Source organism: Hoplias malabaricus, chromosome 4 (genome assembly GCF_029633855.1).
Source record: "Hoplias malabaricus isolate fHopMal1 chromosome 4, fHopMal1.hap1, whole genome shotgun sequence".
NCBI classification, from domain to species: Eukaryota; Metazoa; Chordata; class Actinopteri; order Characiformes; family Erythrinidae; genus Hoplias; species Hoplias malabaricus.
In genome coordinates this window covers 22308427-22379683 of record NC_089803.1, presented here as the reverse complement: position 1 = coordinate 22379683, position 71257 = coordinate 22308427, and the positions used below count along the sequence as shown (strand labels likewise).

The 71257-nt window shown below is 38.7% G+C and overlaps 6 protein-coding genes across 8 annotated transcripts in view; 3 read left to right on the top strand and 3 right to left on the bottom strand.

The window, feature by feature from the left end:
- The window catches only part of pdgfrb (platelet-derived growth factor receptor, beta polypeptide), a 41541-nt gene extending 35759 nt beyond the window's left edge, over window positions 1–5782 (bottom strand). Inside the window, exon 1 of the mRNA XM_066669461.1 lies at window positions 5324–5782. The gene's annotated coding sequence lies outside the window, so the exon portion shown is untranslated. The remainder of the gene's footprint in view (window positions 1–5323) is intronic.
- A 13617-nt stretch (window positions 5783–19399) lies between these two features.
- cdx1a (caudal type homeobox 1a) lies at window positions 19400–29236 on the top strand. Its single transcript, XM_066667081.1, has 4 exons — window positions 19400–19886; window positions 21535–21537; window positions 27846–27991; window positions 29039–29236. The coding sequence occupies exons 1-4, from the start codon at window positions 19400–19402 to the stop codon at window positions 29234–29236; spliced, it is 834 nt and encodes a 277-aa protein (XP_066523178.1).
- Window positions 29237–35763: 6527 nt separating this feature from the next.
- LOC136694575 (exosome complex component RRP40-like) lies at window positions 35764–39718 on the bottom strand. Its single transcript, XM_066668254.1, has 4 exons — window positions 39404–39718; window positions 38490–38639; window positions 37826–37977; window positions 35764–37235 (listed from the first exon to the last, which is right to left on the bottom strand). The coding sequence occupies exons 1-4, from the start codon at window positions 39653–39655 to the stop codon at window positions 37028–37030; spliced, it is 762 nt and encodes a 253-aa protein (XP_066524351.1). The 5' UTR covers window positions 39656–39718; the 3' UTR covers window positions 35764–37027.
- An 841-nt stretch (window positions 39719–40559) lies between these two features.
- On the top strand, window positions 40560–43949 carry nudt22 (nudix (nucleoside diphosphate linked moiety X)-type motif 22). Of its 3 annotated transcripts, none has more exons than XM_066668253.1 (7): window positions 40560–40802; window positions 41027–41204; window positions 42006–42603; window positions 43189–43302; window positions 43398–43495; window positions 43572–43665; window positions 43762–43949. In XM_066668253.1, exons 2-7 carry the CDS (start codon window positions 41119–41121, stop codon window positions 43858–43860), a joined length of 1089 nt encoding a protein of 362 aa, XP_066524350.1. In that variant the 5' UTR covers window positions 40560–40802; window positions 41027–41118; the 3' UTR covers window positions 43861–43949. The 3 variants fall into 3 exon arrangements, with proteins under 3 accessions (XP_066524350.1, XP_066524349.1, XP_066524348.1); XM_066668252.1 differs by having other exon boundaries at window positions 40560–40834; XM_066668251.1 differs by having other exon boundaries at window positions 40560–40886.
- On the bottom strand, window positions 43923–54613 carry si:ch211-107m4.1 (heterogeneous nuclear ribonucleoprotein U-like protein 2). Its single transcript, XM_066668250.1, has 14 exons — window positions 53878–54613; window positions 53007–53136; window positions 52831–52907; window positions 51579–51718; window positions 50792–50894; window positions 50597–50709; window positions 49999–50265; window positions 49554–49676; window positions 47343–47450; window positions 46319–46487; window positions 45088–45282; window positions 44914–44981; window positions 44714–44803; window positions 43923–44573 (listed from the first exon to the last, which is right to left on the bottom strand). The coding sequence occupies exons 1-14, from the start codon at window positions 54461–54463 to the stop codon at window positions 44496–44498; spliced, it is 2247 nt and encodes a 748-aa protein (XP_066524347.1). The 5' UTR covers window positions 54464–54613; the 3' UTR covers window positions 43923–44495.
- A 1672-nt stretch (window positions 54614–56285) lies between these two features.
- smyd5 (SMYD family member 5) lies at window positions 56286–68098 on the top strand. Its single transcript, XM_066668599.1, has 13 exons — window positions 56286–56392; window positions 56737–56845; window positions 58514–58653; window positions 59977–60098; window positions 60350–60419; window positions 61660–61764; window positions 61865–61927; window positions 62337–62407; window positions 62545–62651; window positions 62900–62956; window positions 64068–64162; window positions 65809–65879; window positions 66466–68098. The coding sequence occupies exons 1-13, from the start codon at window positions 56300–56302 to the stop codon at window positions 66602–66604; spliced, it is 1242 nt and encodes a 413-aa protein (XP_066524696.1). The 5' UTR covers window positions 56286–56299; the 3' UTR covers window positions 66605–68098.
- Window positions 68099–71257: the final 3159 nt, after the last annotated feature.

Here is a 71257-nt window from a genome sequence, read left to right as displayed (position 1 = left end):
GTGAGAAGAAATTGCATAAAATATAGCCTTTGAAAACGTTTATGTTTCATATATACTATTTCCAGTACTGAATTCTACTACACAGATATCTTCCATATAAAGCTAATTTGATCATTGTTCCATTTCATCACTTATAAAAACAACAAAACATGTTCTTTGAATATGTGTCCAAACTTGTAAATGATTCTATGTGTAGACGTACACAAAAACATTCTGTGCCTTTCAAGCAAGGTTAGCTACCTCTAAAGAAAGTCAGATAATATTTTCTTTTGGCCTGCCCACTGAGCTTTCTGTCAGCCTGATGTTGGTCTTGTTTGATTTGGACGCAGAGTAGAGAAACAGGCTGGAAGACACAACTTACACTGATGAAAATGGGGCAGGGCCTCCCTCTTTCTGCATTCTTTTATTAAGAGGCCAGGGTCCATTCTGTGAGAGTAGGTTTATCACTTAATCCATCAGACATGTCAAAATAAAGCAGTAATATACACTCTCCCAAAACCTCCTATCAGCACTCTTACCACAACCATTCTTCAAAATGAAGGTCCCTAAACACCTTTATTAACAAGAGGATCTCATTTAGTAGGTGATATATATAGAACTATGATAACACAAAGTGATAAGCTAATGAATGAATATATGGTTCTTTGCATCAGTAAGGGTTAAGTGTATTTTTAAAGACTTGATGATGTTTATAAGTTGTAGAGCTATATTTTTGATACAAACAGACCCTTTCTAATGATACAGATTTTTACACCAGCACATGGGCCTGATGTCAGCGTGCACAATGCCACATACTGGTTAGAGCACTAAACACCCTCAAGCACTGGATTGTGGAGAAGTGGACCAAGGTTCTCTGACCGTGAGGAGCTTGGTGTGTTCTCCTTGTGTCTGTCTATGTGGGTTTTCTTCAGGTGCTCTTGTTTTCTCATGCAATCCCCAAAAACACATGCTGGTAAGTAAATTGGCATTGCAAATGGTCCAACATCAGTATAGCTCATCTGTATCACCAATATTCTCACAATTGAATGCCATCAAATCCTCACTGAAGTATTCCAAAATCTAATGCAATATCTTCACAGATGATTCAAAGCTGTTACAATGTTAAATGATTTCCATCTGGCGCTTTACATACTTTAAATATTTTGCACCTGAGGTAAGAGATGTCACCTGATGGTGCTTAATCATGTTTAATTTGGAAACTTTGAGCATCAAACATTCTTTGGCAGGGCAAAAGTGGATGGTGGTATTTCTCAAGACCAGTCCATTGTTGTGCTCCTTACTGCTGTGATTGATATTTGGATGTCAAACATATACCACTACTGTATTCTTTAAACTTCCAATGTACATTAATATAAAAAGATGGTGTCCTAGTAAATCTGGAGCACTATTACTGGTCAATTCACCTTGACGTTTTAGCACAGTATACAAATAGTATCATTCATTCATTCATCTGTAACCTCTTATCCGGTTCATGGTCGCTGTGCCTGACACACCCTGGTAACACACACTCACACATTCAAACGTACGGATGCCTACCAACGTGTGTTTTGGGACCGTGGGAGGAAACCGGAGCACCAGGAGGAAACCCAGGGAGAACACACCTCCTCATAGACAGCCAACTGGAGCGGGACTTGAACCCACAACCTGGCAGCAGTTTCCAAGAAAGTATGCGATTTTGTGCGTAGCATGCATTGAGCAATTCAGTGAACAATGGTGCCATGACCTGCATCAGCCTTTTCACAAAGTGACACACTGACCTGGGAGAACTGATTTATCAACTGTTGGTGCTTTTTCATCGCATGGGTCCGGCTCAGTTTTCCTTTTTAAACGTTCGACTTTTGCTGGAGATTTTTGTCAGCTATCGGCCTTAGGAGCATATAAACTTCTTTAAAACACCTCAAGGTAGAGTTATGAGATGTCGTTGTTAGTCCGATAAAAACAAATGTGAAAGCTACTGTAACTTAAGAAATTTTACAAGCAGTCGTTTGTGCTGGATTTGAATGAGCTCTGCATGTCATGGTGATTGAAATGTCTCTCTGGCCAAACAGCACTCTGCAGGGTTTGCATGTCACCATTTAGTACCTACTCTGCATGGCTGGAACCTGGAGTGAGCTGGGACTGAAGACCTACCTGGTTCCAGGGACCAGGTACCAGATTTGGCCAGTGGAAAATCAAAAGAGCCGAGCCGAGTCAAGCTGAGTTGTGTAGGTTCCATGCAGTGGAAAAGTGCCATTAGTGGCCTAAACCCTAAAAGGTGAATATAGACCTCTGTATGCCATGATTCAGCAGAGTGATTTTAGAGCTGATGGAAAGCACATGGGGTGTGTGTGTGTGTGTGTGTTTGTGTGTAGATCTGCCTGGCCATATCACGGGCACTTTGGACTGCTCTTAATGTGAAACACATGTTTTCATCTGCCTGGCATGCAGCACAGCTGGAGGAGGGGGTGCAGGAAACAGCTGATGACGCAGAGTTAGTACAACTCCCTTCAGACACAAACTAAAATTCATCATGGGTTGTTCTCTTGGAACCTGCATGCCTAAGACCTTAGGCAGATACAAGGAGAACCTCCTCTGTCCACATTACAATTGTCTTTCGTAATGAAAAGAGCTTGAATCATTTCAGAAAAAACTTCAAAAACATATTTGATACATTGCTGAAAATAAGATAAAATGCTTGCAGTTGCTATAGCGTAGTGGTTGTGATTCTGCCCTCCACATGGAAAACTGGGGTTTGATACCCAGCTCAGGAAGGTACAGAATGCTACACGAATAAGAGATCTTGGTCCTGATGCCCTAGCCATCCATGACCAAGTTCAAGAGATCACGTTGACCTTGATGGTGTTTTTCATCCCACAGCAAATTAAATAGCATTGTGTAATGAATAATTGCGGTCATTCGCTTAATCGGCTAAACAGACAGCAAGACATCACAAAATGACAGTGGTGCCACTGTTTAAATTTTGGAACTATTATTGAAGATTGTAAGTTTGATTCCTAGCCATCTGTAGCCAAACTAAATTGAAGAGAAATCTGGAAAATCTCATAATTTATAATGTAATTGGCAACACCTGAGCAACCACTTGGGACCAGAACAACCATCAAGTAAGTAACACAGCAGCTACCACATAAAGCAAACCCACTAAAAACCACCTGACACACCTTGAAATGAAATTCAACATCATAATGCCCACTTAGCATCACTTTGGAAACAACCTGAAATGCTGTCGTAACTTCTATGGCAACCTCCTCATCTTAACAACCACCAAGAAACAACTTGGCAACAGCATAACAACACCTGGGGCACTTTAGCAACCACCTGGAATAAATCAGCAAATACTTACCACAACTGTTTCACCCTAGTGACATCATGGCAAAAGCCAAACAACTCCCTGGAATAATATGCAAGCATTCTGTGTTTTTTTTTTGTTTTTTTTTTGTTATTCTAAGGTGAATTATATGTATATAGCTGAGCTTATTTGTGAAAACACACACACACACACACAAATAAAGAGTTTAATATTACTGTCTGGTGATATAGATTAGATAATAGGGGACCCTTAAAGCAGTTAGAAATTGTTCTTTGGAGCACTGCCATAAAAAAAATTCCCTAAGATATGAGGGTGTGAAGAACCTATAAAGGTTCAATGTAGACTTTGAACCAGTTGGTGCACCATTTAGATTTAAGAGTAGGGAGTTAGGGAGGCTCAGTGTTTGACTTTGTATTCATGTGCAAAACATCTGGTCGACATAGACAACAGGGGAAACATATGCAGCTCATACTGGCCATGTTCCTCATGGATGAGGATATACAAGTAAACAAGAGGATGGACAAAGAAACGTGGGCAAAAAAAAGAAAATTGTACGAAGGAGAACCACATGCATTTTTTAAGCAGCAGATGTTTTGTCACTTGAATTAGAGAATGTGGATGAAATGCAATGGGGCTGTAACCCAGTACATAGACAGTGAATTTATCTTAAATATGGTCACTGTCTAAAACCAAAAACATGTATCTCCAAAATGGTAATTTAACATGTGAGTGCAAACATGATCATAGCTTTTAAAATAAGTTAAAGAAAGGGATTTATTCCAAGCAGTTTTTGAATATTTCTATTTGTCCTTTTTTCACTAGACTAGACTAGAGCTGCTGACATGTTCAAATGGGGCAAAATGGACATGGTTTTCTTTCTTTACATATTAGATTTATTAGATTCAACTTTGCTTTCAAATACTTGCCCACCGCATTAACCCACGCTGAGGACAGAGCAACACTGTTTGAAGTTGCCTTTCAGTCAAGGAGAGGAGCTGTTCAAACAACTCATTAGCACCAAAACAGTGTCCACACACACACACACAGAACAAACTGGTCTCCAGACTCAACTGCTTGTCAAACAGACTCGCGTAGCGTAAGAATAAACATCTTAAATTTCTCAGACAATGTTGTGAAAGGAAAGCATGCGCAAATATGCTGTAAATGCACCCCACAGAGCCCACAACAATGTTTATCCTGCCTCAGTAACAATAACACAGTGCATATTTAACACACAGCAACAAATACCTGCATCACAAAAGATGCCAGAAAAGCCCAAATCCAATGCATTACTACAACTTCATAACTATAAATAGCTGTGTCTCTATCACTAAAGACTATAGAGAATTTACATTCAATGTGCCTTGTTACACTTGTACTAAGATAAAAGATAGTTGTCTTGGTAACATAACAGAGAGCACAACTTTCCCTGACAGATGCCATAAGCGATACAGGCTGGTACTTAATCTGAGTTAAATGGCTTGTCCAGATGGAAACAGTCTTAACGTTCCAGCTCCATTTTAGAGAGTCTTAAAGCAAAATAAAGAAAGAGCCCAATCAGGCTCTTAAACTTCTCCCCTTGGTCCAGAACACTTCAGAAATATCTCGGTACCCCACCTATAAATGTGGCAACAATAACTCTACACGTCAGCTGTCAAATTGACATTAACAGGTGGCCATTTCACTGAACATATATTATCTTCATAGAAGTGGCTTTATTAATGATCAAAAAAGTCAATTTTCATAACTGACACTACACTGAAAAAGAAGTGCACAACACAATCAAGGTCAGCACTGAAGGACAGAACTGAGTTACAGTAATGTATTTTGTTTTTGAGAAAAATATGAGAAATTCATTCCTAATGTTTTTGGTGTAAATAACGGAATAACTACCGAATATTAAAATAATATTTAACTGACTTCTCTGCCAGTTTCAAAGGAGATGAACAGGACACTGAAGAGCAGAAAAAGATACAAAAAGGAAGAGAAAGATTAAGAACATTCCTTCAGCCTTACCTTTAACTTCTCAGCGACAGCACTCCTCTCTATGTCTCTCAGACTCTGAGCATGTCTATGCTTCAGTCTATCTCTCTGTCTCTCTCTCTTGCTCTGGTTCTGTGTGAGTAACCGACTCCAGTGTTGTGGGCTCTAGCTGTGTGGAGGCTGGCTCAATCTCCTGAGCTCTGTGCTGACTGAGTTGACTGAGGGTCTACCCTTCACTCTCCATGGTCCCCAGAGAAAGCATAAGAAGAGGAGGAGGGGCAAGAGAGGAGAAGGAGGGTGAACTAAAGACCTGGCTTATTCAAGAAGTAAAATATTGTGTGAATAAACTGATATTCTTTATAACTGTATTTTAAAAACAACAGAGGTCTGGTCATTTCGTTCTTAATTTCTCTGCATCACATGTTGCAACATTTCTTTGATGATTTGCTAGCCACAAGAACACTGGTGAGGTCAGAGGGTTAAGGATCGCACGTCCTTTGTTATTGTCCACTGCTGAGAGTCTGTGAAATACATTTGAATCCTGGGAAACTCTCTCCCATGAAACTCTAAAACAACCTTTTTTCTTGTGAATGCCTTCAAGAAACTCCCTGTTTATTTACTCAGATGATCACTGCAGGGTCCACTTACCGATAACTGCACCACTTACCCCAACCTGAGCTGTAACACTGCCAACTGTTTCTAATGAGGAAGAAAAACACAAGGGGGTCAGATCAGAACAGAGAACATTGGGAAGAGAGAGAGAGAGAGAGAGAGAGAGAGAGAGAGAGAGAGAGAGAGAGAGAAGAAGAATACAAATGAATGTACTGGTGTTGTGGTATGATGTGTTCTGGACTGGGAAGGTGGATTTTTAGCCGAAAGAGAGTGAAAAATGAGGGCATACAGAGAAACACACACACACACACACACACACACACACACATACACACACACATACACACAGGTCTCCTCAGCAACAGGCAGCACCCCGCTTGAGTTTCTTTCACTGAAATCACGAGTGGCAGTGAAATAGAGCGAATCCCTGGAAACTGGCGAGTCTGAAAACGAACAGAGGGAAGAGTGAAAAACAGTCTGCTCTGTGGAGAACTCTCACTCTGCACTGAGAGAAAAGGGCAGAAGATGGAGGCATAAAAGGGAGTTCTGGAGGAGAGTAGTGTGTCAGCTGTGCTGTTGTGTGATGAGGGGGATACTATGTGAGCACACACGTGCACGCACACACACACACACAGCAGCATGGTCTGTATTCACTCTTGGCTGCCTTCCTGACTGAGCTCTCTCACTCTCTCTCTTTCACTCTCTGTCATTCACAATTTCTCGTTGTCTTCCACCGTCTTTTATCTCTTTCACAAACTCTTTCTTTTTTTATGTTTCTTTTTGTATCTCTATATATCTATACTCCTTCCTCATTAAGGGCCTCTCTCATTCTAATTACCTCCAACTCTTTTTTTTCTGCTCTCTTTTTTCTGTTCTTTCTTTCTTTTCTTCTCTCTCTCTCTGATTTTTCTCCAACCCATGTTCCTTTTTTCCCCTTTCCCAGGAAGTCAGCAGAGCTGGCTGAAAATTCATAAAAGCGTCCAGCAGCTGAGTAAGGACTTTTCTCTTTATTGGAGAGACAAATAGAGAGAGAGAAAGAGAGAGAGAGATATCCTGGCATACTCAGTGCTCTAATTGTGTGTGAGTGAATGCGAGGGGCCGTGAAGTACAGACAATAATTAGAGAAGAGGAGACCGTGGCTCAGGGCAGAACGGGGCCGTCATGTCTCATAAACACACTCCTTGCATCTTAGTACCAGTTTAACACTTTTCATTTTAACCATTTCCTCACCACAGTGAACAATCTACTGTGGTCAGCACCTGGTTAAAGATCACTGTAGATAACCAGCGTAAAACCTCTGTTGGTCAGAGGGCTAGTTTTTCTTCAGACTTTTCTTAATATCTCTTGTTCAGATTACTTGGGGGAAATTCTGCATGCTCAGTTCATATACAAAGATATGTACAGAGGGGTTTTTACAGTGCACACAGAGTACAGACAGGAAAACACACACACACACACACACACACACACACAAGACTCACTTAACACCACATCTGTCTGCCTGTCTGTCTTTCTCCGCCTGTCCATCTCTGACTATGTTCAACTTTTCCAATATTTCTTCTGAAATGCAGTTTATTAACAGCTAATGTGTCCATGCAGCAGTAACAGCTCTTACTCTTCTTGAACAGCTTTACATTAGATGTTGGAACATTGCTGTTAGAATTGGATTGTATTCAGCCATGATATTAATAGTGAGGTCAGGAAGTGATGTTGGTTGATTAGTCCTGGATCACAAACACAATAGCAACTCATGCCAAAGGTACTGGATTGCTCCAGAGAACGCAGTACTCTCTCTCTCTCTCTCTCTCTCTCTCTCTCTCTCTCTGGACATATGGAACAGATATAATGGAATACTTGGTGACAGTTCTAGAACTGGAATCAGCTCATCTGTGGAATTCAGACTTTGGAATGTTAACAACAACATTTGGGCTCAGTGTTATTAGTGTGTGCTCTGTGCCTCAGAGGAACAAAAAAAAGACCATCAAAAGTGTGTGTGTGTGTGTGTCCTGCAGAGTTATAAATGATGTGCATGTGGCTGGATGGTAATATGTCAGTTTAAAATATCTGACTCAACAAGTGAAGAATGCAGATACTCAAAGAGACAATGAGTTTGATTTTAGATATGTAATCCTCAGGAGCCTGAGAGGGAATGACACATGGTACACCCACACATGGTATACACACACACACACACACACACACGTGTGCGTGCAAGCATCTCTGTTCTCTGTTATGGCCAGTTACCAGCCAACTGGAAGGTTTGTTTGGCTTTTTCCAAGGCACAGATAGAACATATCAACAAACGTCTGGGGGAGAGGGGTGGGTGGGTTTGGGGGGGGGGGTGGTATGGGCTGTGTGAGAGACAGGAAATAGCCGTTGACCTCATTGACCTCTGTGGCTCTGATGAGCTTCTATACAGATCCTCTGGCTCAGGAACAGGCCTCATCTGAAGCTAGATCATCCTGTGTTTACTCAGACTCATTCTAACTGATCCCAGATCAGCGGCTCTCAGCTCTGGCTCTGGAGCAGGGGAAAACCCAGAAGAGAAGAAAGACACTCATTTGTAAGCTGTGTTGCATCTGTGGACTCAGAGTTTTTCAATGTTGGTCAAACTTTCATGCGTAAACAGATGCAGCAGTTTTGGGACTAAACCAACTTTTCCTTGAACATTGCAAAACTGTGGGCCAGGCCCTAACTGCTGTAAATACAAGGGTTCCCAAAGGTTTTTGACAAATGAGCCCTTCCATTGAAAATGCATATCAGCCATTTCCCCTTTTTAATTGCACTGTTTGCCCATACATTCCTGGCAGTAGAGACATTTTATTTTTTCTCTTGTGGTCATACATTTACATTTAGAGGTAAAACCTGTTAAATGAGGGAGAAACACTATTTTATTTTTTACATAGGGGGCGTCATTCCAGACTTATGAGGTTTTTACAAATACACAAACAAACAAACAAACAAATAAATAAATAAATAAACAAATAAATAAATAAATACATAAATAAATAGTTTTTAATTGCAAAGGGTTCCGAAAAGACTTGTGTGTCGTGCAAACCCAAGCCCTTCAACTCTCTCTCTATTTTTTGTATTGCAGAGAGCACATAAATAAAGCATATTGTGTGAATATTGTCCTTGTTTTGTCCCATTTACCATGAATGACCTGTGTAATCTAGATGTATCTCATCTCATTTTCTGCTTAGTCTCTTTCAGGTTCTCAGAAGCAACAGTGCGAGCAAAGGAGCCCATACATCTCTGTTCCCCAAAGCTTTCTCCAGCTTCTCCTGGGAAGGCATTCACAGGCATTCTCAGGGGAGCATTCTGTGGCAAGCTGCAGAGATAAAATCCTTCCAGTAAGCCTTATGTCTACCTCACGGTCTCTTCCCGGTTGGTCATGACTGGTGTACCTCCATTAAAACAGGTTCACAAATCATCTTTACAAGATGCCATGAATTGTGAAAATAAAATCATCTTTAATAGAAAATGCCTTGTTTTTTCAGTGCTTTTCCAGCATTTATAAATGACTCTACATCCTAACCAGAAGTTTGAATGCAAATAAGTGGAGGGGACTGTATCTAATAAAGTGGTGTTAGAAAATGAGTGGTGTTCAAAATAAAATCTTTTCTTATACATGATATTCTATGCTTGGCTTTGGTTCAGTTTAATGTGCTGCAAAAAAACGGATGTGCTATTAATATTATCACTTGCATCTCGCGCCCTCTGCGTTAGGCAGGACTGCACTAACATCCTGTTTATTACCCTAGATCTTCTTTTTACATGCACATGAATCAAATGATCTGATAAGATTTTCACAGATTGGTTCTTTGATAAATTTCTTGTGTCTATCTGGCTGGCAGCCTACAAGATTACTTTATGTACATCCTGCAATAAACAGAGCTTTGTCTTATGATCTGACTCCTTTGGTCAAGCTCGATAGGAAGGTTGCAGCTTGGAGACAGCAAGTGTTGGATTGAAGGGTGTGAATATAGAAAGGAATATTTTTTCACACTTACATGTGTTATATTATAATTATGACATGTGCCATATAGTGACAAATATTCTCGCAATTATGAGGTAATATATTTAATAAATATTAAATCTCATAATTGTGAGATACAAATGCCACAGCTGAGCCCTTCCAACAGAACTATATATATATATATATATATATATATATATATATATATATATATATACATACAGGGGTTAGACAATGAAAGTGAATCACCTGGTTTTAGACCACAATAATTTATTAGTATGGTGTAGGGCCTCCTTTTGCGGCCAATATAGTGTCAATTCATCTTGGGAATGACATATACAAGTCCTGCACAGTGGTCAGAGGGATTTGAAGCCATTCTTCTTGCAGGATAGTGGCCAGGTCACGACGTGATGCTGGTGGAGGAAAACGTTTCTTGACTCGCTCCTCCAAAACACCCCAAAGTGGCTCAATAATATTTAGATCTGGTGACTGTGCAGGCCATGGGAGATGTTCAACTTCACTTTCATGTTCATCAAACCAATCTTTCACCAGTCTTGCTGTGTGTATTGGTGCATTGTCGTCCTGATACACGGCACTGCCTTCAGGACACAATGTTTGAACCATTGGATGCACATGGTCTTACTGGTGCAATGTGCAGTTAATGAAGATTGGACACCAGGCTGGTCCAATTTAGCCATGAAACCTCCCACAGAAAAATGACAGGTGTTTCAGTTTCATTGTCTATCCCCTGTATATATATATATATAGTTCTATCAATATTAGTTCTGTTGGAAGGGCTCAGTTGTGGCATTTGTATCTCATAATTATGTGTTTTAACATTTTCCATTATATTAGTATATTAGTATCTCTGCTTGCTTGTTCAGTCATAGCAATGGAGACTAAATATGTTTAAATAAAACAAACAAACAAACAAAAAACAACCTGATAAACAGAAAGCACACTTTAATGACTGTTTCATTTAAATAGAGTACATCAGAGAACAATGTCCTTTTGAGCTTATGAGGTATACAACTGAAAACCATATACATTGAGGCATTTCTGGGCAAAGCAAATTAGGCTTTACGGTTTCTTCTATTTGACCATGTATTTGTTTTCTATTTGGTGAACAGAGAATCAGAATAGCACGTCTTTATATTGAATTGAATGTGCGGATCTTGTGTTTTTAGCTGTGGTCTCATCTTGGTTTATATTTCTGTTGTGGTTCCTTATTTCCAGACATTTTATGCTGCTGTCTTTCTGCTCTGATCTATTCAGCTGCACTTGGACCCCTAACATTACATTAGAAAATTAGCATTAACACTGACACACACACACACACACACACACACACACACACACACAGCCACAGACACAGAAGCATTAGCTGCACTCACCAAGCCCTCAATTAGGCATTTATAATGACCAATCCTGGTGTTAGAGCTTTAATGTTCAATACTCAGTGAAAAGTAAAGTTTAGACATTATTATTAATAATTATAATATTAGGAAGAATGATGAAAATAACATGTATGGTTATTGTACAGTGTGTTAAAACGGACCTACAATCATTGTACTGTACTGATGCTACTGTACAACTACAATTACGGTACAGTACTGGCCAAACTGTACAAATATAGTAATGCAACATGAGATTCATAGATCCCTAACCTCCACTCCTTAATTTTTTAGCCTGCTTTCTCATTAACTGCATCCTGGCAGCTACACGTCCTTTCAGATCCATTGTGTTGAGTTAACTTCTTAAAGTGGAAGCTTGGAGAGTGCTTTACCACACTATTCTGTCCATGCCCAGCCTCTAAATGTGTGATTATTGTCAGAGAGACGAATATTTTCCTGTTTCATGAGTATTCTTTTTAAAGCCTTTCGTGGTTTGGATGGCATTAGCAGATGTCTAAAGCACACATAGCATGAAACTATACCTTTGCAGGGCTTTGGCATGTCTGTGGCAGCTCTAGGAAAGCACTGCTGATAAAGGGCTTCAGGTAAATCCATTTGAGTACAGAAGCTAACAAACTGTGAAAGCACTTTTCCTATAATTAAAGGTCTGGTCATGGTGCTCTCCGGTGCAGACGGAATGGAAACACCTCTGTCTGTGCATGAGCCTTTTTCACTCTCTTCAGTTATTTTTATTATTTTCTTAGCGGTCAGGAGCTGCTGGCAGAAATGTGCTGCACTGTGGAGACAGCAGTGGCTCTATACTCAAAAACATGCTGTAATCCTGAGGGCTGAGGCAGGAAACGGTGGTGGAGCAGTGTGTGTGTGCGCACGCATGTGCATGGATAGGCAAGATTTCTTTAAAACATATCTATGAAGTTATCCAAATTGACCATAAACACCTGTGCCAAAGTTTTACTGTCACACAGCGCCAGGGTTCTGGGGTTGTGTGTTCGAGTCCTTCCTCCGGTCATTAACTGCGAGGACTTTGGTGTGTTCTCCGTGTCTGTGTGGTATGTGTATTGTCTTTAATAAAGTCTGTAGGTGTGATCGATCCAATGTGTGTTCTTGCCTTGTGTCTAGTGATTCTGTATGTGCTCTGGATCAACCATGACCTTGAACTGGGTGTCAGTTACAGACAATGAAAGAATAAATAAACAGGCGCCTCTGACAATATATTCTAGTACTAATTTTCTGTTACTGTTGTTTTATTGTTCTACTCTTAAATTCATTTTTATTTCCCCATTGACAGTACTCCATTCTTTCATTCCCAAAGTGTTATGACAGACTTCAGTCCTGAACAGTGGAGGAGAGTATTTGCAGTCTACGAGGTTTGCATGGCTGCTGGGAGAAATTTTTCCCTCCTGGTTTTTCTGCTTATTTTCCTTTTCCCATCCATAAGCTTGTGGCTGATTTAATACTATCTCAGAGGTCGTATAGCCTTATTAATCTACATAAATTATTGCTTTTATATTAATGCTAATGTGCAATATTGCAAACAATGAATGTCTCTTGATTGTTCACAGGTCAGTTTAGCTCAAAGATAATTCTGCCCCAAAGTAATCCAGAGCAAAACAATGATGATGTACCTACTTCTTCTTGTTGTTCAGGCATACATGAGTTTCTATTTCTGTGCTATATGGGTTTAGGTGTGTGATGCTACACCACTGCTGGATCTGTAAGCACTTTATTCATGGAGAGGATGAGAATAAATTAAACTACCTAAGATTCTGAAACAGAATACTTCTCATAGAGTAGGATGTTATGTTGTTGCCAAGAATTAAATTTCAGTTCACATTTGCATTTAACTTTCTCAGTACTGCACTCGTTGCACTCAGTTCACAATTAAAACACTACTATATTCAGTCTCATACTGTCTCTTTGTACTGAGTTGAATTTATTTGTTGTGATTAAGCCAAGTTCTGTGCTGCTTGTGTTGAGGCTCATACTGTACTTTTCTATCCAGTTTAACTACTGATTTTTCCTATTGAAAACATTAAGCCATACATTAGATTTGATATTAATCCAGGGAAACACAGACAAGGGGAGGTGCCTACCTGATGATCCCTGTGAAGAGCTAGTGATAGAGCTAGCTGGATTGGGTACTCATGGGCTGGGCTCAGTGAGTAACCGTAGTTGTTGAAGATCGGATCATAAATGGCCACAGCAGCTGCAAAAAAATGGATTCAAGTCTTTGGAAAGGACAGTTGACATAGGATTAGATTTACATGATGATGGTTCTCCATAATTTTCTGCTTAGCAAACATATCAAAACATGTAATTAATGGAATAATTGAAAAGGTTGGTAGTGATTGTGTACAGTTTTGAATAGTGTTGGCATGGCAACATGGTCTTGATGTTGATCTAGAGCCTGACATGCCAGTCATTGTACTGCAGGTACATTCAGTCCTAAAGCACCAGGCACAAACTGTACTGCAATCAATGTGCCTGATAATGTGTAACTGGTAAATCATTTCAACAGAACAAGGGATCCTTCTCCATGGGTTTTAAACAGACCTTTTAAGTCTTAAAAGCTCTCAGGCTTCAGACTTTCATTTCCGTCCCAAGGCACGACCAGGGAGCAAAAAGTCAAGGACGTGTTTGTAATGATTTTCTCACATGTCACTATTTTCCACAAGAACTTTCCATTTCAGCTGTGGTGTTTTTTACTGTATGGTTTAATCTCTCTCTCTCTTCTTTGTTGGTGACTAATATTTTCCTGCTGAACTTTTAATCTCATTCAAAACTGCAACAACATTAACAAAATTAGTCATGTTATATATTTTGTGTGTAATAATGTAACAACAATTTTGCTCTTTTTTAAGGCTGTATATTGTTTTTCAAATATAACAACAACAACAACAATAATAATAATAATAATAATAGTAACAATTAAAACATTTAGCATATTGGCTTACATTTATTGATAATATTTACAATTTTACCTCCAGGTATTTTAATTCTCAAGTGTGTGCTGCCCTATGGTGGCCACAGTTAGAATGACACACTGTCATACTATTACCTTAAGGAATGCTTGACGACAACCGTCAAGACAAGACCCCAGTCAGCGAGCTTGAAGAAGAAGAAGAAGAAGAAGAAGAAGAAGAAGAAGAGGAGGAGGAGGAAGAAGAAAAACATGTAGAAGAATTAATTCATACACAAAATAAATGTAAAATATCCTATTCCAATCCATTAGAGCTTCACAGCTTCACATAGGGCCCACCACACACCCTTCCTACATGCAGCCACCAAAACTTGAATCCTACACCTCAACACTAAGTTTGCTGTGGCCGTTTATGATCCAATCAGCAACTGGCTATCCTTAACAACTACGGTTACTCATTGAGCCCAGCCCATGAGTACCCAAAGCAGGCACTTTATCTTTTGCTCTTCACAGGGGTCATCAGGCAGACACCTCCTCTCATTGGTGTTTCACTGAATTAAGTCCACAACACCTCCAGAAGGCTGTACAGTGAAGTCTGGCGTCCCTGACCCACCACCCTTCAAGCCAGCTTTACAGTCCTACCTCATCCTTTATCATCTAGAACCCTAAAACCACACTGGCCTCCCTGGTGACTAAGGCAGTATCTAGCCCCACTGACCAAATTAATGCATGCTCAATGCTACCAGTTCCATGTGAACTTTACATGCTTCATAACCAGCAATCCCAATAGCACCTCTACAGTGCACAGTAATCCGTGCTCTCCTTATTCACAACCACTGACCTGACATTTCAGCTGTTTCTGATAACTCCTTCACAGCTGCCCTTAGTTTCCGGCCCCTGATGCTGATCTGCACAAGCAGGGATGTGGCTAATTTGGCTACAAATCCTTTAACACCTATCTCCACCGGCCTTACATGTACCTGCCACCCGTGTTCCCTCACCTCAGCTGCCAAATCTGCATAGTTCAGCTTCTTCCTTTCAAATGCTTCATCTAATGCATCCTCACACAGAACTGTTAACTCTATGAGAAAAAATGAAAATACTTTCAGAGTAGAGCACCGTGTCTGGCCTCAGTGGAGTTAACACAATGGGATCTGCAGCTTTTTTCCTATGTCCACCAGCAATTTCCAATCTCGTGCCATCTACCAATATTTGTAGCCTGCACACTTTCTCAAAAACATTCCCCCTCATGCACAAAGCTAACTATTTCATTACTACAGCTACTCGTCAGTGTATTAACCTTTAGCCATTTGCTGTCCAACAAACATGCTGAAACACTTAGCACCTGATTGTCTCTATGTATACCGACCCTGTGATAAACTAATTTTACAAGCTGATAGAATATGCTTCAGCGTGCCAACCCCTGTACATAACCCACAACTAGGGTCTTCACCTACCCACTGTCCAAGATATTGCCATGTTGGAAGGACGTCTGAAATTCCTCCCAGCAAAAACTTAATACGATTTGCCATCATCACCCACAGCTCTTGCCAGGGAATGTTCCACTTCTCTAGATACTCCCATTGAAGCCACTGGCCTTGTTTTGCCTGTGATGCTGCTGTTACACACCTTGCCCCCTCCTCCTGCTCCCAAATAAAACTAGTCATCACTCTCTCTGGTGATTTGGCCATACTAAAAGCTTTCCACGAATCACCTGACCCAATGCCTGCTCTTCCGCATTGTACTTGGCCAATCATATCCCTTAGATCTAATGAGCTCCTGACTACCTGCACGGCCACTTTCGGATTCCACTTCCTTCATGTTTTTGTTATTAGCGCTGATGCTTTTACCACGCATCTTTTGATCCTGACAAAATCATCTCAGGATTCACCTTTAACATTTAACTTGTGAGTGGTAACTCCAGTACCCCTCTCCCTTACCATGCCACGCTACTTAAACACTGCAGGACCCCTAGCCACTTCCTTATGGCCTTGTTAGTAACCTTTTCCATCCTCTCTACTTCTGTGATTATTATCGAATAAAGGCCTTTAGAGCATCTGAGAGAAGGTCTACCATTTATGTAGATGTCATGATCTACTGGATAAAGATGGAAAGAGAGAGGGAAAAAGTCACTTGTCACTTTTTTTTTTTTTTTTTTACAATTTTTTCTTTGTACTTTTGTTTCTTTGGCAACATTGTTCTAACAGTCATGCCAATAAAGCTATTTGAATCTGAGAGAGAGAGAGAGAGAGAGAGAGAGAGAGAGAGAGAGAGAGAGAGAGAGATGAAAATTGTTTTATAAACAATATAAACTATAAAATATAAAATGTATAAACTTTTTATTTAACACAATCAAACAGTTAAAGATACACTAAAGTTGAGAGAGAGAGAGAGAGAGAGAGAGAGACAGAGAGAGAGAGAGAGAGAGAGAGAGAGAGAGAGAGAGAGAGAGAAGATACCGTCAATAGATAATTTCCATATAGTGGCGTTTCTCTCTCTCTCTCTCTGCGTGTGTGTGTGTGTGTGTGTGTGTGTGTGTGTGTGTTAAAGCCCCTTCGAACCAATTTGTAGAGTTTTATTGCGCTTTGATGTTCGCTGCTCGCGCCCTTTGATATGCGTGCGCGCGCTTTTCCCATGTAAATGCGCGGCGTCGCTCGGGGGCGCGCGGCGGCAGTAGCAGAGGGACACTGAGGGGCTGCGGAGAGGATCTCGGAGGCTTTGAAGTGCATGGAGTTGGAAATCAAAGACAAAAGGGGGAGTGGCGCGTCAGGCGCGCGCGCACGTGTGTATCGGTGTCTCGTGGTCGCGTGGGGCTTTGTATTTGTATTAATAAAGTACAGCATTAAACGGAGTGATGACGTTTCTCTTCTTCTCTTTCCTCGTGAATCACTCAGAGAGCAGGAAGCAGTGATAAGGAGCTCTATTCCTGGACAGACAGGAGTGGTGTCCCCCTGTGCTCTGACCGGCACTCATTCCTGCCACAGAACACTTACACTACAGCTTCAAAAGCCTGTAGACACCAGTTCAGTCAGTCTGTCTTCTGAAAGCAAGGGTATTTAACGGGCCATCCACCCCCCCCCCCCCCACCACCACCCCTTTTTACTAAACTAACAGCCTCTACTTCTCAATGAAGCCTTTATAATATATATTTTGCACTGAGCATTTTAAAGCAAATTATTGCATTTTTAATAAAGAAAATTTAAATTTCAATGAGGTCAGGTACTGATGACGGAAGGTTAGTTCTGGATCAATCCATAATAATCCCAAAGGTATTGGAGGTAGATCCACCACTCCAGAGTAACCCACTGCTCCATAGACCAATGTCAGGGGCTATATTCTCCTCTGTAGCAGAATCTTGGCAAAGGGTGAGGCTGGTCCAGAGCTCTCCCTGTTTCATTTCATGCAGATTTTACTTATGGAGATCATACAGGCTTTGTCTTCACTATGTGTCCAGCTGAAATTCGCTCAATTCATATAAATGGTGTCTAAAAACTTGTAGAGTGTATTTACTTATTTGTGTTCTTATAGACTTATATATATACTTACGAAGGCTTTGGAAAAAGAATTTAACTAAAGTTTTCAAGTACATTACAGCAGGAAATTCCTGGCACAATCCAAAACACCTCCCTCCTCCCTACATAGGGCACTATGACTGGAAAACCCTGGCATTAGCATTTTCTCAGGAACTGACCTGCCTCCTGACACAGGAGTTACTTCCTGAATCACAGCCTGGGAACTTATTCACATTCACGCACAGGGGAGTGGACAACAGTCCCAAACAGAGCAGTGTTTTTCTTTTCATTCTTTTAAATCAGGCTCACTGTCATAAGATCATAAGAAAATGTTCATTTGAAAATGTGCAACATCGACCGGCTCCTCTTTCTGAATGAGTTCACAATTTCTGCATAATTATCTCACTAAGATGTAAACAGAGGCATTCATTCTGGTTTATGTGGCATGCAACGTAAAGGAGCTTCCTGAAATACGCTTTACAGTGATGGTGATAGGAACCTGGGGTCGCAAAAACAGAAAAAGCAGGCTGGTCATACCATTTTAACTTCATTGTTTCTGCAGATATAATCTCATTCTGAAATTAATGCTTACAACACATTCCAAAGAAAGTTGTGACAATGACAATTTAAGATCCAAAAGCATCTTAAACTGGTGATGTAATCCCACAGATGGCACTGCTTAGAAAACCTTAAGCTTCTGTAATAAATTTCATCACCTGGGCTCAGGAAACAATTTGGAAAACACTTGTCAGAAAGCATAGTTTGTTGCTGAATTCACGGATAAAATTTGAGTATGCAAAGCAAGAATATATCAACAGTGTCAAGAAAAACGACCTCGTTCTCTGGGCTAAAAGTTACCTGAGACGAACTGACAGGAAAAAGATAGTTGCAGTTGTGAAATTCAAATCTGTTGTGGTATGTGGTTGTGTTAAAGCAAGTGACACTGGAGACCTGCAGGTCTGTGATGGTGTACTGAGGTGTACACACATTTTGGGCCATAGGTGCTGCTCTCCAGAGAAAATTGTTTCAGAGCCATCTCTGCTTGTTTCAGCAGGAAGATGCCAAGCCACATTTTGGCCTTTTATTAAAAGTGTGCAGGGACCAGGCCAAACAGCATTTACACCACGAATGAATGAATGAATGAATGAATGAATGAATGAATTCTTATATTTATGTTTTATTTAAATATTTCCTTGTCCCACTTTCTAATTCTGACAGACAGATAGACATAGATAGATAGATAGATAGATAGATAGATAGATAGATAGATAGATAGATAGATAGATAGATAGTTTTATTTTTAATATTCGAGCTGTATTTTAGTGTGTCATTAACACCCTCTGACTCCTCAGCAGCTCTGATTCTAGTGATCTCTCCGCTCATTGTTCTCTGGGGGACAATGCAAGTAAAGGGGCAATAATAATAACCCCCCACCTTCACACCCCGATCATGAGGCGCCCAGTATCTCGCGCCGGCGGTTGTAAAACCTGTGCGCGCGCGCGCGCGCACTCCTGCGTCACCGCGCCGCTGTGCAAACACGCCTCGCGCTCAGGTGCGCCCTTGCACGCGCGCTCCAGGAAAGAGGAAGGTAGATGAGCGCAGGGCAGCTGAGGAGAGACACCAGAGAGCTGGAGAACGCTGCGCTCCGGGGCGCACTGGCAGAGCGCGAGGATGTCTGTGAGTTACCTTTTGGAGAGGGACAGCGTCGCCGCGGGGATGTACGGCAACGCGGCAAGGCAGGTGAACCTAGGTGTGGGAGCCCACCAGAGCGCCTACCCATCGCCTCCGTACTCGGATTATAGCGCCTACCACCACCACCACCACCCGCACCATCCGCAGCAGCAGCATTACCAGAGCCACGCCGCTCTGGAGCAGCAACAGAGCAGCTGGAGCTCCGTCTACGGTGCTCCGCACGAGGACTGGTCCCCGTATGTCACAGGCACCGCGGCGCACGCCTTCCCCGGCCTCAGCCCCGGTGGAGTGTCGCTGCTGCCCGGTCCCGAGCACCGGAGCCTGTCGCACGCCGCAGGAGCTCCGAGCACCGCCGCCTCCGCGCCGGCTGCTGCCGCCACCAGCGCGGTTAATCCACACCTCTCCCCCGCCTCACACACACAGCACGCCGAGTGGATGAGGCGCACAGGGGCCCCAGTTAACACAGGTACGGACCCCCACACTCAGGCAACAAAACAAACGTGTTTACACGGTTAAATCTTTAAGAAGGTAAAAAAAGATTAGTTTAAACTGAAGTTAACTTTCCAAAAACACACAACTTACTGACACGTGCCTTTTTTAAAGCGTGGACCACAGGTCAGAGTAGAGTCTGCTACAAGAGGACACCTTAATCCAGGAAAATCAGAACTCACTTACTGGTATCTATAAAACAAAAACAACTTAATCCAAATTCTTTCAGAAGTTGTGTTTTACGTCTGTTCCTGGGCTATGAAGAATTGTTAATGGAGACTCTTATTAGCGAGGAAACTTAAGTCCAAGTCCATCCCTTAAAATCGATAACATTTATAGATAAATAGTTTTAAAAAATCCCAAACCAACTTCACCCAAGTTCTGCTGTTGCTTTATCTGTTTCACAGACTGAGTTTCAAAGCCAGCGCTCAAAATGGAGACTATCAGAGGAAGGCCTCTGGAATTATTGACAAGCTTCTTTTTATTAAATTCAGAATGGACACTGTCATCTGATAAGGAAATTTAGTCCAGGACGACACACTTAATAAATCTCTCAGGATGTACTGACGTATGAGTGTCTTTTGATCCAAATTATGTTGTTTAAGGGTGCGTTTCCAACACCATGGTTTAGGAGTATGCGAAGCTTAAGAAGATTCATAGAGCGAGTTCAGTGGACATGGACTTCCATGTCGATACGGCTTCGACTTTAAAATCCTGTTTAGTCTGTGAGTATAATGGAGTCCAGTCCAGTTCAGTGCATCACACTGATAACTGTTGTTTTAAACTTAGCCAGAATTTAAACCCACGGCTGCTTCCAGACATAGACATATTGAGAAAACACTTTTGAAACTGCTCTAAAAGCACTGCTGCCCTAATTTCTAAACTAGCTGCAATCACAAAGCAGAGAAATCAGACTTTAGGAATGACTTGTCATATAATTCGCTTTTATTTTATTCATGTTAATACTAAGGTGTTTTTATGGTTCATTCAAGTTCCAAGTTGTTTTGTGAAGACCAAGCATTATTTAATTATACAAAATTAAGTGTAATTATGTATAATGTATATTTAGAGAACACAAGACTGAACGTTTATTTTATTCAAACTTAATTCATAAAGTTATTCCGCTGCTGACATTTCTTCAGCGTTGTTCATAATTCTTTCTGTATTTTTTTCCACACAGATTTGTTTATCGCACCCATGTTTAATGTAAATGTGGGTTACATGTGAAGTTATAGTGCTATAACAGAACAATCGTATGCATTCATCTTCAGTGTATAAAAAAAATCTAAATTAATTAATTCATTGTCAGTAAGCGCTTATCCAGTTCAGGGTTGCAGTAGGTCTGGAGCCTACCCGGAATCACTGGGCGCAAGACAGGGACACACCCTGGACGAGGCTATATAAAAATAGAATAATTATAAACAGTGAATTAAGTTTTTCATGTCTGATCAAAAGCAAAACAATACCAAATAAAATATTTTTTATTAAAGGGTTTCTGAACAATTGCCTGTAAATATAGCTTTAATTTTCCAGATCATGCAGCAACAAAATTTACACGTATAGCAGAAAGAGAGATGACAGTGCTGTTGGACCCATCACACATCAAATGATATCATGGGTTACAGGTGGTCCATGATGGTTACCGGCTGGTAGAGTGCGAGGCTTAAAAGCCACAGACTTGTTTAAATCGAAATTCTGCGGTCTGTTTACCACGTGTTACTGCAGTCATTCTACTTCTATGAGTTAAAACTGAAACTGTTGTTGAGCTCATCGTCATTGTCGTTTACCCTCAGTTCTAGGTGCAGGTAACTCATTACTGCAGGAAATCTAGACTGCAGTCAGGTACTACATGAAGGCTAATAGTTATGTAGGTGCTCTGATATTGTTATGTAGGTGATAAGAGTGTGGTATTCTTGTATTGTATGTGTACATACAGCATGTGTGAGAATGGCACTCACAGGCCTTTCACACCATGATAGCTTTAAACTCATCAGCGGCTTCGTTGCAAAAGCCGTATCTGAGTGGTGTAATGATATGTTGGCTTAGGTGTGAAATATTACTGGTATATTTATCCAGAAAACTGAGGTTAGAGGAAGCAAAAAACAGATGAGTTCAGATGAGTTTTAAAGCTGCGGAACTGTCAGGAAGAAAATGTCCCGCTTCATATGTATAGAATCTACCAATATGTAATGTGTAATATAGTAGTACAGTGTTTATATATATGTTTATGTAACCTAATTGCTTTATTTATTTATGCATTTATTCATTTATTAGAGGCTACCGGTGTGTGCTACTACCACCTTAACTATCCATATTGCCTACTTTATAACACCCATTATGGGGTTATCATTTGAGTACATTTGAGGCCTCATATATAGCCAATGTTACCAATTAACCTCACAACCAAAGCTTTACTACTGTATTTTATCATTTTATTGACAGGCCAATTTTTCTGTGTCTGTGGGCCACAGACTATGATGATAATGAGCCATTAGACTACTGTTAATGTAATAGCAAATGCCTTTCTGTAAATGTGTCAGAGGGTCATGGAGAATTTACTGAAATCTCCCTATAAACATGAACAAAGGAAACTCACACACTGTAATACACACTGATCAGCCAAAACATTAAAATGACGTCCTTTTTGCTAAAGCCATTGTCAATTTTATTAGATTCCCCGACCATACAGAAGCACTTTGTAATTCTATAATTACAGACCATAGTCAATCTGTTGTTTCATAGTCAGACCTACTCAGTGCTGCAGTGACACTGATATAATAGTGATGGGTTACTGTGTGTCGCACTGGTACAAGTGGATCAGACACAGCAGTGCTGTTGGTGTTTTTAAGCACCTGGACCTAAGTGCCACTGCTGGATGGACAATAGTTCACCAAGCAACAGTGTCTTGGAGTCAAGGTCCTGTGACAACTGATGATGTACTAGAGGATGACCAATACAAACTATGCAGGCCATAGATCTCGGGTGGTTGAATGAGGTATGTGTGTCTTATAGAGTGGCCAGTAAGTGGACACAGTGTGTACAAGTCAAGTCATATCTATTTCTATTGCACATGTAAAAGACAACGAGTGTTGGCCAAAGTGCTACACAGTAAGCAGTGGACAATGAGTGTAGAAACAAGGAGGTAGATTTGAGGTTATGCTGCTGTGCGTATACCGTCTCAGGTTTTGAAATAGCATTTGCTTTAACGGTGATTCAATTTCCTAATACACACTTTTGCTCACTACCCAATTTTTCCAATTTTATAGCATAACAACCTGGTTTCAACATGAGATTTGGGATTTTGTGCATTCTTACTAGATTTAAATGAAGATTTTAAATATATATATATATGTATATATAAAGATCATAATTCAACTTGTTTTGTGGAGAGTGATAGGTACCCTAGGTACTGCACCATATGGTTTAGTGTAAGATTTAAGCAAATGTCAGCAAAATTATCCAAACCTCTTTATTTGAATCGTGAGTTTATGGCCACCTCAAATAAAGTGAAGCATAACTTGTATGAACTTGTCATATGATGACAGACGTTTTGGCTGCAGTTGCTGAACCTTTTCGACCTGTGTACTCACCAAACACCACGCTGGCTGATTTTACTGACTATCTCACATGAGCACGCACCTCATTTCACTTTGTATCTCACTGAGCTCCTGGCTCATTTAACTCTCTATCAGAGTTTTAACTATATTAGTCAGGAAGCCTTGGACTTGCTAGATGTTCAGTCTAGACCCACTGGAGCCTGCGGAATAATCAGTAACACTGTTTTGTATCGTTAATGTAATGTTGATTGGCAGTAGATTGATTAGTAGGTATTGCTTAAACAAGGTACTCAACCATTTTAACAACACACTGCTATTTTATTTCCTCTTAAGCTACAGGAAATTTGGTGTTGATTTCAACATGAGAGACATTGTAATACAAGTAATTTTTTTAAAAAAAAGTAAATAATTGAATGGATATCACTGATAAAATGGGTAGTAATGGTTAATAAACATATACTATGGCAACTACAACTGCTAATAACAGTAATACTTTACTTATAATGACAACAGAAGAAACAACGAAGCTCCGTTAAAAATGCCTGTCCCTCTAATACTATTACTACGAATACTCTTACTGCTTCTAAGAGTATTACATCTGCAGAATTTTAGTTTATAAATTATGCTGTTTAGTAGTGCTCTATAGAGTAAATGGTTCCTCCGCTAATGAGGTAGAAGATGAACACACATGTATACAGTACTATGCTCGATAAGTTGGGTGTCCAAAGGTGGTGTGGTGTTGCCCAACATTAGCACCTTATCCGTCACTGGGGCAAAGCACAAGGCGTCTTTAGAGCTCTGCAGCCTGTCGCCTGGTGAAAGATTTTCTGAAAAGCTAACATCAGAAGCCAGGCAGACTGATGACCCACAGGCCACTCCCTACTGTGTCCACTCCAGGAGGAACCCACCACAACTGATAACACTGAGGAGGGAGGGAGGGAGCAATGGTAGGGAGAGGGAGGGAGAGAGAGAGAGAGAGAGAGAGAGAGAGAGAGAGAGAGAGAGAGAGAGAGAGAGAGAGGAGAGAGAGAGAAATAAGGAAAGTGAGCATGACTTTGATGCACTGTCTGAAGGAAACTGAGAAAGTAACGGCAGTAACTGTAGCTGAATGCCAAAAATGATAACTGAGGTCATGCTGAGTGATATTCATTTCATGCCATCTACATTTACCCTCTCAAAAAATGGCAGTAAATTGCACCTTTCTGGGTATAAAACTTGTCATTGGGGTAGTCCTCCAAAAGAACGTTGAGTTAGGGAATGTATGTGTATTTTATTCCATTATTTGTTTTAAAAATTGCTTTGACTAATTTCTGACAAAATACACATTTTATGCCTTCCTGTAGAGTAACGGTTACAGCATACATCACTGTAATCTTATTAAAGCTACACTGTCACTGTGGTTGTACACTCAGGTTTACATATTTACTATCTTTAATTAGGGAACATAATTGCACATTATTTTATTATAATTGTAGATTTTAAAACTGTGTTTCATATACCCCATTTCACCTCCAGGGCTTATATTAATTTCATTTTAATTTACATAGTTTTATAAGGAAAGATTACAAATGTTCAACTCTCGTCCTGGAGAAGAGAATGTAATGTACCCTTAAAGAGCACAACGGGACGTTAAACCACTGTTGTACCTTTAAAGGTACATTTACACTGTTCTGGCCCCAGCGAGACCCTGAACTAGATACGTGGTTACAAACAATAAATGAATGAATACATACAGAGTAACAGTGGTGAAACACTCAGGAGAACACATCTGAGTACATATTTACATATACCACATATTGTACATATGCAGTTTGAGGAAACCAGTACAAGTAATTTTAGTATTTGTAAAACATGTCTATTTCATTATGATATAATCATAATAGTTTTTGCCACAATAGGACTGCCCCCACACAAACACATTTAAACACCTTACATTTTAATTTAAAATAAACAAGTCATTATTGATCTATCATAAATGATTCCTCTAAACTCTGTGAGGCTAGTGCTAATGTAGAGTCTTACAGCAATATTAGAATCATATTGTACTCGTATCTGCTAGAAACAGCCATACGTTTGAAAACAATGATTCCACACATTTGAGCAGAACTGTATATACCAATCATCCATATCATTATGACCAGCTCCTTGTACTCACTGTACAGTCTACTTTTACAGACTGGAGCCCATCTGTTTTTCTTCATATTTTACTTGCCCTCTTTCACACTGATCTTCAATAGTCAGGACCTCCACAAAGCAAGCATGATTTGGGCAGTGGATCATCCTTAGTGCTGCAGTGACACTGACCTGGATCAGACACATCATTGTTGCTTGAGTTTTTAAAAACTGTGTTGACTCACTGTCCACTCTGTTAGACTCACATACCTTGTTGGTCCATTTTGTAGATGTAAAGTTAGAGGCGGTAGCTCATCCGTGATTGCTCTCCAGCAGCACAGTTGTGCCTGATCCACTCATCAGCACATTAAACATTCACTGTAGAACTGAGAACAATCCACCATCCAAACCTTACTGGCCCTGTGGTGGTCCTGTGGGATCCTGACCATGGAAGGACAGCGTGAAAGGGGCGAAGAAAGTATGCAGGGCAATAGAGGGACTACACTTTGTAACTGTAGACTTACAAAGTGTTCCTGTATGGTCAGTGTAGCTAAGAGAATAGACAGTGAGTGCAGAGACAAGTAGGTTGTTATAATGTTATGGCTTATCAGTGTATATATGCCCATATGTGTAGTAATAGTGGTCTTATCTATGGCATGTCTGAACACTTGCTCATGATCATTATACCAGCTCAGTGTCTCAACAGAATACATACTAGATCAATACCATTAGTGACTAAACCACCTTAAGCACTGGGTGTATATATTTGTTTTCTGTCATTTTGTTCTTTATGGTGCAAATAATTTGGTTTTGATAAGAACTGCCACAAATCCTGACCTTGGGGTCATGAGAACCCGTTGTCTTTGAACTTGACATTTTTCTAAGCTTATGTTGGAAAATTATTTTAAACTATAAAGTATATATACAGTACTGTGCAAACAGTTTATTTACGAGAGATTATGAGATTTAAAAAGCTATTTATCTGAGCAGTAAGTGTTTATTGCTAAAAAAACAAACAACAAATAATGCCCAACATTAGAATAAAACCAAATAACATTATTCCAGTGTGATACTCTGTGTGTGAACGTATTGGTTTAACTTTTTCCAAGTCTATCCTCATGATAGTCCACTTTTTTTTTTTGAGGTTTTCATCCAATACCTACTTTTACCGGTTAATAATGATTTTAAATAATGTGTGCAGCTGATTTAAAAAAATCATGAAATCACGGAAAATCTGAACAAGACATTGTTCTTAATACTCACTCAAAACTTCATAGAAAAAAAAAATGTATTTCTTATTTAACTTTATACAAGCACATCGTTACTGAGAAGGCTTTAGTTTAAATATATATAATTATCTTAGGTGCCTAAGACTTCTGCACAGTACTATATATATATATATAGTATTTTAATTTTTTTTTTTACCTGTGTTGCTCTCTATAAATGTTAATATAGTAAATGTTAAATACAAGAGATGTCACTTTTACCCAAAGTTAACAAACAGTGCTGCTTTTAGAACAGCGGATGCTGTTTAATATTGGTCAAAAATGGAAAGCATACCAAACAAACTTCTAGAAAATCAAAGTATAAATTTGAAGTTTATACATTTTTTTGTTGTTTTCTTCATACTGGCACATCTGTTTGTCGCACTTTGTTTGTTCAGTTCCTTTAATGCAGTGATAGACTCATTTTTAATGAGAGTGTTTTAGATAATATTTTGGTGATCTGTGTGCACATTAGTGATGCTAGTTTATGTTTCTTCTGTTCCATTTGAGTAAAGCAAATACTGTAACACAGAAGCTGATTGTTTTTGATGTGACTTAATTGAACTTATATTTTATTGTGGGGAGACACATCCAGTCATTAACTTTATTACCTGTATTGATGACCCAAATTATTTTACTTCTTAAATAGAGCTGATACACTGGACTTCACAATCTGTAAATTGCTTTGATGAATTATATTTCAAACCCTATGACCTATATATGAACACATGCGCCATCACTGTTATGACACCCTGAACCTCAAAAATGGTAAATTATAATTATGTCATAACAGACAAAAATGGAGATACCAAATTTGGTACCCTACGATGGTATTTTACCCTCTAAATCATGAAGGTACTTGTAGAATAAAATTACTTGTATTTACCACATGTAGCCTCTTTTCTATACTCTATGAAGGTCCACAGACTTCTCATTTGATAATAAATAAATAAACAAATGAATGAATGAAAATAAAATCTAAAATCGCTTTGCCCACTGCAGGGAAGACCAGGACAAAGGATAAGTACAGAGTGGTGTACAGTGATCACCAGCGTCTGGAGTTAGAGAAGGAGTTCCATTTCAGCCGCTACATCACCATCAGGAGGAAGGCTGAGCTGGCTGTGGCACTGAGTCTCTCAGAACGACAGGTGGGATTAACAAGACTCAAAGAACTCAATAGGGAAAGAAATGTTAAATTGAAAGTGTACACTAAAATGTTCTTGCTAGGAAATCTGGGTTAGGAAATGCTGTACTCCACAATGATTTCTCAGACCTGGGATAGCTTTGACAATAATACAGGGTGGGCCATTTATATGGATACACCTTAATAAAATGGGAATGGTTGGTGATATTAACTTCCTGTTTGTGGCACATTAGTATATGGGAGGGGGGAACTTTTTAAGATGGGTGGTGACCATGGTGGACATTTTGAAGTCGGTCATTTTGGAATCTAATTTTTGTTTTTTCAATGGGAAGAGGGTCATGTGACACATCAAACTATTGGGACTTTCACAAGAAAAACAATGGTGTGCTTGGTTTTAACATAACTTTATTCTTTCATGAGTTATTTACAAGTTTCTGACCATATAAAATGTTTCTGACTTTATAAAATGTGTTCAAAGTGCTGCCCATTGTGTTGGATTGTCAATGCAACCCTCTTCTCCCACTTTTCACACACTAATAGCAACACGGCTAGAGAAATGCTAGCACAGGCTTCCGGTATCTGTAGTTTCAGGTGTGGCACATCACACGACCCTCTTCCCATTGAAAAAACAAAAATTTAAAAATGATCACCATGGTCACCACCCTTCTTGAAAAGTTTCCACAAACAGGAAGTTAATATCACCAACCATTCCCATTTTATTAAGGTGTATCCATATAAATGGCCCACCCTGTAGTATCACTAGCTATTATTTACCCACAACAGTTCCATTTTAAAGCCTGCACTTAGGGTTAAACAGAGTTATTTCTTTGAAATAATGACTTGGCTAGAAATGATAGAAAGTTTTGATGCAAGTTAATGTAGGTTGTTATATTGGAGTATGTTTATTCCTTCACCTACAATGAAGTGTTTACAGAATTAAGTAGCTGATGTGTTCAACTGATACATAAAACAATTCAAGCAGTAATGATGCGATTTTACAGAAGTTTACTGAATTCTGCTCTAATTCCTGCTGTTATTTTGTACTCCACAGGTAAAGATTTGGTTCCAGAACCGACGCGCCAAAGAGAGGAAAATCAACAGGAAGAAGATGCAGCAGTCACAGCAGGCCTCCACCACCACGGCCACTCCACCCAGCCTTGACCTGCATGGGAACGCTGCTGTAGTCGCTAGCGCTAGCAACAGCTTGCTGACGGACACGTTATCTACCACTATCAAAGAAGAATACTAAAAATCTGCTGATAGCAGAGGTGGAACACTTGAAGTGAATGTTAAACAAAATAAACGTTTACACTACTCCCCTGTCCATGCTGAATAAACCTCTCGTATCACCCTGAACACACAAGAGAAAAACTAAAAGTCACAGCTAAACCACTAATAGCAAATGATGCACAGTATTTCTGTTGTTTTGTCAGTAATCAACATCATGATTTAGGAGAAGCATAGTGTCACTGTCAGAACAAAACTGCACCTCCATTATCTCCAGGTATTTTTTTTTTTTTTTACATAAATTTAAAAAGCTAGCTGGATTTTAAGAGAAATGGCTAATATAAAAGACACAGAATTACAGAATTTTTTATTATTATTTTATTTTGGTTTTTTAGTCCCATTTATTGTTAAAAATATTTTGTTCTTTACACTGCCATTTTGGAAATACGAGGTTTTGTTCCAACAGAGACAAGGACGTGTGAATCCTACTGCCTCAGAAAGCTGTAATAACTGATTATGTGCCTTTTATTCAGATGAAAATAGTGGATGTGCCTGAATTGCCGATGTTCGGAATGTTGTTTGACCTGTATAAATGTTTTTTACTATTTGCTAGACCAATGAGAACTATGCAGAACAAGTGAATAAATCTATGCCTAAGCTATAATTTTCTTATACTGCTTTCCCCTTGCTTGTTGTCATTGGGACAACAAAATCTTGTATCTCCATGTTTTTTTTTTTTTTTATTATTATAATAATTATTATTTTACATAATTTGAAATTGCCTGCTGTTCTTTATAATATGTAAAAACGCCATGGACCAATAAAAATGGTACAAATTTACTTGAAATAAAAATGTTTTTACACCAATTTTCCCTATTTTGGAGATACATGGTTTTTGTCCAACATCAAGCCTTGTGTACAGAAGGAAGTTGATAATTTATAATACATCAATGCTGGAATTGTAAGAAATATGTAATGATTCTGTACATCTTTAATTGCAACTCAAGAAAGTTGTTATGGTATTCTTTCAGTTTATAAAGTTTAAATGTAAAGACTGCTAATGGACTCTTCTTGTGTTAAATGACCACAGTGGTTCCAAGGTGGAGATGCTCGTGGAGACGATGGTAAATAATTGCACTGGTGTCATGTGAATAAGCAGCCTGCTGAACACCTGCCATGGATCATGAGGAGGGTTATGTGGAGCGTTCCTCTGGAGAGAGGAGTAACTTTGACCCTCAGTCGTTAAGAGCTGGGTGTGTCTCGGCCAAAGTTGCTCCGTTTGTGGCGTTGTCAGATGATTCAGCTCAATTACATAGAGAAGATACGTGATATTTAACTACTGACTTCTTTCGCCACGTCATCAAAATCAACCTTTGCTTTGGTCATGAATGATTGATTTCACAATAACACAATTACACTCAGGTCAATTGGAGTTGTTTGGAAACACTACAGTGTGCTGAATCTTCAAGAGCGCTCGTTTGGAGTAAAAATTGGCTGTAAAATTCCCCTTAATATTTTAGTTAGTACAGACATTACTTCTATTCTTTTAATCTCTACTCAAATGTGCCATTACGATGTATTCACTCCTCAGCATCAAGAAATAAAAAATTAAATATAACATCAGAACAACTCACTGCGTTCATATCTTCAAAAGCAAGGAGTCTTGTTTTCAGTTTTTCACAGATATCTGCAAGCATATTTTTAGTAAAAGTAAACTTTGTTTTGAAAAAAATAAAAACTTGTCTCATATGATCTAAATAATCCCAAAAACATTCAGTGATACTGAGGCTCTGGGGTTGTCAGTACATTGTTTAGAGAGCACCAGCAGGTTCTCTTTGTTTTAAATAGCAATGTTATTTTTTTCTTTCTTATTTAGTAATAGATTCAAACTCATTCCGGCAGTGGAAAATAACTTAACCCTGTGCTCCAGGGTCTTAAAAAAAACATTTTTGACAGGATATGAAATAAATTAAAGCTTTTAGCTGGACATCAATATAATATAATATAATAAAATATATATATATATATTTTCCCCCTTTATTACAGCTATTCACCAGTGACCTCGCATGGCAAAACTGAGTCAGGGTCCAACTTTAATTAACCTAAAACTGGAAAAACACATAAGGACATTATGGTAATGCACTGAAGTTATCATTACAACTTAAGACATGCTTCTTTTAATGCAGCTTGTAATAAAGCAGAGGGAAACATACGTTTTAAGGCTGACCTTCATACCATTTTGAAATGAGATTAAACACTTCCTGTGAAACCCAGGGGGCAAATTATGTTCATGGAAAGCCAAACATGCATAATGCTCATATAACCACAACATAGGAAAAAATGCAGCATTGACAGTCACTTACTCACAGTTTAAACCAAAGCTGTTTCTGTAAAGCCAAAAAGATATGAACTGAATCTGTAAATCCTATTTAACACACACATGTACTTACTTTTAAATTTCTACAATTTGGCAGATGTCCTTATCCTAAGCACCATGCAGTTTTATTCAAGCGACATTTGTAGGCCAATGTAGTGTTAGGGTCTTGTCTTGACCTTTATTGATATGGCATGGTGTGCTTACTTAAGTGGGGAACTGAACCCCAGTCTACTACAGGGGGCAACTGTATAACCCACCATGCTTTACTCACAATATACTCTAATAATAATAATAATAATAATAATAATAATACATTTAAATATATTGTCAATAAAAGCACACTATTAATTTTCCTACATTTATTTATATCTTAAGACAAACTAGGTCAAAAAATATATATATGAAATGCTTTTTACAGTAATGATATGAGAACGGAAAACCTGGTTTAAGGTTTGGGAATGCATCAAACATTAACCGTGCGGAAGCAGTAAAGAGCTGCTATGGATGTGGTGATAATGGGTCATAAAGATAATGTGGTACTGCATTCTGATACTTTTGACCTTAGTACCCATCTCTGTTTCTGTCGGTTGCTTTAAAGAATTAAAGATAAATGAAAATACTTTTTTTTCTTTTTTAACAAACATTTTTGTAGATGTACCACACATTTTACAGTTGAAAATAACACTAATGTAACTCTTATGATACCTGATCCACATTAAAAGATTTAACAGTAAATGTGTTGTTATTATACATCATTAAGGTAGTAAAACAATTAGGCATTACTGCTAAATATTCTTTAGTGTATGGTTCTTCTCCACGAAGGAATCTTCTTTGTTATAAATCAAAAAACCTTTTTCTGGTACTGTGTCCAAATGTTTATAGACACGTGGTCTTTCAAAATTTCCTCTTAAATTTAAGCTATTAATTTTTCTCATTTTACTACAGTAACAATGTCTATTCTGTCAGGAAGGTTTCAGACTACATTTTGGAACATTGGGGTGCATATTTGATTTGGGGTTATATATCCTTCTAGCCAATATGTGGCATTCAGCGTTTTGATCGTGAGCTGATGTGAAGCTGCTCCAGAAAGTTAATATAAAAGTGTCCACCAAATCCATACACGTAAATATTAAAACTTTTCCAGTGTTTTCTTTAAAACCAAACAAGAAACAATGTTTTTTTTCCTGATCTTTACTACTGAGCTTCTTCAGAGTTTCTAGTTCTGCAATACTGGCCTCACTTCACCTTCCTGAAACAGACCTAGCCTTGGTCATTATCAATGATCTGTTATCAGCAATAAACTGCTGTGATGCATTTTCCTACAAAGTTTAATACATTTCTGTTTTTTTATTTCTCTTTCTAAAAAAAAATCAAAGCTGTGCCACAGATCCAAAATCTGCCAATAAATGCACAATCTAAAGTGAGCTTTCTCGCTGATTCTTAAAGATGTAAGAGCTTTGATGAAGTGAATGCTTTGTGGCGGATCACAGAAGTAATCTATGGTCTATAAATCTCAGTGAGAGTACACAGGAAAAAACGGGCTGTTGTAGATCAGGCCGTTGTAGTCTGACGTGATCAGGGTGCTGTCTTGTTTCTAAACACAACCATGCCCAGTCCACAGATATTCACATGACACAAAAACTTCAAGTTTCTTAAAAAACCACTTATATTCTCAGTTTCCAGTTCTTTTACATATGTGATTTTTGGAATGTTTCTTCAATATTAAAAAAAAGCAATTCAAGTTGTTATCAATGCATGATCTAACATTAATGTTCATGAAATTTGGAGCATTATGACTGCACTAGTCATCATAATCTTTTGACAACTTACAGGATACAGGAGCATTCAACTCATGAAAAGAGATAACACATAAAAATGGCAAAATGGAAATACTAGGTTTAGAACTACAATAAGACTTGCTTTTATAGATGTCACATGATTACTTCGTAAATATTAAATATATGGGATGTAAAAGTTATGTAAACTATTTAATAATAATAATTACAATAATAAAAATTAATTCATTGTCTATAACCAGTTCAGGGTTGTGCTGGGTCCAGAGGGGTTGCCAGTCCTTTGCAGGATGATATAGACTCACACATTCAGTCACACCAAGGGACATATTGGGCACCACCTACCAACATATGTTTTTAGACTGTGGGAGGACACCAGACCATCCAGAGATTTTAAAATAACAATTATTACTACTATTATTATTATTATTTATAATATTTAACTGCTTCCTTAGGCTTGCAATTATCCAGACCATAATTTAATATATTAATTACACTTTCAATATTAAAGCAGTTGTAATATACAATCAAAATATACAAGCAATTTCTTAGGTTCCCCAAATAACAAGGGAACCAGAAGTATGTAGATAAAATTGTCAGTAATTATACAATATTACCTACCATGATACTGATGTATGTATATTATTTAAAATGTATTCTTTTCAATAATACTATTATATTTATGTTTTTATGTATTCACATTTGCAATCACATAGCCTGTTTAGTCATTTTAAAAATGTGAGTGATTTAAAATTTAGTGATTTAAATGTACTCTTTTTCTGCTTCTATTTTATGTCTTAATTTATGTTATATGTGTATTTATTTTTTACAGCCAGTTTAGAAAATTAAACAGTTAGTTTCTCATGAAGGATGTAGAGTTTAATTATTTATCCACTAGGCTTGTGATTCTAATTAATAAGAAAATTTTTCCCCTTATCAAATAACATGATTGGTAATATGTGGAATATGGCTTAGAACTCCATATATCCTCGTAAGACCTGGCAATTAATTTCTGTTCCCTGTGGGGTTCATGGGTCCTATATATACATATTATATAACCGATTCTCCAGTTCAGGGTCGCGGTGGGTCCAGAGCCTACCTGGAATCATTGGGCGCAAAGCATACACCCTGGAGGGGGCATCAGTCCTTCCCAGGGAACACACACACTCACACATTCACTCTCAAAGTGACACCTACGGACACTTTTGAGTCGCCAATCCACCTACCAACGTGTGTTTTTGGACTGTGGGAGGAAACCGGAGCACGTGGAGGAAACCCACGCGGACATGGGGAGAACACACCAAACTCCTCAAAGACAGTCACCCGGAGCGGGGCTTGAACCCACAACCTCCAGGTCCCTGGAGCTGTGTGATTGCGACACTACCTGCTGCCACAAAATAACCACAAAAAACATTTGAGGTCATTTTTGGAGCCATTTATTTGTTCATTTTGTGTGTGTGTGTGTGTGTGTGTGTGTGTGTGTGTAACAGTATACTTTTTTGATATCCTCTGTGGTGGACATTGGTGCTTACTAAATCTGTTTTTCTATGTAAATCATGGTATCATGTGTGATAGGAATTTGACAAAAATGTAAATATTAAAATGAAATTACTAAGGCATTGCTATGACTGGCATGGATACATTTTATGGCATAATGTTATGTACCACCTGTGAAAATTTTGAAACTGTGGCTTCAAAGTCTTAGACTTACTAACACATGTTTAGTTAGTGTGGCTTAAACTTTAAGGTTAAAAAACCTGAATTACAGTGGGAATGAATAGGACATGGGATGTTTACAGTGAAATTTCTTGTTGCCTTTTGATTGGGTTATTCTTTTTTCTTAAATAGAAAATTGTTAAAGTATATGTTGCTATACAGTGTATCTGAAGTATTTCTGATAATACCAAAATTGTGAAATTTGCAGATTACTATTGGAAACAATATTCAGGTGAACCCAGTTTTCATGATTGTCTTAGTTGTTGATAAAGTTGAAGCAGGATTTAGGTGTGATGCAGAAAAGGAAATAAGAAAAATTACATCATAATAATCATTACGCAACATCCTGAAAAAATTAAATAAATATTTCTGGGTCTCATGAGGATATGATCAGAAATGGCAGTGTTATAGATACTAGTAGTACAAGTGTAGTGGCTGTTGTTAATATAATGTTTCAGGCAGTGTTCTACCTACATATGAATGGGATGACGTGTGCAGTTCAGAATAACATCCAGCTAATCTTATACACCTAGCTGTAAAATTCAAATGCTCCTGAAAACTGAGTATGTTCTTGGGTGAATTACATAAAGGGTGGAAGTGTTTCAATGATACAGCACTGCTCCAGTTGTGAATGACTTATGACAGTTTTATTAGTCTAATAATAGCTCACAATCCATAGATGCAATAATATAAATAAAACCCCTTTTTTATCCCCACAATTATGATCATAGCGTTCTGTATATTAGTCATTATCACTTTTGTCCTTTGGAAATCATTTCAGCTTTGTTTATCTTTGGGTTCAAATATTGTTTTGAATGAGATTAATTTTAAACATTGCAAACTGCACAGACGCAGCGGTAGCATATCATCAATATCAGAAGACAGAGTGTGATTGATAGTGATGTTAATGGCTTGATGTTTATTCATTCATTTATTGTCTGTGACTGTTTATCCAGTTCAGGGTTCCGGTGGGTCCAGATCCTACACGAAATCATTGGGCAGGAGGCGGGAACACACCCTGGAGGGGGCGCTAGTCCTACACAGGGTAACACACACTCACATATTCACTCACACTATGGACACCTTTGAGTAGCTAATCCACCTACCAACGTGTATTTGGACTGTGGGGGGGAATGTGTTTTGATGTGAAACACTCAATTCAACAACAAACTTGAGCTGAAATTTTTCACATTGGTGATGTAAAGAGCCAAATGCCTCTGAGAGCAATATCACAGAAAACCAATACATATAATAGAGATTAAATGTTTTCTTATACCTGAGACATAGCTTTAGATTTACAATCCACCTGTTTAAATCCTTTAAAGGCAGACAGGTCATTTGCTACTGATGTATGGAAAACTACAGCAAGTGTTTTTCATAGTAAATAAACAGCTATATTTGTGTTTATACTTTTCTCTACCACTGGAAAATACATTTAAATATCAGTCGATTTCTTGAGAAATAATCATTCTGAGTGACAGACAAAAGCTGATTCACAAAATATTACTCATATGATTCATAATACATATTCGACTCCAAATCCATGCCTACTTTATAGGCACTAGGTCAAGCTTTAAGATGTTAAAGATTAAGACTTTATATGAACATTTTTATAACACAATGTATTTATTTATATAAAAAGTATCACTTTAAGACATCAAGTGAAAAAACACAGCACTAAAGGAACCTGGTCAGCTTCTCTAGCATAAATATTACAAACTGGGCCATTCCAGGCCCTACTTTGTATGTTACACCCTCACAAGGATTTTACCGTTTTATAGATCATTTCAGAGAGTTCAGACTCAACTCTCTCAAAAACAGTTCTGTATCAGGAGATACAGCATCGTGAGCCACTCACAGGAATAACACCTGAATATCTGCCCTGCATCTGGAGAACCTGAAATCCAGTCATTTTTCCTCAGAGCCACTAGAGGGAGCCCTCAGCCACTCTCCTAAACAGGGTCTGCCTCTGCTGTGCAGTCATGTTTTCACAGCTCTCAAGAAGATTAGCCACAATCAGAGTCTGCTGGATAGTCTTAGCCTTCACCCAAACCCTGCCATTCATCCCCACCACCATCTCAAACGGGAAAATCTTCTCAAGGTCCTTCACTATCTCACTTTGTGGAGCAAGTAGTCTGTAAGAGGGAAAAAGGGGAAGCGGAGAGAGGGAAGTGAAAAAAGTAGAAGAAGAAGAAGTTTGGTTTTGTTGTCGCTGAATGAACCAATTTATACTCCGCAGAGTGAGCCCCCATATTTAAGGCAGTCATATTTTAAATGGGTTTAGTACATAAATATATTCAGGGAAGTAGGTTTAAATAATATGGCAGTTAAAGGAGAACCACTGGTGAAATTGGCCTCTTGTAGTGTTAATATATATGCAAGGTATGTGCACAGGTATTCTAGTACATGGTAAATATATCTAAGCATACCCATCACTATTTAAAAAAATGTTCCTTATCTTATAATAATATTCCTTATTAGTACCTTTCTTTAGTCAGATCTGTATGATCTTGTGTAGCAACTAATGCTATGAATTTGAGCAACTTGTATTAATGAAAAATGTTTACGTTGATTGTAATAAGATTTAGATTTGAAAGCCTGAATTTAGGGCAGTCTATTGATCTGATTTTGAATTTCTCTGCAAATAAAAAAGCAGTATGTAGCATCATAAACAAATATTTTATGTAGTATGTAGTGTTTGAGAAACTGTAGACCAACTACATACCTGCGCACCAACCCCAGAGAAACCTTGAAGAGGAGCCCATCGGCTCCAAATACACCCATTCCATTGGCCCGTCCGCAACTGTCTATACACACCAACTCTGGCTCCATGTCTTTGTTGGCAATAATGAACTGTGAGTAAACAAGGTCCCCGACCTACAGAGCATAAAATACGCACACATATATATACACACATATGAGGAAAATATGTTACACAATAAAACAGTAGGCAAGCCTGGTTCAGTAAGGTATCTCCCAAGAAAAGTAAAATTCCAAGCGAAGGAAATCAGAAGGGTTATTTGTGAGGACTGATTTTAAGGGCCGTGAACACAATCTGAAGTAAAACTAACACAAAATGTATATGCAAGAGAGGGATAAGTGAACAGAAACTGGAATATTAACACAATACTGATGCTTACTGGTATATTGATGCTTAAGGATTATTTTGTCATGTAACAACTTTTTGTTCCACCTCATAAAGGCGTGACTGGATTAAACTGAATGTCTCTGTGTGGAAATGTGTCTAAAGCATTGGCACTAACTTTGGGTGGATAGATGACAGCAATCAATGAATCAAGACTTTAATGAATGAACCCTTAACTTCCCCAACATTAACAATACCACAATTATTACGCTTCATAAAAACCTCCATTAAAATGGTGCCATACCTGCACATTTGGCCTGTTCCTCTTGGTGGCTCCTTCAAAAGCTAAGTAGGATAAGGAGGCCTGTTCACTACCTCCAACATCCACCTTAAAGATGTCTCCAGACTTTGCAGTCACAATACCAATCACACACTCTCCTTTTGCTGGAACATACTGGAGAAAGGGATGGATTAAGCTGTAGCATTCATCCAACGACCATTTCTATGTTTCAACGTTCACTGTCTATTTTATCAGCTCCACTGACCATACAGGAGCACTCTGTAACTCTGCAATTACAGACTGTAGTTCAACTGTTTCTCCACAAAATGTGTCAGCTTTCACCCTGTCCTTCAATAGTCTGGACCCCCACAACCACAAAGCATCCATCTCTTGGTCCACCTTGTTGATGTAAAATCAGAGACAGTAGGTCATTGGTTGCTGCAGTTTGCACTGGACGTCCTACATCAAGGGACACGGGACACTGTTGGCAGGATATTTTGGGATGGTGGACTATTCTTCATTCCAGCAGTGACACTGAGTCTTTTAAAACTCTAACAGCCCTGCTGTGTCTGATCCACAACACACAAGATCGTTCCACCACCCAAACCGCACTTAATCTCTGGTGGTCCTGATCACTGAACAGGGTGAAACGGAGCTAACTAAGCATGCAGAGCAACAGATGAACTACAGTCTGTAAGCGTTGAACTACAAAGTGCTCCTGTATGGTCAGGAGTTCAGAGAATGGACAGTGAACGCAGAAATAAGGAGGTGGTCATAATATTCTGATGTGTATTGGGACAGTGGGTTTTGAAAATTATGTAGCTACATACTATCTTTCATTTATTTATTTTTTAATCCCTGGAATATATTAATTATTAAATCATGAAAGTGGGCTGTTCCAAAAGCAGGATAGTACATCATATAAAAGTGTCCCTTACCCGCTTCTGCTGAGAGTCTATCCAGTAAAGATTGGGAGCTTTGCGGCGGAGAATGCCACTTTTACACACCAATATTTCCTCTCCGTTCCTCCGCAGTCCCGGACCACAGACCAGTTTCTCCACCTTCACCACACCGTCCTCCTCCGCGGACACAGCGAAGGAGAACACGTCCCCGGGTAACATCACCTCACCGACTTTATCTTTAAAACAAGTGTGGACCGTGTCCATCGTTACACTACTCTCTCTGCCCATGTGAACCGCCAGAGAGAAACGTGAAAACAACACCACACTGAGAAACCAGCTCTTCAAAATAAAAGTCGTTTGACTGTAATCCGTTGCAACTGCTATTAACGCCACTAAAAAAATAATTATTAAAAAAAATATAATGTTAAACAGGGATTAAGCCAGTCGTCTTTCACACTGTGTAGATATATTTCATATTTTATAATGTGTTTAATTTCACTCATATTTTATTCACAATTATGGGGAATTTTTATACTATTTACTTAAAAAATCACTTCATTATTCATATCTACCAAGTCTGTGAAACCACTCCAGAGACTACTTATAATGTCTATACATTTTAACAAGGGACATAAATCAAATTTTTTATTACACTGCAAATGCAGCGTTGGTTTTGATTGTCCTCGCCAACGTTAACTACACTTTATTTTAGAATAAAATCACTAAAATATCTCAAAATGTATTACAGTTTATTTAATTTAACAGCTCATTGATTAAATGAAATTCCTAAAAATCCTCATGAAAAAGCTAAATAAGTCTTTTCAAACTGATTTAAAACACGACTTTATTAAAGCACATTTATATTTAGGAGTAATAAAAAGCAGTTTCTGTGGTTATCTGCAGTCTTGTCACAGAAATTCGGACGTTGATGTTTGAAAACGCGTAGTTTAGTTTTTCCACTTCAGAACGCGCCGGGATTGGCTGGTAATTGGTAGGAGAACTACCGTTACCCAATCGCTGCGCTTAAGGTGGGATAGTGCCAACCATTCCAAGTTCAGAAAAAATTAACGGCGCATTAATGAACGCCTCCGTGTATTCTGGAGTCAACTTCAGTTAATTTAAACCAACGGGTTTAACCTCCCTATTTTAAACATGAAATCACCGAAGGCATAGAGTCATGATAAACGGTTTTAAAGATGGTGTACACACTTAGAGATAACGGAGATTATAATGTTTAATTAAATAATCAAATATAACGTTTGATTAAAATGTGTAACCTATGTGACATTCAGTCCTCGAAAACTGGGACTGAGTCAACTCCCAGTTGTTTCGACTCACTGAATCAAAGAGTCAATCCCAAATCATAGAGACGCTGTGGAGTCAAAGAATCGACTATTTGAGTGTCAATACTTCATCATTAACATGAAGGCTTGAGGTTCTTCGCTCATCTACATTTGAAGCTCTTCCGTCAGTTATCTCTCCTTTGACTTAGGTTTAGCACTTGTCTAGGTGTTGGGAGGTATTTTGCCTTTGGAAAAAAACATTTTATGTTTATTTACCTGTGAATGTGTGACTAGCGAGCTAGCTTACTGGCTTCATAGTTAATTTTAGGTCTCCTCCTTTCTAACCATGAGCAGTGACTGTTTTTATTTTTGACAGAACGAAGGTCGAGCACCCGAGAGTGTACTTCGGATAAAAGTGAGAGGGAAAAAGCGACTCTTCAGGAGGAGAAGACTTCTGGTATATAAACTATGGATCCGGAAGTGTCTGTGATGCTTCACTGTGCTCCTACTCAGGGTCTTGGAGAACATCAGATTCGAGTAGAGCTCTCCACCAGGTAGAGACCTCTGTTTACCCCATCTCTCACCAGTACATACTGCTTCAGTGGAGGTACATTTAGTAAGTTGTAATAATGAAAAATTTCACTAATCATTTTCACTTATTGTCTTAAAATAATGAACCGTGAGAAAAAAAAAACATTCAAAGAATTGCAGAAATAATGAGTATTTTGAGGTATAAATGAATATTAGTATTAGGGCCCAATCATAGCCTCAGCTCACTGTCTGGGAGGAGTTAATTTTAATTTAACTTAATAAGGAGGTAATTTACTTCCTCCCAGAGTCCAAAAACTCATTATTAGTTCGACTGATTTGCTGTATGAAATTGTCCAGAGGTTTAAGTATGTGAGTGACTGGGTGTGTGTTTAGTGCCCTGTGATGGACTGTTGTACTGTCCAGGGTATGTTCCTAACTTGAAACCAAATGATTCTATGTAGGCTCTGGATAAACAGCATTCCTGGTAAGAATGATGCAGGTACAGGTGATGAAGGAATGAATGAATGAATGAATTACTCTTATATTTGCTAATGTTGGCTAATACAGAGATGGTAATAGGATTTATTTCCAACTTCTTTGATTCTCCAACTGTTTTAATCCTCTCTAACCAGCCTCAGTGGTATCAGGTTTGTTAAAACAAGAACCTGAGAAAGATTTTTACTTTCTCATCCTCAGTTTGCCATATTAGATGTAGTATCTGTGGAATGCAAATGGTACATCAGTCATAGAATCACCCATATCTCTGGTGACAGATGCCTAGCAAAGACAGTGCCGTTTTTTAAGTTTTGCATATCTCTCTGTAGGTTTAATCGCAGAAGTGTTCCTGACATTGAGAAGCACATTGACAAAGTGTGGAACCACAGGATAGCTAAAGAGCCATGGCTTTTCAATGGGGCCAAGTTCAGACTGCACTCAGCAGAACTATCCAAAGCCATTTCCAGCACTTTCACAAACTGTGTTGAAGATGAAGTCACTCAAACTTCCAACTCCAAGAGTAAAAAACAACTTGCAGGCCACAAGGAGAAGGTAACATTTGGTACACCATCAGTAACATCATCAACAAATGCTGCGTGCCTTAGAGAGATATCAGAAGAACCCCAGAAAGACGCAGGCAAAATCTTATCAGAGTCCTCTGAGCAGCAGGAATGGGTCCTCAACTTACAGCTGGGTTTGACCTGTTATAAAGACTTTTTAGGAACTAACTGGTCACAGGAAGCTGTGAGCCTGCAGCAGCGTGGGGAGGTGGAGTTTGGAGACACACAGGCCCTTCTGGCACAGCCACTTGGAGTTGGGGCTGTCTTGGTCACCTCAGATGGGCAGGTGGTCCTGCTTCGAAGGAGTCAGAAAGTTGCAGAAGCAGCTGGTCTCTTGGATATACCTGGTGGTCACCCAGAGCCCAAGGTAAGTAAGGAGTGTGTGATAAATGGGGATCTGTTAATGAACATCAGTACTTTAAACTTGAATAAATTGGAGCTTGCAAAATGTATATCAGTTTTCAACTGTGCCAGCTTTTGACGTGTTTATGTTTATGACCAAATGAAGCTTTATGCGAAGATGCGCCAATTACTTGATGTCAGTTGTTTTGGAGTAATCTTGCCCTGCATGTTGTTTTGTTCTTGTATGGTTTCTCTGCTCTATGCCACATACTTTTACTCAGGAAGGGCTTGAATCTGAAAATCTGGTAACGTAAAACAGGGAGAACAACTTATACCAAGCTGAAGGAGTGTAGGACATGTTGAGCATTTCACAAAGCAGTTAAGCCCAAAAATTAAGTTTACACAGTAGGAATGTACCTCAGCGCTTTCCTATTGGACAAGGACTTTGCTATTAATCTGACTAAAGAAATTCTGCTTTGTGCAATACCTTCCTGGATTTACAATTATTCTGACTAGGAAGCATGCCAGGTCACAGCATTACAAATGTCAAAAGCATAATTTGAGGCTGTTCCCTGTAGGCATTATTTCCCGTTTTAATCTCTGTCCTCAGGCTGTATGTCAGGGTGTGAGCGAGGAGGCCATCAGCATGGATCTCATGCATGGCTGTGAAAAAGCAGTGGTTGCAGAGTTATTCTCTTCTGTGTGCGCAGAAATCAGAGATGAGGTACATGTGCTTTTTACAACATATGCTTGATTTGTGATGGACTTCTTTGGGTAAATACTCTGGAGTTTGTATCAAGCATCTTGTGTCACCTGCAGGTGAATGTTCCACTCAGCTTCCTAAGCCCACCTGTTCTGATGGGAATAGCACTAAATCACACCAGTGCGGGACGACCCAGTGCAGAGTTTTACATCAGGTACAAATCTCAGATCATGAACAAAACACGGTGAACCTAAACATGCTTAATGAACACTTTTTGTCTTTGTAAACAGGTGTTCTTTGACAACAGAAGAAGTGAAGGACTTTTACTGGCGTGGAGGTCCAGAAGCTCATGAATCTACAGATGTAGTGTTTTTGAGTAGAGCGGTAAGAGAATTCTCAAATATTAACTTTGCTGAAATATGAACAATTCATGAATTATTTTAAAAGACGTAATATTCCAAATATCACCATCATGTACAGGAGCTGCTGCAGTTGGATGAGAGCGCCTCCTTGTGGTCAGAATTGTGTCCTTCAGCCAAAGGAGCAGTGCTGCTGTATCAACTAGTAAGGCCTGATTGAGTTTAGTATGCATGTAAAACAAAATCCAAATTAGATACAGAAGTAACTAATAAGGCAGAATATAAATTAATGTATTTTTTTATGTACATTAACAACAGAGCTTCAGAGGGTTTTTTTTAAACAATGTTACATAACACGTCAAATCTACTATGAAAAATGTGTATATATAAAAAAACAAAAACATACAAGAGGTCTTTAAAGATTGCAGCTATCAAATTTTGTTGTTTTGTACTTTTCAGGTTGTAAGAGATCCATATTTTTTCTACTTTTAACTGCTCTGAAATATATTTGAAATGCATTTTAATGAAATTTTGTACGGTTTGTATATAGAGCCTATTAAAATATGCTATAAATATATTTACGTTTCCTCTGTAGTGCAAAAACATTATTCCAACTGTACACATTTATGTCCACATCTTTTAAATTAAAAAGACATTTTTTTGTAATGTTGCGATCATAATGTATTAAGTCAATACTGTAAAAAAGACAAATGTCTTTTGGCAAATTACAAAACACATGCATAATGTACTTTGAGGTACAATTTAAAATTACAAATAATACAGACAAAGTGTGTATAGACAGTGAGTAATATGAGCTGTAAAAACCATTATGTTGAAATATTTTTAGACTCAACCTTAGTACCAAAAAACTTGACTGCCAAAATAATAATCTTGATTGCTATAGTAACACTGATTCTGGTCAGCCGTGTTTCCCTGAAAGAAAAAGAAATATGGGGGGGAAAAAAGTGAGACATATGTGCATATTACGGTTATGCTTCTATGACCAAACAATAATCCGATTACAGTTCTGTGGAAAACAAATCAGGTGATCATAAAGTCAAATTTTCTCCCACCTGTCCAGTGCACGGCTGATAGTATTCTCTGTATTGCTGTGGATCACTGTTGCAGCCATAAGGCTTCACAGTAGGAGAAGGGTGCCAAACCTAAACATAGAGAGAAGGAAAAATAAAACATCAGAGGGTTATGAGGAATCTCCTGGCTGCAGGTTTTATCTAAAAGTATGTAATACAAAAGTAATCTGAAATAATCTTACGTATGGTTTCTGGAACCCCCACTTTGACTGACAGCATAGATGGTGACCACATGAATGGTAGACTCGCCCTAGAAAAGCATAAATACCAAAATGAAGGAAAATTAGGTGTCTACCATCTTTACCATAACAACAAAGATCATTTCCCCCCCATACATGCTGACCAAATCTCTTTACCATATGCCCTGCCACGTGGATTAATTGTAGGTTTGAGGTGTCTGTTTTGGCGTTTCTTGCGCTTGACAGGCAATGGTAGGAGACATCTGGCCTCCTCTTTGTAAATTGTAAGTAGGTTTTGAACCTCTTCACGACAGAGCTCCACAAATAACACCTCCTCCATGAGATCGCCCTGTTCTGGAAGCGTGAAACTCACTGCAGCACCACAAACAGAAGAGAACAAAAAGGCTTTCAGCCAAACTGTCAGCAGATTTATAGCTCATTTACTATAACAAGACAAATTTCATGCCTTTACACACCAACTGCTGGCCTTCATGCCTTTTAAATTACCACATCCTAACCAACACACCATGTTTAGAACATGAAGAGCTGCTTTCCGTACCTGCCAGCTAGAAATATTTTAATAATATTTAGGTAAATGGTATAATTATCTAATGCAGCACTGTAATTTTTAAGCCAGTTTCTAAAGATCCTTTGCAGTGCACAAAAGCATTTCCCCGCTTTAACACACCTTGGCTTTTAGTTAATAAGTCCATGAAGCATGAATTGTGTATGGATACAGGAGCAAAGAAAACATTAACACATTCATGTCTCCAAAAAAAAAAAAAAAAAAGCAGCACTGGGTCTATTATTGATTTAAAGATAAACATTAGTATTAATTTCATGTGTTTGGTTTTGTCATTTTCGTTGTTCACAATCAGATTTTTCTACAAAATAAATTACTGTTAGCAGTTATATGTAAAGATTACGATACCACTTTTACATTTCTGATACTGATGAGGATATTAAAACAGTGAGTACTGGTTGATACTGCAGTTGAAAGTACTAAGCTTTTTTTTATGAATTAAAAGTAAACAAACATGCTGTAACTACTCAACTCTTCACTATCACACATACAACAAACTTCACAGCTAACTATGTGACACCAGACAATGTGTGGAGGCTATTTCCAGGCACTTTTTTTCCCAGCAACTGCGGACACATTTTGGCATACTGAATTATTTTAAATACATTACTAAACTTGTTTAATGTGAACCATTTTGCAAAGTTTTTGATACATTTAATATCAAAAGTCACAATACAGAAACTACTGGTATAAAACACTGTTCTCAAGGAGTGCAAGTTTCTGATTCATGGAGGAAAAGCACAAAATGTTTCAACACCTTGGTCCTTCCGGAGTTTCCTGGGGCTCATAGAAAGAACTTTAAAGATTGATATGGTCTAAGCTGACCTTTGCTCTTCAGCAGAGACATTTCAGGGACCTCTACACCCTCCTCATCATGCTGCCGCTGTAGACGCCTCTTCCACTCAGCATCTGAAGGGACAACCACCACAGCTCTCCTCTGGTAACCATGGAAACGCAGCATCTTGTGCTTCCGAGCAGATGGGTAAATGTTTGCCTGAGTAATTGAAGAGGGGGTTGAAGGTGCATTTTCAAATAGATTACTATGAAAGAGCAGAGAAACGACATCTGCTGCAGTACAAAGTTTAACCTATGATCATGGTTATAAACAGACTTCTTTTTAAGCACTTTAACGCCACTTTAACCTATATATACGTATATAAAATCATCAGGTAAATAATTGGGTCTGTTTGGGTTCTTTGATTTTAAAAAACCGACATACCTTCTGTTGCTAAGTGGGTGACAAAGACAACTACAGATTTGTGCCTACTCATAATATACACAGCTTTTAAGCCGGGGTAAAGTCCCCTCAGGGATTAGAGACTGACGTAATTGAAATGCACATAAATTGTAAATCATGTCTGCTCTGCAGCAGCGTGAAACTTACATACAAAATGAACCCATATCAGAAACCACCAAAACCTGATGTAAGGCAATGCAAAGGAGCCGTGAGACAGGCTGATGAAAGCAAGACTTGCTCTGTGCTTATAAGCTGTCGGCGGTTTTGTCTTATCTACAACAGACATTGAAGGCTTGGGGCTGTAGAAGAGCAGATGCTTCTGGATTTGAGCGTGAAAAAGAAGTGTATCTGGAACATAAAATAAGCGACTGTCATATACTGAAATATATGTGATTACACTGGCATACATATGGCGTTATTTTTAATCCTTGCTACTGTGTGACATCCTACTTTGGGAATTAAAATGAGCATAGACACAAATTATTCCTTTGAGAGGACTGCATGTTCAGAGCTCAGTAGGTCCTCAAGTCAGAGGCATGTTTTGTACTTGTTTTCATGACCAATGTTGCCCAACTATGCTTTAATATGTTCACAACATTAATTATTCATCACCTGGTCTAGGATGACGTTCCTTCTCTTGTTTGCTGCAGTTTTGATCAAATGTGTGAGGCACTGTGTAGCCTGCTGCAGCAGTAATTCTCTGTGGTCTGAGTCTGGCAGCTACGGAGTTAAGCAAAAGAGGACAAGAGCATATATACATCACAAACATTTCAATAAAGTCGTAATTCCTTATTGTTTGTATAAAATGTTCTGATTATTTTGACTGCTTCATGCTAAAACAAATCAACTTTATACAAGATTAATAAAAGGTGAATCAAATAAAAAAAATGTTAGGTATTAATTAATACAAATCAATATTTGTTAATCATTACTGCAGTGTTTGTCTGTGCTTTACTGATACAACAGAAGACTTCAGCTTGCAAATGAGCCCTCTGACTAAGCAGTGCTTTGTACTGTAAACATTTTGGCCAATTCCAGATGACTGTTTGAATTGTGTTGGATACAATTACTCATTTAATGCAGCAGAGGTAAATTATTTTGGACATAATGAAGAGGGGATTAGGGCTGCTTTATTGGAAAACTTCATAGAATTAAGTTAGAATATGCAAGTATAAGGGCCAGACATGATCATCTGGAGTGAAAATTGGGAATGTTGAAGATTTATTGAGGTTATACTTTCTTATAGATTTGACAAATAAAGAAACACTCAGTTTTGTTGCACATTAGGACAAGATTGTTATAAGTATTAGAAAATGGTTTGTAAGATGCTGTGTTTGTTACAGACAGAGGAAATTGTCTCTTTAGATAAGATCTCTTGAATTCTCAATATATTCTCTTGTTGCTGGACCAGCTTAGAAGAGGCATTTTCGCCTACTGACTGACAGACTGTGCGAGTAGGAACTGTTAGTTCAGCAATATTTCACACAGAGAACTTAAGGTGGCGCTACTACACCGTCTTTTGTTAAGCCATATTTCACAATTCAGTTCGTGGACTAAATTTGAAACCGTTTGGCATGTTTCCACTGACTTAACGTGGTTTGTGAACCAGAAAAATGTATTCCCAGCTGGAACCAAAGAACAATAGGTTCTACAGCACAAACTGTGTCTAAATAGTAGGAAATAAGACAGGAACACGCTCCGTTTTTATGTGTTTCTGGGGTTGTGTTTGGCGTGACACCATATGCTTTAGCCAGAGCCTCGGCTCGGCATTGTTTTGTTCACAACTTACTTTGGCAACATTTACTCACATATCTCAAAGAGAGAGGAGGACTGTTGAATTTGTTTTATTTCACATGAATGTGTGTATTTGCCTGAAATATTGTAAAGGGAAGTGGTGGGGAGTGGCATTAGTGTGTTTATAAAACTCCATAAAGCTGTGTACAGCCTTCTTAAACTTTAGTTACATTGAATAAATAATTGCAATTCTTAAAATTAACAGAATTGTCTTGGTCTTTTGTTCTTTGGTGGTAGATCATCTAGTATTTATTTTTAGATGCCTGTGTTATATATTATGAACAAAACTTGTGCTCCGTTTTTCATTTCTGCATTAATTAGTCCTGCCCACTATATTCTCTATACCACACAATCACAGAATAAAAAAAACATGTAAACAAAGACATTTATATGATGCACCAAAGCTTCCAATGACAAGGGTATGTATTGTGCCAGAAAAACCTATGTGACAATGGCCATATGGCTAATAGCTGTCTGAATGTTTTGTCAAGAACATAGGGTCCAGAAGTCAATGACAGCTAGGATTTTTTTTTTAAATAGCTTACATTTTCAGCCTTAAAAGCTGAGTACAACAATTTAAACTTTGAAAACCTAACATGAATTACAAAATTCCTTATTTCACAAGCAGAATGCATTTGACTTCACATGTTTGTTGGAAAACTTCTCATGAATCAAATCAAACTGACAGTATCTGAACATTAGCTTCATTGTAAAGACTATTGTGTTTTTTTTTTGTTTTTTTAAAAAAAAGGCCTCAACATGGTTGTCACAAATTTGATTACATTTGAATAGTGACAGAGAAATAATGCAAATTGAGTTTTAAATAATACTTTTTTGTTTTTCAAGTCATAACTTTATTTTAAGGTTTGTTTGTTTTTTATTCAAAAAGTTTGTTTGTTTCCAGGTTCAAATTTAATAAAATCCCACATTTATTTAGACTGCTGTATTTCAAGGCATATCAACATTAAATAATACAATATAATTTCTAGTAGTTTGTCAGCCCTTTTCATTCTTGCATATTGCTCTTACCCTCATGCACTGAAGAATGCTGTTTGTGCTTAGCACATTGTAATGCTTCTCTGGATTCTTGGTCATGTGCTTCTGAGCCCAGTGGCTCTTTCCAGCTCCTGGCATACCGACCATCATCAGTACCTGGCACGAAGGAGGGTTGTACAAGAAATTGTGCTGAATTAGAAATCATCTAATAATTAAAACTTACATTATTGTTCAATATGAAAACAGGTTATAGTAAGATAAGATAAGATAGAGTTGGGCAGTATGACTGAGTATTATTAGTTTTATAGATTGTAGTTAAAAAAAAATGATTTACATGTAGAGCATTTTATGTTTCACCTTATTGAAATATTTAGAAAAACTAAACAGCATGAAACAGATCATATGTTAAAATAACTTCAAGTATAATGATATTTCATATGTGCCTCTTTATAAGCACAACTTAATGTGATGCTCCTACCTCACAGTCTTTCCTGTGTGGTGGGGGCAGAGGGCCTCGTGTCCGTTGAGTGGATGGAAGGGCAGATAAAGGGCAGAACCCAGGAGGCCCAAGATACCACACTGTCCCTTGAACATCCAGGTTCAGAGAAACCAAGCAATTTTTACACAAAATGTGTGGGTAGAGGGCTCGGCCTGCAAGAGTGGAGGAACTTATATAAAAAGCCACCCCAAGGGAGTGCCCATTTTTATGAAACGACAGCTCTGCCTCTCCACTTTCACTGATGAACTAAAAAAAAGGAGGAAAAAAAAAGTTATATACTGCATAACCAAGTAAATATGAACTCAATCTGCTTAGTACCTGAGCTCCTTAAGTGCCCATGTCACAACTACACAATGATGATACTAATTCTGAGGTCTTTAAATCCTGACCTTGGATCCAGTTTCCTGGCTGGTGTTTTAACTTTCCAGGTATAGCATCAAACCAGCAGGGGATTTTAAAATCCTGGACTATAAACCTGAATCCAAGGTACAGATTTAAAGATCTCTACACTAATTCAAGTAATTAATCCTAGTCTTGTTCTACTATTGGTTTATTCAGTAGTTGGCCAACACAATACCGCATAGCATCCAATGACATCTCCCTCTGAGAAGGATTCCCCAAAGTCCTCCACCTTTCCTCTGGTCACTGTTCTGCCTGCTCCATCCAAACTAAACGAGAGCTCCTCCTCTCCTGAGGAGAATCATGTGTAAAATAATAAGTGATTTACTGAAGGAATTGCTATAAATTCCTATATCAAGTATCCTGCATTTACCTAGCTGAAAGCTTGTGCTGTCCACTGACCAGCCCACTCTGAGGACATGTGGATCAGGATCGAAGCTCAGGTCCACTGTAGCTGCTGATAACTTCTTCACAAACTATAAAACAAAAGAAAAACAGATAACAAAATAACTTTGAAATGATGATACTTTAATAATGTATAGGTAACCACACTGTACCTAGTAAGCTAAACATGAATTCAAGTAAATGCAGGTTTATAAACTTGAATTTCTAGGGACAGCTGTTCAGCTATTCAAGATGAATGTAAGTTTTTATTTTTAACATTCATTCATTATCTGTAACGCTTATTCAGTTCAGGGTCGCGGTGGGTCCAGAGCCTACCTGGAATCATTGGGCACAAGGCGGGAATACACCCTGGAGGGGACGCCAGTCCTTCACAGGGCAACACACACAGTCACACATTCACTCACACCTACGGACACTTTTAAGTTGCCAATCCACCTACCAACGTGTGTTTTTGGACTGTGGGAGGAAACCGGAGCACCCGAAGGAAACCCACACGGACACAGGGAGAACACACCAACTCTTCACAGACAGTGACCCAGAGCGGGAATCGAACCCACAACCTCCAGGCCCCTGAAGCTGTGTGACTACGACACTACCTGCTGCACCACCGTGCCACCCCCTTATTTTTAACAGATACCACAAATTAGGTCATTGAAACTAAAGAAAAATAAACGAAAAGGCTGAATCCATAGAATAATATTAATAAAGCAGTATTAAAAACACCAAAATTATCTCCAAAACTCCCAAAATTTTACCTTGACTTCAAATCCTACTTTTCCATGAGTAAACCCATGGGTCAACCTACACCCGGACCGCAACAAAGGAAACCTCTCCCAGAGTAAAGGCTGACCACTGCATCCATCTGCTCCCACTTCAAAATGAAGGTCACTATTGTCTACAAGATACAAAATACCAGCAAAGACAATTATGAAAACACAAGCACAAAGTATACTGACTGATTAGATAAACTTTTCATGATGAACAATGATTTTATAAGTAATAATATCAATAAACAATCAACTGCAGTTATTTTTTATTTTTCATCATTACCCTACATTTGCGTTTAAGATCTCACTATATCAGGAAAATAAACGATGGTTGTGCCCACCCAGTATGAGGTCACTATTTTAAAGATAGCAATACAGGCTAAAACTGAACCTGAACACAAAACATCATCATGGTCAGAATAACAAAAACAATATATATCCAAATACACCCTTCAGCATGAGAATAACATTTATTTAATATATATTAATGAGGTTAACAAAAAATGTTTAACACAAAAACGCTGGATTATAAAATTTAAATCTGAAATATAATCATAAAATTATAGTGGCAGATATATTGTTATCCTATATGCAGCCCCTTAATATCAGCAATTGCCAAATCTATTCTGACATCATAACTGCAGAAAAGCCTCTTTAGATAAACAAAGTCATAATCATGTAGATGATTCCCCAAAGATAACAAACTGTTTTATTTTAATAAACCACACAAATTTATCACAACATTTGTGCATTGTTCTACCCCAGTTTATCTCAAACATTCCAAACATACTTTAAAAGAAAACAAAACAAATGAAGATTAAATAATTTGCATTACTTAAACCTGGAAGGCTACAAGAGGACATTGACACTCTTGTCTCACCCAACACGATGTATTCTATTACTCATTAACTTACTGATTAGAATCTGAGGAAGTACAGGCGCTGGTCATAAAATTAGAATATCATGAAAAAGTTGATTTATTTCAGTAAATCCATTCAAAAAGTGAAACTTGTATCTTATACTCACCCATTACACACAGACTGATATATTTCAAGTGTTTATTTCTTTTAATAAAAATAATACATTTATATATAGCCTTAACTACACCACCTAGAGTTTCATATCAGTGTGCATTTGCATTTGTACATGTATGTGGAGTGTCTCTTTAGAAACAAATTTGCTTGTTGAAAATGGCTTTGTTGTTTGAATAAACGGCACACCTTGATTCTATAAAACTTACAGGTATCAAGTCTAACCACATCATCATCCACCTCCATCTCGTTGTCACTCTCTGAACCAGGCTCTGGAGTTTTGGCTCTGTTGGCAGAGATAGTACATTGGTAAAACATATATCCATTATTGCCATGAACATAAACTATTATGCACCTTACAATATGTAATACAGCCAGTTATTACCTGTTATACTGAATCTCCTCTTTAAACTCATAGTAATCCCTGCCTTTTTCATCATGAGGCCTCTTAATATTTCCGCCTTCATCTTGCCCATCCACGTTGGTTTCCAACGTGTCTAGTTCCCTTTGAGATGCTGCAGGTTGGAAATGGATGTGTGTCATTAACATGAACATGAAGGTGGTTATTTTGTAATCATAGCACCACTTACATTACAATAGCATTCAGTTTAACATGTCACAGTTTATTTATATGTTGAGAGTATTTTATAACTGTAAATTGTAGCAGAAAATGTAATTTGGAGGCATTAAAGGTATTTATTTCTCTGAAGAGTGTTCATGATTCACTGAACCTTTTCCAAATGGTCATAATATAAAAATAAATCACTATAATGTCAAATATTATGTAAAGTATAATTTTATTACTGTAAAATAAGTCTATGTTTATTTAACAATACTAACGTATTTGTCTGTATAATATCTATATGTAGCACTGTTGTATATTTATGTTATTTGCACAGCAATGTTATTGTTACTACAGTCGTTTCTTTATAAGGATTCACTCTGTCAACATTAATAATCGTGCTCTTATTAAATGTACACTACAATATATAATAACTGATGTAAATTTGACAACTAGGCCTAATGTCTGCTATTTTACTGAATATCTCAGTGCTTTTTCTTATTCTTCACAATCTGTACTGTATGTACACAGAATATAAGTATAGCTGACTTAATAACTACATCTTTCTCAAAAAGACCTGGGTTTTTATATTTCTACCATTAATGCATGCAGAAAGCAACACTGTGACATTTAAATGACATTTCTTGTTCGATACATAAACCTCACCCCCATTTACTTCCTTAAAATGACTTACATTGGTCATCATCAGTAGTATAAGACGTGTGACCAGTCAGGGACACTGTTAGAGAAGAAGCAGGAACATCATCATGAACAACAGCAGGTTCTAGACTGGAGGGCAGAGAGGGTTCCTGACTTCCACAGTGGACTTCAGGGAGAGGATCAGTGGAAAGCCGTGGGGAGTTTGATGTTAATTGCTGCTGTTGATGTCTGACCGGGTCTTTACTTCCTTCAGAGAAGGAGCAGGGCGACTGGGAGACTGGACAGTGTAGTGTCGGGTCGTTTTCTGTTTGTGTGCTTTGGTCAACACCACACTGACTCCTGTGTTCGCTTTCTTTAGTCTCTGGTTTTTGTTCTTCAAGCTTCCTGCCTTCTGTATTCAACACAGTCACGTCAGCGGCTTCTGTAGCTAATTGAGACGATTCTTTAGCAGCTTTACCTTCATTTAGAGTGGTTTCTTCAGTATTTCTAACCTCTCCCTTTATGGCTGAAATGAGCCGAGCTACCAGTTCGGCCTTAAGCCCTTTGGTATCGAGCCCTCGTTCCTTTAATTTGACACGCAGCTCGGTCACTTTCAGCTTTTTTACTTCTTCCAGCAGCATTTTGTAATTATGAGAGCAAACAGCGCCTTTGCTGAACTTCCATAAACTTACAACAGCAACCACCGACACAAACCTCAATCCATGTTGACGAGAGCGGCAGGAAAAAAAAAATTTCAAGTCAGCGTTTTGGCTCCTTACTGGTCAACTAAACAAGAAGTCCCGCCTCCCTGGTTTATGATTGGCCAATCTTAAAAGTAGTGCTTCTTTATTCTAATTTTCTATTGGTCATTCAACAACGCATTCACATACTTTGAAATTTCTTATTGGCCCGTCAGCCAACATCCCCCGCCACCGTAGATACACATGATGCATATTAAACTTTTATTAAATGTTATATATTTATATTATAATAAAGTATAATGATTTTTAAAACCTATTCATTTACTTTATGGCTATTAATAATAATTATTTTTAATGACCTAGGGTTATGTGCCTGTCTGTGAGTAGTTTGGTGTGTTGGAAATATTATGAGTTTGAAGGTCGTATTTATCACATCATGCATCAAAGTATGTCTGTTTTATCCAGAAAATTAGTTTCCAACCAGAAAGCACTGCAAATAGCCACACACTTTGAAGGAAGCTGAAGTCAGGTACATCAAAAATATTTAATTCACCAGTGATACCAGTTGTGACGTCAGTGTCCTTTCCATCATGGTTGGAAATTCACAGATGCTTCGTCCTAAAGGTGATAGATTTGTTATAAGGTATGTTTTATATATGTTTATATATTCTGCTATTCCTGTAATTTTGTTTGTTTATTTTTGGCTAGGGGCAGCACGGTGGCGAAGCAGGTATTGTCAGTCACACAGCTCCAGGGACCTGGACGTTGTGGGTTTGAGTCCCACTCCAGGTGACTGTCTGTAAGGACTGGTGTGTTCTCCCTGTGTCTGTGTGGGTTTCCTCCTTGTGCTCCGGTTTTCTCCCACGGTCCGAAAATACAACAACTGTGTGAGTGTGTGTCACCCTGCAAATGACTGGCCAGCTTTGTGCCCATTGATTCTGGGGAGGCTCCAGGCCCACCGCGACCCTGAAATGGATAAGCAGTTTCAGAAAATTAATTAATTAATATTTTTGATACATGGGTCTTTAACACATGCCAAATTCTAATAAGCTAGCTTATTATTAATACATTAATGATATTAATTTTGAGGCAGATATAGTAACAGTAAGTAGCTCTAAAAATATATATATATATATATATATATATATATATATATATATATATATATATAAAGGATATAGCCAAAACCACGCTCCACTGCATGAACACAACCAAGTCAAGATAATGAGATGGAGATTGTAGAAAACTACCATCTGTCATGCACAGGGACCGACCCCAATGAAAAGTAATGAACCATTGTGGCGGTTGCCATGATATTTTGTTTTTGACACTTCTCCAAATCTGAAATTTGGGACTCATTGACAAAATCACACTGGTAAATGACCATGTGGAGGCATTCGTTTATTTTCATCTCGTTTATGACATTTTAAAATATCAATATTCCTCTGGGAGAAATGTTGTTTTTATACTGTTGAATTCTTTAATGTCTCATTATATACAGTTTTTATTCTCTGATATATTTAATTCTGCCTTCTCATGATGGGACTTTTCAGGTTGTTCTTATCTGCAGTAAAAGATGCCTACTTGGATCCTGGGGCAGGTCAAGAACTACACTCGGGTACTTTAACAGTTTGTAGCATCCATGTTCTTGAATATTGCAAGGTAAATACCTTTGATTTTTTTCAGCCGTTGAGTTTAATCTTCTGATGACGTCATCAGAGAGCGGGCTTCTCATTTGTAGAGCTCTCGGGCATGAGGGCTGACGTCATTTTCAACATGGCCGCCCCCTGGGATGACATGTTTTCTCGGTGTGTAGAGCCCTCTAAAGCGAATAGCTCCGTGGAAGTGCGGTTTATTGATAATGTTAAGGTGGGTATCTGTCAGAGAGTGCGTTTAAAATGAGCCTAATTTCTGGTTTTGAGGAAAGCCCGCGGGGCAGAGCTGTTTCAACCATTTTAATTCTGTTCCTCTCAGCGCTGCACTGCTGGGCTTTTCTTATAAAGACGTCTTTTTACAGTAAATGTTACACATTCTGTACGGCTCTGTCCGTTTTTACACGGATTAGCTCGTGATTTATTGTAAGGTGTGTTTAATATATTTTGCACACTCTCTAAGTCATGTAGTGGGCTTCAACTGTCCGTCTGAAGCCATTTCACAAGACACAAAGCCATGCAGGCCTTTCATACTAATCTCCTTTCTCTCGTTTATCTCAGGGGAAAGGACTGTTTGCCAAAAAATCTTTCAAGAAAGGAGACACCATTTTTATTGAGCAGCCTCTTGTCTGTGCTCAGTTTTTGTGGAATATTTTTTACAAATATAGAGGTAAGATATTAACATGCATATGCATTACAGCATGTCTTTATTAGAGACTCACAAACTGTTTACTATAATAATAGTTTGATTGCGCCTGTGACAATAACTTTATAGGCCACCTGGTATAAATCTTTATAGCTGTTTTTTTTTATTACACATTTCTATAAATATAAATTCTTCTACAGTCATCAATTAGCCACTTAAAGTAGAATAGAATGCCATTTTTGTCATTGTACAAAATAAAATATGAAGTCTCATTTCTGTTCACCAAAACTGCATATTTAGAAAACAATCCCCTAATGCCTTCCTTAAAAGTGACATAGATAAGGCTCTGCACCTTTGCCTTTATTCAGCATGCATGGATGTATGAATATGCAATAAGTAATTCTTAAATATGTAATACATATATAATAAGTCCTTTGTAAATCTTCACACAACCCTCCGCCTCTAGGCTGCAGCTTGACAGTCTCAAGGCTCAAGTTGACAGGATTTTGTTTGAGGGTTTTTTTAATTAATCATATATTAAGCATTTTATTACAGATTATTACTGAATAACAAGAGATTTTAAGGGATTTCTTGTGTGAAAATGCACCTGAAGGCAGTGTGTATGATTGTGAGGATACACTGTTGTCTCTGGTTTGTTTGTTTAGAAGTGCCTTGTATTTTTAGGGTTTTTTTTTTTTATAAACGACTGTTTATACGTAGCTGAAGTTTAACTTGTCTGCAGGTTTTTATTCACTGTCTGAATTCCCACTGAAACTCATTTGTAACTTGAGCTGTTTATTTGTAACGTGTTTTGGTCTGTGTTTACTTTCATGCAGATAGCGCTCACCTGAATTTTGAGTCCATCTACAGCAAAAAATAAGTCCATATTATCCACCTGTGGAGTAGGAATAGGACAATGTTTGTTGGAGGGCTTCTTGTTAATGCAGAAAATGCCAAAAAAAAAACACAAAAATCATCAAAATGCTGTTTTCTGTCATGAGCAGGAAGAGCGAAAGCCTAGCATAACGGACAAAGACCCTTTGGTGTCTAGGCACACCAGGGACTTAAACATGACTTATTTCAAGCATGAAAACAGACTGGAGAACAGCAAATGGCGAGGAATCATCCTCAAATTTATATAAAATGATAAGTGTAATATTCTTAGCTAAAATCAGCATTCAATGTTTTAAGCAAAAAAATACTTTAATGTAAGATTACAGTTTGAGCTCAAAAGAGACAGGCAGAACATTCTATCAAAAGATGCAATAACAGCTTAAAATAATGAGAATAATTTAGAATGTGAAAAACTATAGACAAAATTAATATTTATTCTTTATTATAATTATATATTTTTTCTTTGGCATTTTACATTACACTTAAATTGATGTGAAGCACCTGAAGTTCTACAATTGCAGATTGTAGTCTATGTATTTCCCTGCATACTTTGTTTGCCCCATTTCATCCAGTTATTCAATGGTCCGGACACTCAAAAACGTCCATCCAGCAGGTATTATTTATATGGAGAACTGTTGTCAACACTGCAGAAATACTGACCTGGTGGTGACATGTTACTTTGTGTTCTGTTGGTGTAGATGAAACAGACACAACAGTGCAGCTGGTGTTTTTGCATAACTCTGTAGTATAATTGTGCTGTGGTGTTATGTATACTAACAATGTTTCTCTCCTCTCCAGCATGTGATCATTGTCTGCGTGCTCTAGAGACAGCGGAGGAGAATGCACGAAGACTCAGTGATCTTTCTGAACTCAGTCTGCCTCGTCCTGAGCTGTGCAAGGTTCGGGTAGAGCTGCATCAGGCTTGTCCACACTGCCAGGTAATTTGTATTGACTTAATTTAAATGTGAATCAAAACACCACAAACTCTGCACTGTGATGTTTCAGGACCATTGCAAGCAAATGAATAAATAAATATATAAGAGCAGGTTGGGGCGGTTGTTTGAAGCTCATAGTACATAAATCACAGTTTTCTTACAAACAAATATCTGTTGAAGTACACCGACAGCATGAAAAGCATCAGGCTCTTATCAAGATCACCACACAGGTGTTATTTTTCTTTGTGAGCAAAAATGAATGCTGTTTTAGAAAATTGCTGCTATCTCTGTGGTAAACAACATATATTTGTCCTGTGTGTGTGAATGTGACTGGATCCTGGAATTTGTTGCAGAGTCAAACTATATGCTTCTATGGCAAAAGCAGCTTAACTACCACATTTGAAATGCCTACTGGTTTTCTAGAGGTTTTAAGGGATTGTTTTTGAAGTTGTCAGTCTTATGATGTCAGTTCAGTACAAAAATGGAGCATTTTTAGAGTCTGTATTTTATTTATGAATTAATTTATTTATAGTTACACCGACATAGCACCTTTCAGGGCACTCAAGGATGTTTCAACATCAACACTGCACAGAACACCATTCCATTCAACACTCAATCAACACACTCTGTGTGCGTTTGGCTGCAGCGTCTCAACAGTGTCCTCTCAGCCAGAAACGACCATCCGCATGAAAGACTGCATTGGGCACTAAGGTTCACCCAGGATATATTGCCAATCCATATTTATGGACATACACACATACCGACATTGACTAACATACACACTCAAATCTTGGAGCCTTAATCTTCTCATTTCAGATTCTCAGTGCATTGTGTCAAGTCTACAAAAAAGTGTTTTTTCTTTGGCTCAAGGTGTAGTAAACACCGGGGTCTTAATCTGGCTATGTCTTTTTACTTGAACCCCCTCAAAAAAATCAATCACACATTGTGACTGGATCTGTGTGTGTGTAAACCCAATGCGCAGTTATATCGGCACATTCACTGCCTGACGTTATGTAGCTCTGCCCTTATCTTCCTATTCTCCCTGACCTTTTTGTTGATGCTGAGAAGATGGAGGACAATGAGCCTAGAAGTCTAATCAGTATCTGGGTGCAGAAGCTGCATTTGAAAAGGTCAAGTGTAGAAACTCTGTCTTGATTGGAAGATGATCCAATTATAGTGATTGAATGTTAATAACAAGTCCCAACAGGGCTAAACCGATGACCGAACCTCTGAGTTATATTAGCCCTATGCTTATGTTGTCCTACGTTGAGTTTTTAAAGAAATACAGACCCCTCTGATTTTGTTGAGGTATGTTGCCCCCTACAGGTGATGTACTGTAGTACAGAATGTCGGAAAGCTGCTTGGGAGCAGTATCACCAGGTCCTGTGTCTCGGCCCATCTCAAGAGGATCCTGATCATCCCATAAACAAACTGCAGGATGCATGGCGGTAAGATCATGAGCAGAGTTTGAAAACGTTCTGTTATCTGTAATTCCTGTGATTCGTGCAAGTGTATATTTTTTAAAAATGTCATAGGCAGACAGACAGCAGATGTAAGGCAGCTGACACATACAAAGCATACAGTACAATGGGAGTATTCCTAGCACCTATTATAGCATCCAGGTGTTTGGAAATGTATAAGTTTTCATGGTTGTTTTGTATGCAGACTAATAAGGAATTTCTTTCATTCCTTTCTTTAGGAATGCACATTATCCTCCTGAAACATCCAGCATCATGCTAATGGCAAGGATGGTGGCCATGGTCAAGCAGGTACACCTCCCTCCAAAGCCTTTCTAAAGTATAAATAAGACTTTTGTCTTTCATTTGATAATAATGACGTAGTAAAACCATGTGGTGGAGACTTCCCGTTGAAAATGTAAGGTCTTTTTCAGCACACTGAAGAAGGTGAATTGTTATTGTGTTTTTCTGTGAGGTCAACACAACAAATAATCAGTATTTTATTCAGTGCTGTATACACATTCTTGTATTATTCTTAGTCCATGCTTGTGTTAGTCATAGTGCCTGTTTGAAGTAACACAGTTTAAAATGAGTTGAGCTTTACTTGGGAACACAAAGGTTCATGGATGATATAATTCATTCATTCATTATCTGTAACCGCTTATCCAATTCAGGGTCGCAGTGGGTCCAGAGCCTACCTGGAATCATTGGGCGCAAGGCGGGAATACACCCTGGAGGGGGCACCAGTCCTTCACAGGGAAACACAGACACATTCACTTACACACTCACACCTATGGACACTTTTGAGTCGCCAATCCACCTACCAACGTGTGTTTTTGGACTGTGGGAGGAAACCGGAGCACCCGGAGGAAACCCACACAGACACAGGGAGAACACACCAACTCCTCACAGACAGTCACCCGGAGCGGGAATCAAACCCACAACCTCCAGGCCCCTGGAGCTGTGTGACTGCAACACTACCTGCTGCACCACCGTGCCACCCTATGGATGATATAATGAAATCACATATTTATGATTTGTAATTACTTTTTAAATTTATTTTTTCATAAGTATCCTGACAACCGCTGCTCTTGCACAGCTCGATTGATATCTATAGTAATGAATGCTTTGCCAATATAATGAAACATTTAGGAGCAGCTGCATATAAGTCTCTATGATATATGATATTGGGTCCCAGTGCTGTGATGGAGGGTTATAAATCCGTCCAGAAATTAGGTTATTGAGAATTGGAAGTGTGTTCTCTGGAATGATGTAGCAGCCCAACACACCTGGAATGAGCTGGAGTGACATTTGTCCATAATGAATCATTCAGCATCACGTGTGATATTAAGATGTCAGAACTGGATAACATTCACCCCGGAAACGGTTGACCTCTTATGCTTGATTTTTAGAAATCATCATATGGGTGTCTAAAATCTTTTGACATTTACTTGTCATATTGATTGATAATGAACTTTACATTGCCTACGTAATAGAATTTTTAAAATATATTAATTTATTTATTAGTTAATTAATTTATTTAACTCTTCAGGCTCAAGACAAAGGGCATTGGCTGCGTCTATTTTCCCACTTTTGTAGCCGGGCGGCTAACGAGCAGGAAGAGATTGCACATAAGCTTCTGGGAGAGAAGTTCCAGGTGGGAAAAGGCTGATATCTTTAGCATTGGAGCAGTTTACTTTCTTTCATTTGTGACTTAAATTTTATTTATTAATTTTTTTTTATTTCTTTTCCTTCAGGGACAACTGACTTTGCTGCGTACCCTTTTTACCACAGCACTCTACGATGATCACATCAGCCAAGTCAGTGCATATCTTTTCATAGAACAGTTCAGAAAGGTTTTTATAGTGGTCAGATCTTTCATCAGTTACAATATCCCCCTCAGTCATTTATTACCCCATTAAACATGCAGCTCTACAGCACTGCCCCGCAAGTTGATGTGATCTTGCAGTCTGAATCCATCAGTTTGAGACATATCTTTGGAATGATTTCAAAGTGGAAATGCTCAGCCATGTCACTGACTGCTTATTTGCTTGTGCTATAACTTCTAGTGTGTAATTTACATGTAATTGTTAACTATTTTAAAAAAAGAATCTTCACTGGAGGGGGTCTTTAAAATGAATGTCAAAGACACAAAATGAATGGCTTATGAAATAATGAAGTGTGGGTACCTAAAGGCTGTGAGTAAAATTACTTCTGCTTTGTATGCAGTGGTTCAGTCCTGAAGGGTTTCGCTCTCTTTTTGCTCTTGTCGGTACCAATGGGCAGGGGATTGGAACCAGGTAAGGATCAGTTTGTCATTGTGATGGTTTATAATCTCCCCTTGAGCAATGAATAACATTTTGTTTAAATTATTTGTCTTACAACCCCGCTTCTGGAAATATTTAGTTCAGAGTCTAATTTCTGGTTCTTTGCCCAGTTCCCTCAGCCAGTGGGTTCATGCCTGTGATGCATTGGAGCTTCCTCGCCAGCAGAGGGAGCAGCTGGATGCCTTTATTGACCAGTTATACAAGGACATTGATAAAGGTCACTGTTCTTCCAAGTACAGCCAATAACTCCTACCACACTTTTGATATAGACAAATAGATTGATATGTTTGGTACAAAGTGACAGTCATTCACGCAAATCACACTATTACACTTGCTGACATGTGATGCACACTGCACACTAAAAGATGACTTCTTTATATATGTATAAAATGTTTGCTGAAATGTGAAATAGATTGGATGGATGGAAGATTTTCATAGATTGTCATTTTCATGCTTGTCTTACAGCAACGGGTGATTTCCTCAACTGTGAAGGGTCCGGTCTCTACCTTCTGCAAAGTTCATGTAAGTAAAGTGATCTATGCTCATTCCATCGCTTGTAAAACCGTGTACACTCTAGGGCACTTCCTTCCAGTGTAATTTGTTTACAGTTTTTCGGATAGTCCTGGTAAATGAGTGCATATTTCATTTATGACTTTTCCAAAATACAGATTAAAATGTATGTTCATCTGTTGCTATGAGTTTCAAGTCCTTGAAACCATTTCAGATAATTATAGTTGCAGCTCCCTCCATCTTGACTGCATCTTAACCCTGGAGCAGCTTCTTCATATTTATGCATGTTGAGGACATAGCACATAGATTCATTTAGCGTTACAGTGTTGTTTGCCGTATCACGCATGGCACCAATGTGTGTGATACTACAAACCTTTCAAAAACCAAACAGCGGTTTTGCAGTGCAGTGGTTCTAAATTCTGGTCCTGGTGGGCCACACCCATTTCAACTTTGTAAGGTGTTGAAAATGATGAATTAATTAACACAGTGGTGCAGCTGAAGTATTTAAACAATGCCACTCACTGTCCACTGCGTTAGAGTGAGAATGTAAATTTCAGCTGAAATATTTCCAAATATGTTCAGACACCCCTTCTGATTTTGGAATTCATCTCCATTAATGGAGCCATATGTGCTCTCCAGTGATTCTCCTTCCTCTTGCAAAGCAGCCATTATACTGTCATCTAGTGGCTGGGATGTCTGAGGTTCTACCCACAATTTAAACAATTTTACACTTATAAAGCATAAATTACATCACTCAGAATTGAATGAAAGCATAAATAGATTTAATTCTTTATCATTTAAAGAATGCAAGTAATAACAATCATTATTACATATCATGACCAAAATAATAAATAAATACATTTATTGATATTGTTTGCTACTTTTTTTGTAGATGATTGCTTTATTACCCTTGTGAGATGTACCTGTTGCATAGGTTGTCACGTTCATAATTTATAATAAGACTAATTTGAACCACTTTCAGACTTTAATATCTTTTGAATGTATTTTTGAATAAAAGGTGCCCTATTGGGGGAAATATAATAACACTCATTTTCCAGTTTTGTACAATGCTATTTTTTGAGCCTAATGTAGAATGGTCACCTATCTCCATCTTGTTGTCAAGGTAACCACAGCTGTGTTCCCAATGCTGAAGCATCCTTCCCTGAAAACAACTTCCTGCTCCACCTCAGTGCCCTGAGTGACATCAGCCCTGGAGAGGTCAGAGGCTTTGTGTGGTTTAACAAGGAATACGTCCCACCTTGAGGCAACTGGCTCTTGTATCCAAAAGTTTTGAGACTTGTGTTGTCAGTTAGAATTATAGTGCAGGCTGGGGATGGGATCAGTTTTGGCAGGCTGTCAGAGAGAGTGAAAAGGCTTCCATCTGCCTGCTCTGGTGCCGTCACCCAGCATCTACAAGGCTGTTATTCAGATTTCCGAATATTCTGTTTATCCAGTGCTGAGGTAAATTCCAGCAGCTCTATTCTAGTGGTCGATAACCTCTTTTGCAGCAAAGAGTGAATGGTCTGAGGGCAAATATAACCTTGAATACTTCACTTATGCTCTGTGCTTCAGTGTATGAAGAAGTAAGGAGTTTTGTATATAGGAAATAAATGCCTAAGGGGCGCTCATTCGGTTTCTGCAAATGAGAGGATACGCACTCCTTTGTCTGGCTTTAAATGTAGTAATCCTCTGTTGTTTGGTAAATTATCCTCTCAGGGAAAATATTCAGTTTATTTTCTTGAGAGTGTATACACTTAAGTTTTGTTTGCCTTGATGAATGTAGCTAATGGGTTGGGGTTTGATTTATAAAAACAGCTTCAATTTCTTTCTAATTTAGTTTTTAATATACTCTCAGTATTTTACTTGCAATGGTTTAGGAAAAAAAAAGTATGTGCACATACTACTTTAGAGCTGTACAACTCTTTAGAGTCATCTGAAGTGATGGAACCTCAGTCAAATCTTTGGGATGAGTTTGCTTGCTTTCACCTAAAATTGTTTTGACTGAATATAATCCTCACAAAGGCAGTACGGTGGTGCAGCAGGTAGTGTCACAGTCACACAGCTCCAGGGACCTTGAGGGTGTGGGTTTGATTCCCGCTCCGGGTGACTGTCTGTGAGGAGTTTGGTGTGTTCTCCCTGTGTCTGCGTGGGTTTCCTCCCACACTGCAAAAACACACGTTGGTCAGTGGATTGGCGACTCAAAAGTGTATGTGTGTGAATACACCTCCAGGGTGTACTCCTGCCTTGCGCCCAATGATTCCAGGTAGGCTCTGGACCCACCGTAACCCTGAACTGGATAAGCGCTTACAGATAATTAATGAATGAATAATCCTCACAGAAAGGTTCCAGCATCTAGTTTAAACACTTTATGTTGTATTGGGTACAGATTTAGATATTTGATTTTAGAAGATATGTTGGATGTCCACAGGCACCATATTTGTAATGTAAACCATTTCTGTTTTAAGAAACTAGCATTGATCAAAGCACAATTTGTGTTAAATGTATGTGTCCCTCTAGGATATGTCAGATACCTATGCACTGAGATATTGTATTAACTAAGGCAGCTGCTTTGTCCGACTCATTGATGATCCTTTTTACATTCTGAACTTCAGAGTCTGGTTCAAACATGATCAAATCTATCCTTTACTTTTGTTCAGGCATGATCAGAGCCAGAGAAATCAATCTGGTGTTCTGGGTTTACAGCTGAGCTTTAACTGTAGGCAGGAGGCTGCAGCCCTTAACAAGAATAACATCTTTCCTCGGCTAGTTATCACCTGGGTGAAGCATGGATTTGGTTGCACAGCTAATTGGTAGTCGACTGTAACCTTCCCCTCATTAAATTCTTTATTCTTGGCTCTCTGTAGGAAATCTGCATCAGCTACTTGGACTGTTGCCAGCGAGACAGAAGTCGTCATAGCCGGCACAAGATCCTGAGGTAAATGAATGTAACCCACTTCGTCTGAGAATGCTCTGTGAAAAGCCAGTGTTCAGGAAGCCTCCAGACGGGATCAATTGCTTTTCAGCAGAGGCACACGCCAGCCGGATCACAGGGGTGTTAGTTGGGTTAATGATCGGGTCTCTGCTCTGTATTGATCACTTCGTTGTCTATTGACAGTTAGAATTGTGCATGGCAAAAACGGAGCAGGTTTATTTGGAAATTCCAATTGATTACAGGTGAACTCTCTTTATCCTTTCAAGAAGTCTCACTGCACCTTGAAAAACTGCTGCCAAACTCTCTGGCTTTGGAAGCAGGCTTTCTCCCAATGACTTATTACCCTACTTTCTTGTGCAGGAGACCTCTAGAAAACAGAGTTTTATGAACAGTGCGATTTTTACATAAAACAATTTCTTAATGAATATTAGTAGTGAGTTAACAGACAACTAACTCCTGGATTTCCCATTTTTAATGCCATGTAAAGGATGACTCACTAATATTCTAAAAATACATCCTGAGAAATGAATATGTGCTTTTTGACTGGTCCTTGAGGCCTCTGTGTAACACTTCAAATGTCTTTTCTCAGAGAGAACTACCTGTTTGTGTGCTCATGCCAGAAGTGCATGTCCCAGATAGATGATGCAGATTTGACCTCTGAGGATGAGGAAGAAGGAGAGGGAGAGACGGAGGGGGACGACATGGAGGATGAAATGACAGACGTGTGAAGAAGATTCCTTCGTCTAATATTTTGTGTGGATGGTTTACACTGGGTAGCAACCCCTTAGAGGAAACACTCATTTCACCCAAAAAGCCTGCCTCACTGTTCATGCAGCAGAAGGCTAGCACTTTCAGGCTATGCAAAATGTATACCTTTTTTTTTTTTTTGGTGTCTCAAGCGCAGCATCTTTATTTTTTCTGAATCATGTTCTATTAGTAGTAAACTGCTGCAATGACTGCCATTTTCATCTTTCAAATCATTAATTATAGATGAATCCTATGCATCTTGTTTGGAATCAAGATGGTGCTCAAATTCCTGGTTATAAACCCATGGAACAGAGCGAAGATCAGGTGCAGGTGTGCATCCATGTGTTGAAGTATGATTTCTATGTCTCGGAGCATACCTGTAGGTTCAATACATTCATTTTAAAATGTTGTACATTCCTTAGTCCTTTAGGAAAGCTTTATCTCATATACTGTCTGAACGAAGAACTGACCGTGTGGCATGTTTACTGGAATTGCAGTTTGCTCGTCTCAAAAGCAGAGGCCACGTTGGGTTTCTAGCCCTCTGAGCAGTTCTAGCTAGCTGTAGCAATTACACACGGCAGTAAATGATTGCAGCTCTGGCAGTGGCCCTAATGTGGGAGAGAGCCCGGAGTTCAGAGCAGGTCTAAGTTGATGGAGCGTTATGTGGCAGGTATGCAGTGAGTTAGTTCTACTGTAGCAGCTGCCAAGCAGATGAATTTCCCCTCAGGATTCTGTTTTTGATGTCAAATGAGGACAGTCTGCGGTGTTTGTGGCAGATAGGAAAATCCTGGCAATCGCATTTTATACCTCTTGTCATAATCCTTCGGCACTTAATAGAGTCATCCATTTATCCATTTATGGAATTCATCTCTGAAATAAAACTCCCTCATGCTGCGGACACTGTTATTGACAGTATGTTTCTGTCTGTTCCATCAGACACATGCCAAAGCCATTAAAGATTTAAGGGTGGCTGATTCTAAATAAAACATGAACATAGTCCTTTGGACAGCAATAATTATCACGTGACAGTTTGTGAGTGCTTTACCTTTTTAAAATTGCTTTTTTTTTTTTTTTTTTATTAATTCAGTGCTTCAGTGCTTTTTTTATCTTACTGAGGCATCAGACCAAATAATGAATAGATTAGCATACACTAGTGACACCCCCCACGTTCTCTTTCCTCTTTGTTCTGACATCAGGACTCATATTATGCATATAGCTTAAAGCAAGCACTGAACTAAGATCAGTTTTTACATCTCCGGTTAAAATCAAGCCTTTTTCTACAGGCAGACGATACCTGACCACAGATTAGCCAGGACATTCTGATTCATAGAGTGGTTTGTTTTTTTCCCCCATGACATTAAAAGGCATTTTTCTTATAGTAATGTAACTGAAATTATAACTTTATTTGAAGGCTGCCTTCACAGGGACTTCATAAGCATCATCACTGAATGGCAGATTTGCAAAGCAATAGTATTCATTGAAAGCCGATTTCAAAATTTGGAAGTCCATTTGTGTCTGTCATCTGTCATGTAATGCACATGAATGTTATGAGCTCTCTTATGAGAGGAATAACATAATTACATTAATCTTCTCATAATGAGGTCTTTTAGGACAGGTTTTATACACTTGGTTGTGAATTCTCATAAAACACAGACATACTGAATGTTGATTTATTGCCATTTCCTTCATAAACCGTCCTTTATAATTTCCTGAATATTCTTTCTTAAAAGCTTAAAGGTGCTGCACGCAATTCTGGAGAATTAATTGATGTTGGAATTCGGCAGTGGGCCAAGTTTGCCCTTCCCTTCCGTGCTTTTTTAGAAGCTGTTCTGTGTTGTGTTTCTTGGTCCCAGCCACTTTGTTTCCCATTTGCAGAACCGTGGCTGGGTACAAACACCAGACATATTTTCCAACATGCAAACAGACTGAAGAGCTAGGGAACCATGAGGAATCATTTGCTGAATATTACAAAAAGTGTGCTGCATTGAAATTGTATGCAGTGCCAATAATGTTTTTGACGTCGTATTAGGTCATCATGTATGTCTTAAGAAGTCTCTGTAAATGTAGGCTACTCTTTACAAGAAAAAAAAAAAAGTTACAGTTCATGTACAAGTTTTTTTTTTCCTATTCCTCTCTCTCCTTGTTAAAAACAACAAAAAAAAACACTATCTGCAACTCATCTCTGCTTGGCTCTTTGAGTCGGCTCCTGCCTCTGCGCCTCTGGGTGTTCCCTGGCTGAATGGAGATGTAACATGAGCTGGACATCCTGTCCATGAGGATGAAAGAGGGCACATTATGAGGCAAAGGCGACGGACACCTGGGGCTGTGCCTGATAGGAATGACCCCCAGCACTCAGAGCTGCTGGACCCTCAGCCAGCGGAATGTTCCGGCAGAGCAGCCCACTGTGAATACAGCCACACAACGGCATCTATCCAGTCCTAAAAAGAGCACTCAGTTCTAGAGCCCTGCAAGAGCCACAAGGCTGTAGTGTGTCTCATTTTGCCAATTGGGATGCTCACTCGCACCCTTTATGTGCCAAGATGTAAAGGCTAACATAATGAGACTTGGGGCATATCCTAAATCAGAAGGGAGCCCTTTTATCCACTACACTTCACTAACCACAGTGTGCACTAATGCATCTCCAAATTCCAAATGTGTGGAAAAAACCCTTCGTTCTGGCCATTAAGACCGTTTGTTAATAACGATGCGTGCTTGCGTCAACACCATGCTAGGCAAATATGAAACTTTAAACACAACCTACACGTAACATAATTAGAACTCTAAGTCACTCTGGAAAATAGTATCTGATAAATACCCTAAAAGTAAATATATTAATCAAACCTATTAATCGAATCGTACCTGCCTCAACCAAGGACACTCAATGTCTCTTGTCCTATGAGTCTGCTTATTGTAATCTCTCCAAATTGTGGATGTTATTTAAGACTAACTATCACCTAAGATCAGCTGAACACAAGGGATAACGGCACATGGCCTGTGAGGGAAGAGCCCAATATTCGAAGATGGAGAGAAGACGTAGGAATAAAGGGGCTGGACATAAGGGCACAACTTGAAGCAAAGACAATTATAACCAACAAAGGGGTTAAAAAAAAGAAAAGAAAAGAAAAAAAAGTCTTTATTCTGACAAAAACCCGAGGCCGAGAACACTGAATTTACATTTCAAAATGAGATTGGAGAGGGATGAGAAGGGGGAGGGTGTGGGGGAAAAACAGGAACATTATGATCATTGCAAACTCACGCAGAGCGACTGAAATAACACAATTTGCATCTTGTGATTAAAACGGTTGGATCTTGTTTAAGCACATTTCTGACATTCAGATTCATTCAGATGCATTTGCCAAGCCAACAATTCCAATTTAATATACAGTTGTTTACATGTGGAGATGGCTGGTACTAACGGCGGCTTTTGTTTGTGCTCTCCCGCTGATTTGAGCTTAGTGTGTTCATGTTTACAGCTGTGTATCACTACATTACCCAAACTCATCCAGTCCACATTCCCCTCAAACTGTAGTAATAAAGACAAGCGGCAAAGTCACTCTCTTTGCTCCGCTCGCTGCAGAAGAAGCCATGACATATTCCTCAAGGCTGTTTAAATGTTTCTGCTGTTTCTGCTGTGTGGTGAGTTGAAACGGCGGCTTTTTCATTTGTTGTGGCTTTCTTTCTTTCCTTTTCTCCCTTTTATATGTAACCTGCTTATAAACAAATTTATAAATGGCTTCTTTTACTGTACACGTCTTTCAGTATCACTCTGCTGTGTCTCTTTTGCTATATCTTTTTTCTCACACTGTCTCTTTATAACCGCTTTCTTCACAGAAAGACTCATGTTACCGTACCTAAATCTAACATTTCCCCGCTGAGAACACCGTGATGAAGAAATGAGTCCCAAATGTTACAAGTAGCTCATGGTCGTGCAGTGTAAATATATGTGACGTGTGAGATGGCTGTGGTTTTAACCTCTGGGTGATGGAAGCTTATTTATGGGATGCAGTCATCATATACAGAGGTTAGACCAATAAGCCACCTGCTTTGTTGGGAAAGTTTTCTTTCCCCGAGGTACACAGCATATGGAAGCATTCAGCATTAAGCCGTCCAGATCGGTCAGATTCGCCAGTGAGGGCAGCCGTAAAACTGAATGACAGACTGCTGCTGACCAGCCGTTTACTTGGGCTTCAGCTCCCCAGACCCTATCGAAATAAACACTCCGTCCAACGCAGATTCATTACAGTATAAATGTCCTGCAGTTCAACACTGTTTCACGTTCAGATGGAATGGTCTTATTTTCTGGAACGTTCAACAAACCATTTCCCTTAGTGCAGGTGAAATGGTGAGAGTTTGTCAAACTGGTCACCACCAAAAAATTAAATAAATAAAACACACCTAAGTTTGGAGTTCGTGGTTTTTGGTTATGCCGTTTTTAATGAATGAATGCTTGAGAACTTTTTGGACAAAGGCCAGTGGATAATGGCCTCTTTGCTCAACGTTCAGTGGCAAATGCAACAGAGTACAAAGCCCAACATTTCCAACATAAACCTAGACTATCCGTTTTATATGCAGATACTACAAAGTAATCCCGGAGTGGGTTTATTTGTATTGTGTACCCGGCGTCTTGCACACTG

What these genes read in the sequence shown, in the direction of transcription:
- smyd5 (XM_066668599.1), top strand. Translation starts at nt 56,300, where the DNA reads ATGGCCGCCCCCTGGGATGACATGTTTTCTCGGTGTGTAGAGCCCTCT. An exon ending in AGGCTTGTCCACACTGCCAG is followed by an intron (nt 58,654 to 59,976) that starts GTAATTTGTATT and finishes TGCCCCCTACAG; the next exon opens with GTGATGTACTGTAGTACAGA. An exon ending in AAACTGCAGGATGCATGGCG is followed by an intron (nt 60,099 to 60,349) that starts GTAAGATCATGA and finishes TCCTTTCTTTAG; the next exon opens with GAATGCACATTATCCTCCTG.
- LOC136694575 (XM_066668254.1), bottom strand. Translation starts at nt 39,655, where the DNA reads ATGGGCAGAGAGAGTAGTGTAACGATGGACACGGTCCACACTTGTTTT. An exon ending in GGAACAGGCCAAATGTGCAG is followed by an intron (nt 37,978 to 38,489) that starts GTATGGCACCAT and finishes TATGCTCTGTAG; the next exon opens with GTCGGGGACCTTGTTTACTC. An exon ending in TCTCTGGGGTTGGTGCGCAG is followed by an intron (nt 37,236 to 37,825) that starts GTATGTAGTTGG and finishes TCCCTCTTACAG; the next exon opens with ACTACTTGCTCCACAAAGTG.
- cdx1a (XM_066667081.1), top strand. Translation starts at nt 19,400, where the DNA reads ATGTCTGTGAGTTACCTTTTGGAGAGGGACAGCGTCGCCGCGGGGATG. An exon ending in TGAGTCTCTCAGAACGACAG is followed by an intron (nt 27,992 to 29,038) that starts GTGGGATTAACA and finishes TGTACTCCACAG; the next exon opens with GTAAAGATTTGGTTCCAGAA.
- nudt22 (XM_066668253.1), top strand. Translation starts at nt 41,119, where the DNA reads ATGGATCCGGAAGTGTCTGTGATGCTTCACTGTGCTCCTACTCAGGGT. An exon ending in CGAGTAGAGCTCTCCACCAG is followed by an intron (nt 41,205 to 42,005) that starts GTAGAGACCTCT and finishes ATCTCTCTGTAG; the next exon opens with GTTTAATCGCAGAAGTGTTC. An exon ending in GCGCAGAAATCAGAGATGAG is followed by an intron (nt 43,303 to 43,397) that starts GTACATGTGCTT and finishes TGTCACCTGCAG; the next exon opens with GTGAATGTTCCACTCAGCTT.
- si:ch211-107m4.1 (XM_066668250.1), bottom strand. Translation starts at nt 54,463, where the DNA reads ATGCTGCTGGAAGAAGTAAAAAAGCTGAAAGTGACCGAGCTGCGTGTC. An exon ending in AAGTAGGATTTGAAGTCAAG is followed by an intron (nt 50,895 to 51,578) that starts GTAAAATTTTGG and finishes TTTGTTTTATAG; the next exon opens with TTTGTGAAGAAGTTATCAGC. An exon ending in CAGCACAAGCTTTCAGCTAG is followed by an intron (nt 50,710 to 50,791) that starts GTAAATGCAGGA and finishes GATTCTCCTCAG; the next exon opens with GAGAGGAGGAGCTCTCGTTT.